Genomic DNA, 72,089 nt, shown 5'->3' on the forward strand with positions numbered 1-72,089 from the left:
AGCGCAGAATGGTTGATCCTCCACCAGGACAATCACTCTCTGCAGACGCTAATGGGGATGAATACTTATAAAAATGTGAGATTTCAATTTACATTTTGTTGCTATAATTTCCTTTATTATATTGGAAAATTGTAGATTGATGAGAAAAACTGAATATTCCCCATTGGAAGCAGCAAAAGGTATGAATACTTCTGCAATGCATTGTAGACTCACCAGGTCGAGCTATAATAAATGTCCCCAGAGACTTAGAAACAATGAATGTCGAGAAGTCACTTTTTTTCTGACCCGGCTCCACATTTGTGTCCAAACTCCTTTCTGTATATTTTCCAATAATTGTGGTGATGGTGAAGAATCTCTCCAGAGAACAATGAGGCTGAAATTACCAGACAACGGGACAGTAATGTGCGGCCATTGTGAGGACCATGGACAATGATGGGAAATGGCCGAGTGCCCGCTCTCCTCACTTTAGGGCTTTTTCTGTACAAGTAATGAGGCTCGTTGACCTCAGCGTCAGGGGTTGCAGCCGAATGCAGTTTTGTGGCCTCTGCAGCAATCAGGCGCCATTGTCAGCAAAAGCCACGGCTCCGCTCTTGAGGTTTGGGGCAATCAGCAGCGTTGCCACTTATGTGAAGTGTTAATCAGAGAAATAAAGAAGACGGCGCTCCCTGGATTTCTTTATAAAGAGATTTCTCTGCTCTTTAATGTCATATTTGTTAAAGATCCGAGGTGAAGATCAAGTATCGGCAATTTTCCAATCATCTCGTGAGACGATGGTACAGAATGCGAAAACGGGACTACAAATAGAGTATAACACCAGGCACCAGGTATTATCCCGACTGCCGTCATACACATTGTGCACATGTAATGTAATGTAAATTTTGCTCAGTTACAACAGGAGCTGCGCTCACTATTCTGCTTCTGCAGTCATTGTGTACATACATTACATTACTGATCCTATACTGATCCTGAGTTACATCCTGTATTATACTCCAGAGCTGAACTCACTATTCTGCTGGTGCAGTCACTGTGTACATACATTACATTACTGATCCTGAGTTACATCCAGTATTATACCCCACAGCTGCACTCACTATTCTGCTGGAGCAGTCACTGTGTACATACATTCAGGGTCAGACTGGGGTGCCTAGGGCCTGTGGGGAGGAGGTCCCCCGCAGAGTGTCCGGGCCGGAACCAAGGGTACCGCCATCTAGGTTCCTAAGTGAACTGTACCCAGGGAGCGAAAGAGGGAGGTGGACGGCTGAGAGTGACAGAACAGCAAGGGGAGGGGCGAGTATAAAAGGGACAGGAAACGTGCAGGGGAGTCAGTTGGCAGCACGGCAGAGACAGAGCAGGAGACTGTGTGAGTTTGAGAAAGCCGGAGCAACGAACACTGACCGGAGAGGAGGCCAGCAGCTTAGGGGACATTTACAGTGGTCTGTCGTTAGGAGATGCCAGGATTACCGACCAGAGACTACCGTTTCACTCCAGTCTGAAGTCGCGACCTACCCACGGACATCCGCGGCCGTTGCCGCTGTACTCCAGCCTGTCACGCACTGTCCGCTGCCTCTCGCGGTGACTACCGCTCGACTTCAGCCCGCAGTTGCGGCCTACCGCGGCCTCCCATGGATGCTGCCGCCCAGGTGCAACCCACGGCTGCGGCCTGTTCGTCACCGCCCACAGCTGCCATTCCCCCGCTGCAGTCGGCAGTTGGGGCCTGCTCCTCACTAGCAGAGAGACTCAATGCATAGCCCAGGCCATGCACGTGTCCTGTAAACCGCCACCCCTGGAAACTGCGACACAACCCCGCTTGGGGGGACTGGAGTCTCCTTAATACCCTTGACTAAGAGTGACCCTGCTGTCTTCATAGGGGGTCGCCACCTCAAAGGACCCCTTCAGGGCCTGTTGTGCCCCTACTGGGTGCGGGAGCTCCCGAAGATGACGCCAGATCCTCAACAACTGGGCCCAGCAACTACGACACCAAAGCATCTTCTTCAGAGACGCTGAGGGACGACAGAACCGATAAGTGGCAATATAGACACTAAGGACCTGTAGTCGGCCATACCGCGGCCTTATAGTAGCCGGCCTCTGCCGGGGTAGTCGTATTCCCTTTAATAGTGTTTGGTTGTTTGAGTCCCTGCATGGACATTTATTGTTATTTTTTCTGGTTGCTTAAGTATAGCCCTAGTGGCATTCATTTATAAAAGTTATTTTCAAAAAGTATACTCTGTCTCGCGACTCGTCACTGCATCCTGCGAACCTGCTTTACCACATTTGGCCTAGTTGGCAGGATGCAGTCCCCAAGCGCAGACAACAGTACCCCAGACCAAAGCAGGGCTGCAAACTCAACAGATAACGGGGGCCCTCATTCCAGCATCTCGTTGGGGGCTATGCTGAGCAACCTGCCTAGGTTTTCCGGCTCCAATACCATGCTATGGAGCTGGGCAGAGCAAATGCGGGGGCTTTTCCGGATGCACCCGATGACTCCCGACCTGGAAGCTGAAGTAGCCCTCATGGCATTAGACGGGGAGGCTCGGAATTCAGTAATGTTGAGGCCCCCGGGACTCTGCAACACCTTTGGTAGAGTTTTGCAGATTTTAGAACAGACTCATGGGGGCCCGACCAATGTGGGGGAGTTAAGGACCCGGCTGTTCAGTCGAATACAGGGGGAGGGGGAGACCGTCACCCAATATTTGAATGTCCTCCAAGAGTTGCACACAGCCATTGAATGAAAGGATGGCATGGGGTAGGAGCTATTGACATTACACTATGTGACTCTGCGGCATCCGTTAATAAAGCAGGCATTACGGGAGCAGGTCAGAGTAAACCCAGGTATGGATTTTGTAGAGGTGGGGAGTCAGGCCCATGCTCGAGAGCATGAGAAGGGAATGGCGGTCCCCGTGGGGAAGGTCTGGAGTGTGGAGGTTTCCGTGAATGCAGTTGAGGAGCCTAAATGAGTAGAGGAGATGAAACAGGAGTTGAAGAATATCAAGAGCGAGCTGGCCGAAGTGAAAAGACGCACTGAATCTGGGACTGGACAGTCTAGTTTCAATCCCGGCCCCAGGGGGCCCCCTCGCTACCCGGAGTTGCCGGTCCTCACAGACCTGGTGCTATGAGTGCGGGGAACTGGGCCACTTCGCCCGAGAGTGTCCGCGGTGTGGGAAATACCCACCCTGGCAGCCATTAAACTAAAGGGCTCCGGGCTGGGGGGACGCCGCTCGGAGCCAGAAACTACGATCAGGGGTGGTGGAAGTCCCAAAGATTTGGTCGCAAAGTGTCCGGTGGTATGGGCAGAAGTCGAGGGCCAGGCCGTCCGGTGCCTAGTGGACACGGGGTCCCAAGTAACCACTATGCCTGCAACTTATTTCCGGCAGAATTTCCCCGAGGCAGCGAGACCCCAATGGGGGCTCATGATCAAACTGGTAGCCGCCAATCAACTACCGGTCCCTGTTCCCGGAGTGGTGTGTGTGCAGGTGATACTGTGTGGAAAATCCCTCGGTCGCAGGAGTAGTTCTGACTCAAGGGGAAACCAATAAGCAGCATCCAGTCACCCTAGGCATGAACATACTGCGGGAGTTTGGCAGTGGGGTTCCCACTCGGCCCAAGGACAGGTATTTGGCGCGGGGAGCGCAAGTGCACCTCGGACTGCCAAGAGGGCGAAGCTCTGTGTAAGGTCATCGCGCCGGCGACTGCTCTGCTTGTACTGCCCCCTGGACAGACGGTGATGACTCTGCCAATACGAGCCTCGATACCATTGGAGGGCGTGGAAATGCAGGTGGAGCCCTGCTACTCGGAACACTTGCCTCCTGGCATACTGGTGGCACACTCCTTGACCACAGTGCAGAAGGGGACTGTCCTGGTGCGCTGCGTCAACCTTGAAGACCAAGACATTGTCCTGAAGCCCCGGATTGTACTGGCCAAGATAGTCAGGCCTTTGGAAGAAGTGCTGCCGACCCCTGCGGTCCAATTGAGCGTACAACCCAAGGACCCGTGGGCAGTGACTATCCGGACTATACAGGCTGCCGAGATCTCGACCCAGGAGAGGGGTCAAAACATCCTGGAACAAATGCGGGCCGAACTCTCCGGTCTCACATCAGCTCAACTTTCCCAGATAAAAACATTTATTCTATGATTCTATGTCATTAGCCATTCAAGTTGATCGGCGTTTACGTGAACGTAAAATTACACGAGAGGCGTTGCCGCCTTTTGAACAAACGTTTGAACCCATGCAATGTGACAGGGTTTTGTCTAGGGCACAACGTCAGGAGTTTAGAAGGCGTAATAAGCTGTGTTTTTTCTGTGGAGACGCCTCTCATACTATTTCTGTCTGCCCTAAACGAGAGAAAAGTTTTGCGCACACATTTGCTGTGGGCAGTGTACAACCTAAGTTCCTTTTAGCAATTACTCTGAGCTGCTCCTTATCCACATTTTCCGCTAAGGCTTTTGTAGATTCAGGAGCAGCTTTAAATCTGATGGATTTGGACTTTGCTAAACGTTGTGGTTTTCCCATGATACCTCTGCGGATGCCTATTCCTTTGAGGGGTATTGATGCTACTCCTTTGGCGGAGAATAAACCTCAGTTTTGGACCCAGGTGGTAATGCGGGTCGCCCCAGACCACCAAGAAAATTGTAAATTTTTGGTGCTGCACAATTTGCATGATACTATTGTTCTGGGTTTTCCCTGGTTTCAAACTCATAATCCAGTTTTGGATTGGGAATCTGTGTCTGTGGTGAGTTGGGGTTGTCAGTGTGTTCTTAGTGACACTCCTGTTTTCTCCACCTCTCCTCAGTCTCATGATATTCCTGATTATTTGGCTGATTTTTCTGATGTATTTAGTGAGAGTAAGTCTGTGTCTTTGCCTCCTCATAGGAGTTATGACTGTGCAATTGAGTTGATGCCCGGGTGTAAATTTCCCAAGGGTCGGCTTTTCAACTTATCGGTACCCGAACATGATGCTATGCGATCTTATATCAAGGAGTCGTTGGAGAAGGGTCATATTAGACCATCCTCTTCACCCTTAGGTGCTGGGGTTTTTTTCTGACCAAGAAAGATGGTGCATTAAGGCCTTGTATTGACTATCGTTCCCTTAACAAAATTATGGTTAAATATCAGTACCCGTTACACCTGATTTCTGATTTATTTTCCAGAGTTAAAAGTGCCTGCTGGTTTACCAAGCTTGACCTCAGGGGGGCGTATAATCTTATTCGCATCAAGCACGGGGATGAATGGAAGACGGCGTTTAATACTCCGGAGGGACATTTTGAGTTCCTGGTGATGCCTTTTGGGCTCACTAATGCCCCGTCTTCCAATCCTTTATGAATATTTTCCGGAACTTTGTGGATACGTTTTTGATCATCTATCTGGATGATATTTTGATCTTTTCCAGTGATTGGGATTCTCATGTGGAACATGTCCGGACTGTGGTCCAGATTTTGAGGGAAAATTCCCTGCATGTTAAGGGATCGAAATGCCTCTTTGGTGTACAGAGGATTTCATTTTTGGGATTTATTTTGTCTCCGTCGGCTATTGAAATGGACCTGGCCAAGGTACAGGCCATTTATGATTGGGTTCAGTCCACTTCTTTGAAGGCTCTCCAGAAGTTTTTGGGTTTTGCTAATTTTTATCGTAAATTTATAGGTAATTTTTCTGGTATTGTCAAACCACTGACTGATCTGACCAAGAAGGGCGTTGATGTGCTGAATTGGTCTCCAGAGTCTGTCTCGGCATTTCAGAAGCTTAAGCGGAGATTCACTTCTGCTCCGGTTTTACGGCAACCTGATGTCTCACTTCCATTTCAGGTGGAGGTAGATGCTTCTGAAATTGGTGCAGGAGCTGTTTTGTCCCAAAAAGATCCGGTGACTTCTAAAATGAATCCCTGTGCCTTCTTTTCTCGAAAATTCTCCCCATCTGAGCGTAACTATGACGTGGGGAATCGGGAATTGTTGGCCATGCAATGGGATTTTGAAGAGTGGAGACATTGGTTGGAGGGAGCTAGACATCAAGTTGTGGTCCTCACTGACCACAAGAATTTGACTTATCTTGAATCGGCCAAACGCTTGAATCCTAGACAGGCAAGTTGGGCCTTGTTTTTCACGCGTTTTAATTTTGTGGTCTCTTCTTCTGGGCACTAAGAATGCTAAGGCAGACGCCCTTTCTAGGAGTTTCTTTGCTGATTCTCTTATTGTGACCGAGCCTACTACCATCCTAGGTGAGGGGGTAGTTCTTTCTGCCATCTCACCCGATTTGAGACGCGCCCTGGGGGAATTTCAGGAGGATAAACCTGAGCATTGTCCTATGGGAAAATTGTATGTTCCTGACCAGTGGAGGAAGAGAGTGATGTCTGAAGTCCATTGCTCTGCATTGGCTGGTCATCCAGGTATTTTTGGTACCAGAGATTTGGTGAGTCTGTCTTTTTGGTGGCCTGCCTAATCTCGTGATGTCAGGAATTTTGTGCAGTCCTGTGGGACTTGTTCTCAGGCTAAACCCTGTTCTCATTCTAGTGGGTTGTTGATGCCCCTGCCGATGCCCAAGAGGCCATGGACCCATATCTCAATGGATTTTATTTCTGATCTTCCTGTCTCTCAGAGAATGACTGTTATCTGGGTGATTTGTGATAGATTTTCTAAGATGGTCCATCTTGTACCACTCCCAAAGTTGCCATCTTCTTCAGAGTTGGAGCCCTTGTTTTTACAACAGGTGGTTCGGTTGCATGGGATTCCTGAGAACATTGTGTCGGACAGAGGAGTCCAGTTTGTTTCCAGATTCTGGAAAGCTTTTTGTTCCAATCTGGGAATTCAGTTATCTTTCTCCTCTGCGTTTCATCCTCAAACCAGTGGGCAGACTGAGAGAGCAAACCAGACTTTGGAGTCCTATTTGAGATGTTTTATATCTGCTAATCAGGATGACTGGGTCTCATTTTTGCCTTTGGCCTAATTCGTGCTAAACAATAGAGCTAGTTCTGCCACTTTGATGTCGCCCTTTTTCTGTAACTTTGGGTTTCATCCATGATTTTCTTCAGGGCAAGTGGAATCTTCAGCCTGCCCAGGTGTGGACACTGTGGTAGAGAGAATGCAGCAGATTTGGAACCAAGTGGTGGATAAGTTGTCCCTCTCTCAGGAAAAGGTCCAGCGGTTTTCCAACCGGCATAGGACCATTGGTCCCCGGTTTAAAGTGGGTGATATGGTTTGGTTGTCGTCAAAGACTATTTCTATGAAGGTTGCGTCTCCAAAGTTCAAGCCAAGATTTATTGGACCTTATAAGATTTTGGAAATTCTTAATCCTGTTTCTTTTCGATTGGCTCTTCCAGTTACGTTTAAGATCCATAACGTGTTTCATAAATCTCTGTTGAAGAGGTTTGTTGAGCCAGTAGTTCCTATGGCGGCACCTCCTGACCCTGTATTGGTTAAAGGCAATGTGGAATTTGAGGTAGAGAAAATATTAATGCACCCCATAGTTCTTCATATAGTATAATGTATTCCCCATAGTCCTCGATACAGTATAATGCAGCCCACATATAACATAATGCAGCCATCCCATAGAGCATAATGCAGCCATCCCACAGAGTATAATGCAGCACTGACATACAATATAATGTAACCCCCATAGAATATAATGCAACCCCCTCTTATAGTATAATTCAGCCACCCCTTAGAGCATAATGTAGCCACATCACAGAATACAATGTAACCCCCCCATAGAATATAATGCAACCCCCCACATATAGTAAAATGCAGCTCCGTACACGTCGTACACACGCAGCTCCGCTCCGTACACCTCGTACATATGTGGCTCCGCACCGTACACCTCATACACACACAGCTCTGCTCCGTACACCTCATACACACACGGCTCAGCTACATCCACACTGTAAACCCCTCCTGACCCCACACAGAAACTTCACCTCATCCAGCCACCAAATGATATACAGCACTGCCCCATGGTGTACAGGGCAGGCCGCAGGACAAAGGGAGCACGGAGAGAAGAGAGTGAGACTATGTCACACACACTCTCTCATCACACCACACAGCCGGCAGGACAGGGGGAGCCAGCAGGGAGCCTCAGGTCACGGACAGGACACAGAGACTCATTCTACACTACATCCGGGAGAGCAGAGGTGTCACGCGATTCGCCAGCCAGGCAGCCAGCAGCAGAGCAGGAAAGGAGAGCGTGGGGCGTCACCGACCATAAAGAACGGCAGAACGCAAGGTCCTTCCGTGGAGTGGAGCCAGTCAGGGTCGCCCGACGCCACGTCAGAGAGATGCTGGTACGTGCGCGCACGACTCTGCAAAGTCTGGGGTGCGCTCTTAAAGGTCCCATGCTTTTAAAGGGGCCGCATTTTTAAAGGGCCCCAGCAACCTATTTTTCCTCTCATCGGGGCCTACCGGGCATTTCCCCGCTACCCCGCCAGGCCAGACCGAGCCTGCATACATTACATTACTGATCCTGTACTGATCCTGAGTTACCTCCTGTATTATACTCCAAAGCTGCACTCATTATTCTGCTGGTGCAGTCAATGTGTACATACATTACATTACTGATCCTGAGTTACATCCTGTATTATACGCCAAAGCTGCACTCACTATTCTGCTGGTGCAGTCACTGTGTACAAAAATTACTGTTGGAATATGTTTGGTGCAACAACTCTATTTCTGTATGTGAGTGATTAGTTGCTAGATTTTTATGCTGTAAATAAAGTTAGAACAAAAAAGAAACTCCAAGAGGCTCACACAGGGAGAGCATGTGACTGTATTTCCTGTTTTCCTTTGTCTGTGTATGAGACAAGCAGCCTGCTGTAGATGCTGCACAGATAGATATACAAATGATTTATTCCAGATCTATTAAGCTTATCATATATTGTTCCTGTTTGTTCCTGAATATAGACGCTCTGTTGTCACTCGCTTGGAGAGTATCCTGAATAATCCGCTGACAACAGGTTATGGGCCCAGAGTGACACAGAACCCCAGAGTAACACAGCAACAGAAGTCCAGAGCAAAAGCAGCACAGAGCAACAGAGAAAATGTCCAATAGCAGCAATCCTGTGAAGTTCTCAGTGCCAAGCCTCACTAACCAGAACTACCAGTCCGCAAAATTCAAGGTGAATATGCTGCTCATAAAAGAAGGAACGTGGAAATATACTCCGGAACAAGTGCCTCATCCATTACCAGATGACTGGCTAGAGAAGAATCAGAAAGCACAATCTCCCTCAGTGTAGATGATAATCAGATTGGGCATATACAGTATGCAAGTGTGCAACTGCAAAGGAGATGTGGGATGAGTTACAGAAAGTGCATGAAAGATTAAATCTCAGCAATAAGCTTTATCTCATGAGAAAGCTGTATCAGTCTAAGCTAAGTAAGTGATGGACAAAATATGCAGGACTATATAAGAAACACCCTAGAGATTTAGGAGCGTCTCCGGGGTCTTGGAGAAGAAATTAAAGATTTTCATGTTGCTGCACTTCTATTAAGTGGCCTTCTAGAGAGATATGACACACTCATGACTGCACTAGATGCAGATTCAAGAGAAAAACGAAGCATGTAAGCAGCAGTAATCAATCCAGAGCAGAAACAGCATTAAAGACACAGGATTTCCCTAAATATAATAATAAATAATAATAATAAATTTTATTTTTATAGCGCCGACATATTCCGCAGCACTTTACATTTCAGAGGGGATTTGTACAGACAATAGACATTACAGCATAACAATAATCACATACAGTAGATTATAACAAATACCAAGAGGAGTGAGGGCCCTGCTCGCAAGCTTACAGTCTATGAGGAAAGAGGGAGACACGAAAGGTGGGTGGTAACAGTTGCCCTGATTGTATGGACCAGCCATAATGTTAAGTGTGTAACAGTACAGACACAGAGGGCTAATGGATGCATAAAGCATGTGGGAACATGATGCTGGGAACCTGGTTATGGTAAAATTTTTGGCTCTGCCACACAGGGATAGGTTAGGTTAATGTGTTGAGGCGATAGGCCAGTCTGAATAAATGCGTTTTCAGGACACGCTTAAAATTGTGGGGATTGGGGACTAATCGTATTGACCTGGGAAGTGCATTCCAAAGAATTGGCGCGGCACGTGTAAAGTCTTGGAGACGGGAGTGGGAGGTTCTGACTATTGAGGATACTAACCTCAGGTCATCAGCAGAACGGAGGGCGCGGGTAGGGTGGTATACTGAAACAAGGGAGGAGATGTAGGGTGGTGCTGAGCCATGGAGGGCTTTGTGGGTGAGGGTAATAAGTTTATACTGAATTCTGGAGTGGATGGGTAGCCAGTGTAATGACTGGCACAAGGTAGAGGCATCGGTGTAACGATTGGTGAGGAATATGATCCTGGCTGCAGCATTCAAGACAGATTGGAGAGGGGAGAGTTTTGTAAGAGGGAGACCAATTAGAAGAGAGTTACAATAGTCGAGACGAGAATGAATAAGAGAAACAGTAAGAGTTTTTGCAGAGTCAAAAGTAAGAAAAGGTCGAATTCTAGAAATGTTTTTGAGGTGCAGATGACAAGAGCGAGCCAGTGATCGAATGTGGGGGGCAAAGGAAAGCTCGGAATCAAGTATGACCCCAAGACAGCGGGCATGTTGCTGGGGAGTAATAGTGGAACCACACACAGAAATGGCAATGTCAGGTATAGGTACATTAGTAGCGGGAGGAAACACAAGGAGTTCAGTCTTTGACAGGTTCAGTTTCAGATATAGTGAGGACATGATATTAGACACAGCGTTTAGACAATCGCCAGTGTTTTCTAGAAAGGCTGGCGTGATGTCAGGATATAAATATAAGAGCAATCTAAGAAAAACTTGTGAATGTTTTGTCTGTAAAAAGCCTGGCCACCTTAAAGCAGACTGCAGAACTTGGAAAGCAAGAATGAGTCAGCTTAAAAAGCAGAACAGTCACCAAAGGGTTAAAATAGATGAAAATGAAGATTCTGCATGTGTTGAAGCTGCATTTAATGCCAGTACACGCACATTGGCAAAGCATATATGGTGTACAGATTGTGGTGCAAGCAGTCATATGACAAATAACAAGGATTTCTTCACTGACCTTAATGAATGCATGTCAGAAAAGGTCATCTTAGCTAATGGTCACTATATGACCTCAGAAGGAGTAGGAGACTGCTACCTCCACTGTCCAGTTTCCTCCACACAAAACAGAAAGATCCCAGTAAAGGATGTTCTCTACGTTCCCAGCCTTGAAAGCAATCTTCTGTCAGTAAAGAAGCTCACGCAAAAGGGGAATGTAGTTACTTTTAGAGATAACAGCTGCATTATCTCAAAGAAGGGTCACACTCTTACAGAAGGAAAAATCCAAGTTTAACTTTATCAGCTAAAATGCAAAGAAAGAGTGTACAGTGTGTACAGTGCTAGACAAAATCTAGATAAGAACTGTATCCATGTATGGCACAGACGTCTTGGGCACAGAGACCCAGAAGCAGTAAGGAAGCTAGCTCAACTTGCAAATAGTATTGAAATCAACCAGTGTAGTCAAATGATGAAGTGCACTAGCTGTCATAAAGTGAAAATGTCCAGAAAATACTTTCCTAAAATAAGCACCACTAGATCTGCACAGCCTCTGGATCTGATAAATACAGACAGATGTATGTGGTCCAATGAGTGTTCAAACTTCCAGCAAGAATAGATACAGTCATATGTAAAAGTTTGGGCACACCTATTAATGTTAACCTTTTTTCTTTATAACAGTTTTGGTTTTTGCAACAGCTATTTCAGTTTCATATATCTAATAACTGATGGACTCAGTTATATTTCTGGATTCAAATGAGGTTTATTGTACTAACAGAAAATGTGCAATCTGCATTTAAACAAAATTTGACCGGTGCAAAAGTAAGGGCACCCTTATCATTTTCTTGATTTGAACACTCCTAACTACTTTTTACTGACTTCCTGAAGCACTAAATTGGTTTTGTAACCTCATTGAGCTTTGAACTTCATAGCCAGGTGTATCAAATCATGAGAAAAGGTATTTAAGGTGGCCACTTGCAAGTAGTTCTCCTATTTGATTCTCCTATGAAGAGGGGCATCATGGGCTCCTCAAAACAACTCTCAATTGATCTGAAAACAAAGATTATTCAACATAGCTTTTCAGGGGAAGGATACAAAAAGTTGTCTCAGAGATTTAACCTGTCAGTTTCCACTGTGAGGAACATAGTAAGAAAATGGAAGAACACAGGTACAGTTCTTGTTAAGCTCAGAAGTGGCAGGCCAAGAAAAATATCAGAAAGGCAGAGAAGAAGAATGGTGAGAACAGTCAAGGACAATCCACAGACCACCTCCAAAGACCTGCAGCATCATCTTGCTGCAGATGGTGTCACTGTGCATCGGTCAACAATACAGCGCATGCATAACGCCTTTTTGTATGACCAAACAACTCAATCTTTGTTTCATCAGTCCACAGGACCTTCTTCCAAAATGTAACTGGCTTGTCCAAATGTGCTTTTGCATACCTCAGGCGACTCTGTTTGTGGCGTGCTTGCAGAAACGGCTTCTTTCACATCACTCTCTGATACAGCTTCTCCTTGTGCAAAGTGCGCTGTATTGTTGACCGATGCACAGTGACACCATCTGCAGCAAGATGATGCTGCAGGTCTTTGGAGGTGGTCTGTGGATTGTCCTTGACTGTTCTCACCATTCTTCTTCTCTGCCTTTCTGATATTTTTCTTGGCCTGCCACTTCTGGGCTTAACAAGAACTGTACCTGTGTTCTTCCATTTCCTTGCTATGTTCCTCACTGTGGAAACTGACAGGTTAAATCTCTGAGACAACTTTTTGTATCCTTCCCTGAAAAGCTATGCTGAATAATCTTTGTTTTCAGATCATTTGAGAGTTGTTTTGAGGAGCCCATGATGCCACTCTTCATAGGAGAATCAAATAGGAGAACTACTTGCAAGTGGCCACCTTAAATACCTTTTCTCATGATTTGATACACCTGGCTATGAAGTTCAAAGCTCAATGAGGTTACAAAACCAATTTAGTGCTTCAGGAAGTCAGTAAAAAGTAGTTAGGAGTGTTCAAATCAAGAAAATGATAAGGGTGCCCATACTTTTGCACCGGTCAAATTTTGTTTAAATGCAGATTGCACATTTTCTGTTAGTACAATAAACCTCATTTGAATCCAGAAATATAACTGAGTCCATCAATTATTAGATATATGAAACTGAAATACCTGTTGCAAAAACCAAAATTGTTATAAAGAGAAAAGGTTAACATTAATAGGGGTGCCCAAACTTTTACATATGACTGTATTTTCTCACATTTATTTGATGATTATTCCAGGTATACAGTCGCCTACCTGCTTCACAGTAAGGATGAAGTTCCACAGAAACTTGAAGAATATCTTGCTGTAGTGTTTAACAAATTTGGATGAATGCCAAAAGTCCTGCGTGCAGATAAAGGAACCGAATATACAAGTGGTAAGGTGCAAACCATTTTGAAAAAGGATGGAATCGTGTTCCAGACTACCATTCCATACAACCCAGAACAAAATGGCATTGCAGAGAGAAAGAACCGTACTCTCTGTGAAAGTGGAAGAAGTATGTTGTTTGATGCAAATCTACCTTCAATGTATTAGGTAGACGTCATCATGACAGCTTACTATCTTCAAAACAGAGTGCCAAGTAAAGCCACACTTAAAACTCCATATGAGCTATGGAACTGTGAGAAGCCCCGAAGCACCTCAGGATATTTGGTAGCAAAACATTTGTGTATGTTCCCAAAGAAAAACGTTCCAAGTGGTAATCACACGCAAAGCAAGAGTCCTGGTGGACTATAGCGAAACTCAAGGGATACAGAATCCTGCACCCAGAGACCAACACAGTAACAATCAGCAGAGATGTAGTGATTGATTAAAACTCTGTATCACTCAAATTCCATGAAGTTACACCAGTTATTCAACCTAAGAAGCAAGAACAAGAGTCTCAGTCACCAAACCCAAACACTGAAAAGGAAAACACTGAAGTGTGGATAAGCTCTGAAGCCATCAAGGAGATCAGAAAGGCCAAACAAAGGAATCCCAGCTACACGCCTTTTTTATATGGTCAGGACACTTTCAGAATCACAGCCACAGTCGGAATTCTCTGCCAACTTGTAAGCAAACCACGCCAAAGAGACTGGAATACAATTAAGAGAATTCTTCAATATCTTAAAGAAACTCAAAGGCTAAATCTTAACCCCTTTACCCCCAAGGGTGGTTTGCACATTCATGACCGGGCCAAATTTTACAATTATGACCACTGTCCCTTTATGAGGTAATAACTCTGGAACACTTCCATGGATCCCGGTGATTCTGACACTGTTTTCTCGTGACATATTGTACTTCATGTTAGTGGTAAAATTTAATTGATATAACATGTGTTTTTTTTGTGGAAAAAAATGGAAATTTTGCGAAAATTTTGAAAATTTAGCAATTTTCCAAATTTGAATTTTTATGCCCTTAAATCACAGAGATATGGCACACAAAAACCTTAATAAATAACATTTCCCACATCTTTACTTTACATCAGCACAATTTTGGAACCAAAATTTTTTTTCGTTAGGAAGTTATAAGGGTTAAAAGTTGACCAGCGATTTCTCATTTTTACAACACCATTTTATTTTTACGGACCACATCACATTTGAAGTCACTTTGAGGGGTCTATATGATAGAAAATGCCCAAAATGACACCAATCTAAAAAAAATGCACACGTCAAGGTGCTCAAAACCACATTCAAGAAGTTTATTAACCCTTCAAGTGCTTCACAGGAATTTTTTGAATGCTTAAAAAAAATTAACTTTTTTTCACAAAAAAATTACTTCAGGTCCAATTTTTTTTATTTTACCAAGGGTAACAGGAGAAATTGGACTGCAAAAGTTATTGTGCAATTTGTCCTGAGTACGCTGATACCTGACATGTGGGGAGAAGCACTGTTTCGGCGCATGGCTGAGCTCAAAAGGGAAGGAGCACCGTTTGACTTTTTCAATGCAAAATTGGCTGGAATTCAGATCGGACGCCATATCACGCTTAGAGAGCCCCTGATGTACCCGTACAAACAGTGGAAACCCCCACAAGTGACCCCATTTTGGAAATTAGACTCCCCCAAGGAACATAGCTAGATATGTGGTGAGAACTTTGAACCCCTAAGGGCTTCACAGAAGTTTATAACGTACAGCCGTAAAATTAAAAAATCATATTTTTTCCACAAAAATGATCTTTTCACCCCCAATTTTTATTTTCCCAAGGGTAACAGGACCCTAAAACTTATTGTGCAATTTGTCCTGAGTATGCTGGTACCCCATATGTGGGTGTAAACGACTATTTGGGCGCATGGCAGAGCTCGGAAGAGAGGCAGCGCCATTTGACTTTTTTGGCTGGAATTGAAATCGGACGCCATGCCGTGTTTGGAATGCCCCCTCACAAATGTCACCATTTTGGAAACTAGACCCCCCAAGGAACTTGTTGTGTGGTGAGCACTTTGAACCCCAAGGGGTTCACAGAAGTTTTTAACGCCTGGGCGTGAAAATAAAAAAATCATATTTTTTCCTCAAACATGATCTTTTAGTCCCCAATTTTTTTATTTTGCCAAGGGTACCAGGAGAAATTGGACCTCAAATGTTGTTTTGCAATTTGTCCTGAGTATGCTGATATCCCATATGTGGGAGAAAACTACTGTATGGGCATACATCGGGGCTCGGAAGGGAAGTAGTGACGTTTTGGAATGCAGACTTTGATGGAATGGTCTGTGGGTGTCATGTCGCGTTTGGAGAGCCTCTGATGTGCCTAAACTGTTGAAACCCCCCACAAGTGACCCCATTTTGGAAACTAGACCCCCAAGGAACTTATCTAGATGTGTGGTGAGCACTTTGAACCCCCAAGTGCTTCACAGAAGTTTATAACGTCCGGGCGTGAAAATAAAAAAAATCATATTTTTTTTCCACAAAAATGATATTTTTGCCCCCAATTTTTTATTTTCCTAAGGGTAACAGGAGAAATTGGACCCCAAAAGTTGTTTTGCAATTTGCCCTGAGTAGGCTGATACCCCATATGTGGGGGTAAATCACTGTTTAGGCACATGGCAGAGCTTGGAAGGGAAGGAGCACCGTTTGACTTTTTCAACGCAGAATTGGCTGGAATTTAGATCAGACACCATGTTGCGTTTGGAGAGCCCCTGATGTGCCTAAACAGTGGAAACCCCTGAATTCTAACTCCAACCCTAACCCCAACACACCCCTAACCCTAATCTCAGCCCTAACCCTAGCCATAACCCTAATGGGAAAATGGAAATAAATACAATTTTTTTTATTTTATTATTTTTCCCTAACTAAGGGGGTGATAAAGGGGCATTTGATTTACTATTTATGGTGGGTTTTTATGTTTGCCAGCAGTCGCACGCTAAAAATGCTTTTTACTGTAAAAATAGTTTTTGCATCACCACATTTTGAGAGCTAGAATTTTTCCATATTTTGACCCACCGAGTCATGTGAGGTCTTATTTTTTGCGGGACGAGTTGACATTTTTATTGGTACTATTTATGGGCACATGACTTTTTTTATCGTTTTTTATTTCGATTTTTGGGACACAGAATGAACAAAAAACAGCATTTCATGAATTTTTTTTTCTTTTGAGTTTACACCGTTCTGCGTGTGGTAAAATTGATAAAGTGGTTCTAGGGTACTCAAAAGCAGGAGAGAATTTAAAAAAAATATATTTTTTTTTTATATATATATTTTCCTCTTTTTCTCTGGGAGATTAAGCAATTGTCTGATCGTGTTGAGCAGCTCGCTGCTGAAGTGCAGGGAATTTCCACCTATCCTGCTCAATCACCTGCTGTTGAACCAAAAATCCCTACTCCTGATGTGTTTTCTGGGGATCGGTCTAAATTTTTGAATTTTAACCCCTTCACTACCAAGGGTGGTTTGCACGTTAACTACCGGGCCAATTTTTACAATTCTGACCACTGTACCTTTATGAGGTCATAACTCTGGAACGCTTCTATGGATCCCGGTGATTCTGACATTGTTTTCTCGTGACATATTGTACTTCATGTTAGTGGTAAAATTGCATTCAAATAACTTGCGTTTATTTGTGAAAAAAACGGAAATTTGGCGAAAATTTTGAAAATTTCGCAATTTTCCAACTTTGAATTTTTATGCCCTTAAATCACAGCGATACGGCACACAAAAAACTTAATACATAACATTTCCCACATGTTTACTTTACATCAGCACAGTTTTGGAACCAAAATTTTTTTTTGTTAGGAAGTTATAAGGGTTAAAAATTGACCAGCGATTTCTCATTTTTGCAACACCATTTTATTTTTAGGGACCACTTCACATTTGAAGCCACTTTGAGGGGTCTATATGATAGAAAATACCCAAAAGTGACACCATTCTAAAAACTGCACCCCTTAAGGTGCTTAAAACCACATTCAAGAAGTTTATTAACCCTTTAGGTGCGTCACAGGAATTTTTTGAATATTAAAAAAAAAATGAACATTTAACTTTTTTTCACAAAAAAAATACTTCAGGTTCAATTTTCTTTATTTTACCAAGGGTAACAGGAGAAATTGGACTGCAAGACTTATTGTGCAATTTGTCCTGAGTACGCTGATACCTGATATGTGGGGGGGAACCACTGTTTCGGCGCATGGCAGAGCTCAGAATGGAAGGAGCGCCGTTTGACTTTTTCAATGCAAAATTGGCTGGAATTCAGATCGGACGCCATGTCACGTTTGGCGAGCCCCTGATGTACCTAAACAGTGGAAACCCCCCCAAGTGACCCCATTTTGGAAACTAGACCCCCCAAGGAACTTATCTAGATATGTGGTGAGAACTTTGAACCCACAAGGGCTTCACAGAAGTTTATAACGTACAGCGGTACAATTAAAAAATCATATTTTTTCCACAAAAATGATCTTTTCACCCCCAATTTTTATTTTTCCAAGGGTAACAGGACCCTAAAAGTTATTGTGCAATTTGTCCTGAGTACGCTGATACCCCATATGTGGGTGTAAATGACTATTTGGGCGCATAGCAGAGCTCGGAAGGGAAGCAGCGCCATTTGACGTTTTTGGCTAGAATTGAGATCGGACACCATGTCGCGATTGGAAAACCCCTGATGTACCAAAACAGTGGAAACCCCCCACAAATGACACCATTTTGGAATCTAGACCCCCCAAGGAACTTATCTAGATGTGTGGTGAGAACTTTGAACCCCCAAGGGCTTCACAGAAGTTTATAACGTACAGCAGTACAATTAAAAAATCATATTTTTTCCACAAAAATGATCTTTTCACCCTCAATTCTTATTTTTCCAAAAGTAACAGGACCCTAAAAGATATTGTGCAATTTATCCTGAGTACGCTGATACCCCACATGTGGGGGTAAACCACTATTTGGGCGTATGGCAGAGCTCGGAAGGGAAGCAGCGCCATTTGACGTTTTTGGCTGGAATTGAGATCGGACACCATGTCGCGTTAGGAAAGCTCCTGATGTACCAAAACAGTAGAAACCCCCCACAAATGACACCATTTTGGAAACTAGACCCCCCAAGGAACTTATCTAGATGTGTGGTGAGCACTTTGAACCCCCAGTGCTTCACTGAAGTTTATAACGTCCGGGCGTGAAAATAAAAAAATCGTATTTTTTCCACAAACATGATCTTTTAGTCCCCATTTTTTTATTTTCCCAAGGGTAACAGGAGAAATTGGACCCCAAAAGTTGTCCAATTTGTCCTGAGTACGCTGATACCTCATATGTGGGAGAAAACTACTGTATGGGCACACGGCGGGGCTCGGAAGGGAAGTAGTGACGTTTTGGAATGCAGACTTTGATGGAATGGTCTGCGGGTGTCATGTTGCGTTTGGAGAGTCCCTGATGTACCTAAATAGTGGAAACCCCCCACAAGTGACCCCATTTTGGAAACTAGACCCCCTAATGAACTTATCTAGATGTGTGGTGAGCACTTTGAACCCCCCAGTGCTTCACAGAAGTTTATAACGACCGGGCGTGAAAATAAAAATATCGTATTTTTTCAACAAACATCATCTTTTAGTCCCCATTTTTTATTTTCCCAAGGGTAACAGGAGAAATTGGACCCCAAAAGTTGTTGTCCAATTTGTCCTGAGTACGCTGATACCTCATATGTGGGAGAAAACTACTGTATGGGCACACGGCGGGGCTCGGAAGGGAAGTAGTGACGTTTTGGAATGCAGACTTTGATGGAATGGTCTGCGGGTGTCATGTTGCGTTTGGAGAGCCCCTGATGTACCTAAACAGTGGAAACCCCCCACAAGTGACCCCATTTTGGAAACTAGACCCCCTAATGAACTTATCTAGATGTGTGGTGAGCACTTTGAACCCCCCAGTGCTTCACAGAAGTTTATAACGACCGGGCGTGAAAATAAAAATATCGTATTTTTTCAACAAACATCATCTTTTAGTCCCCATTTTTTTTATTTTCCCAAGGGTAACAGGAGAAATTGGACCCCAAAAGTTGTTGTCCAATTTGTCCTGAGTACGCTGATACCTCATATGTGGGAGAAAACTACTGTATGGGCACACGTCGGGGCTCGGAAGGGAAGTAGTGACGTTTTGGAATGCAGACTTTGATGGATTGGTATGCGGGTGTCATATGCGTTTGGAGAGCCCCTAATGTACCTAAACTATTGAAACTCCCCACAAGTGACCCCATTTTGGAAACTAGACCCCCCACCGAGCTTATCTAGATGTGTGGAGAGCACTTTGAACCCCCAAGTGCTTCACAGAAGTTTATAACGCCTGGGCGTGAAAATAAAAAAAACATTTTTTTCCGCAAAATTATATTTTTGCCCCCAATTTTTTATTTTCCTAAGGGTAACAGGAGAAATTGGACCCCAAAAGTTGTTTTGTAATTTGTCCTGAGTAGGCTGATACCCTACATGTGGGGGTAAAACACTGTTTGGGCACATGGCAGAGCTTGGAAGGGAAGGAGCACCATTTGACTTTTTCAACGCAGAATTGGCTGGAATTGAGATCAGACGCCATGTTGCCTTTGGAGAGCACCTGATGTGCCCAAACAGTGGAAACCCCCAATTATAACTCCAACCCGAACCTCAACACACCCCTAACCCTAATCTGAGCCCTAGCCCTAAACCTAGCCCTAACCCTAACCCTAACCCTAACCCTAACCCTAACCCTAGCCCTAGCCCTAACCCTAGCCCTAACCCTAACCCTAGCCCTAACCCTACCGGGAAAATGGAAATAAATATATTTTCTTTTAGTTTTATTATTTTTCCCTAACTAAGGGGGTGATAACGGGGGGTTTGATTTACTATTTGTGGCGGTTTTTATGTTTGGCAGCTGTCGCACGCTAAAAGACGCTTTTTATTGTAAAAATAGTTTTTGCATCACCACATATTGTGAGCTATAATTTTTCCGTATTTTGACCCACCGAGTCATGTGAGGTCTTATTTTTTGCGGGACGAGTTGACGTTTTTATTGGTACCATTTTCGGGCACGTGACATTTTTTGATCGCTTTTTATTCCGATTTTTGGGACGCAGAATGAACAAAAACCAGCGTTTCATGAATTTCTTTTGGGGGGGTGCGTTTACACCGTTCCGCGTGCGGTAAAATTGATAAAGCGGTTTTATTCTTCGGGTCAGTACGGTTACAGCGATACCTCATTTAGGTCGTTTTTTTATGTTTTGTCGGTTTTTTGCAATGAAAACTATTTTATATAAAAAATAATTATTTTTGTATCGCTTTATTCTGCGAGCTATAACTTTTTTATTTTTTTGCGGATGATGCTGTATGGTGGATCGTTTTTTGCGGGACAAGATGACGTTTTCAGCGGTACCATGCATATTTATATGCGTCTTTTTGATCGCGCGTTATTGCACTTTTTGTTTGGTGGTATGATAATAAATCATTATTTTTTGCTTCGTTTTTTATTTTTATTTTTTAAGGGGTTCGCTAAAGGGGTTAACTAATGGGACAGTTTTATAGGGCAGGTCATTACGGACGCGGCGATACCAAATATGTGTACTTTCATTGTTTTTGTTTTTTTTTATTTTGAAAAAATGGATTTATTGGGGAATATTTTTTTTTTTTACTGATTTATTTAGCGATTTTTTTTTAATTATTTTTAACACTTTTTTTTTTTTTTTTTTACTTTATTACCTTGTCCCAGGTGGGACATCACTGTCCTGTGACAGATCGCTGATCTGTCACATCACAGATCACTGTGACAGATCAGCGATCTGTCACAGGCACTGCTGCAGACTTCCTCATGCCTGCGCTTTGCAGGCAGTGAGGAAGTCAGCTCCCTGCAGGCCCCCGTCGCCATCTTGGATCCGGGGGCCTGTAGGGAAAGAGCCCCCCGCAGCAGCGCTGCACATTGCGCTGCCGTGGGGGGCTCAGGGAAGCACGGAGGGAGCCCCCTCCCTGCCGATGCTTCCCTTTAACCCCCGGTACACCGCGATCGCGTTTGATCGCGGTGTGCAAGGGGTTAACGTGTCGGGGGCGGTCCGTGACCGCCCCTGACACATTGTGCCGGGTGTCAGCTATGATAATTAGCTGACACTCGGCCGCGATCAGCGGCGCTCACCACGTGGGCGCCGCTGATCGCGATGACGTAATATTCCGTCCATGGTAATTAGGTCCATGGACACATGGACAGAATATTACGTCAATTGTAGGTAAGGGGTTAAGAATAATTGTAAATAGAGATGAGCGACTTTGCCTTTTTTCGGGTCGAGTCGGGTTTCATGAAACCCAACATTCTCAAAAGTCAGGTCAAACGAAATCGGCCGATTATCGTGAAAAGTCAAAAGCCGACTGAAACACGAAACCCAATGCAAGTCAATGGGGAAGAAAAGTCGGCAGTGAGTGGAGGACAGGAAACACACCTACAGTGCCCATTTTAATGCCAAAAACATCAATTCTTATTACTTAAGCTTGTCAACCTTAATTTACTTTATAATAATAGTTAGGCATTGAAAACTGGGGGCTATTTGGCTAAAGTTGTGGGGGGGTAGGGCTGGCTCCAGATTTTCGTGTGCCCAGGGCCAAAGAGTGTCAATGGGCTCCTTTAACACATGCCACAATTCATGATCCTCTGATACGGAAGAGAAATAGCGGTATAGTACAATGAAAACTACTTCACTTCTTACATCTGATGACTGATATCCATTTTAAATTCTCCAATAGCTCCAAAAACGGACAGTATATTACTCCATACAGTATTATGGCCACTGCATAGTGCGCTATACAGAGTAATGAGGCCCATATATTTCTCCATACAGAATCATTGGTCCCATATAATGTTTGAAACAGTATATGATGAGCTCCACATAATGCTACAGTATATGTTGGTCCCCATGGATGAAGCTCCACTGTCTTATGGGCCCAAATAATGCTCCATATATAATGGGCCCCATTTCTAAAGCTCCAGTGCATAATGGGCCCTGTAAATGCTGCTCCAGTGTCTGATGTCCACCTTTGGAATGCTCCAGTGTATGGTGGGCCTCATATATCATTCTCCAGAGTATAGTGCTCACCAAAAATAGCTGTCCCAACATTGAAAACAATTAAATGTCTCCTCACTAGGGAATTCCTGTACTAGTCTGCACTCCTCATCCCCATCTTCCATCTCACTGCACTTGCACTGTTTAGGCAGAGGGCGTACAGATGTGATGTCATCGCGCTCTCTGACCAGAATGTCACTGTCAGGAAATGCGGAAGACGTCACAGCGGTGGAGCAGGGAGAGGTAAGTATTTCAACTTTGCAAGTGCTGTGATCCTGAGCAAGCAGGGGGGCCCACTTGTTGGTGACGGCACTGGCACAGGGCCCCTCATAGTACGCCGGTGTGTCTGACGGTGGGTGTGCACCCCCACAGTCAGAGACACTTGATTCTACTATGAGGGACCTTGTGCCAATACCGTTGTCAAACAGTGTGCCCACCCACCTGTCCAGGGCAACGGGACTCGCACGGGTGCGTGCGCCAGGTGGTGACCCCGGCCCTGTGGAGGGAGGCAGCCCAGTTAGGGAGGTGGAAAAAATGGCATATGTTGATGTTGGACATTCAGCAGCTGCAAATGGAGTAATTGGAGAAGTCCGCGGAAGAGGAGGACATAAGCAAGCCATTTTTCTGGCAACCTACGTGTCAGCAGGGGAGGGTGGGACAAAATCCTTTGAAACCCATGCATGGTTCATTTTAATGAAGGTTAGATCCTCAACATTTTGGATCGACGGACGGGTCTTTTTTCTTTTAGGATTGATCCAGCAGCACTGAAGACTCGTTCAGATAACACACTAGCAGCAGGGCAAGCGAGCTCCTGTAAGGCATATTGTGCCAATTCAGGCCAGGTGTCAAGTTTACTGGCCCAATAGTGAAAGGGGAAAGACCAGTGAGGGAGAACATCAATATGGGAGGAGAAGTAGTTTGTTACCATAGTTGACAACTGCTGTCTCCTGTCACTTTCGATCGATGCAGTATTACCAGTCGTGCGAGCGGTACTTGAAAAATCAGTCCACAACATGGTCATGAAACCCCTGTCTCCAACGCCACTTCGGATGTGTGCACCACGAACACCTCTTCCATGTTGCCCCCTACGGCTCGTGTGAGAACCATCACTGCCGCTGTGTGCTGGGAATGCCTCAAACAAACGGTTTACCAGAGTTGCCTGTTTGTTAGCCAAAATTAGCTTTATGTTCTCCTGTGGCATGATGTTTTGGAATTTGCCTTTATAGCATGGATCCAGGATGCTGGCCAACCAGTAGTCATCATCGTTCATCATTTTGGCAATGTGGGGGTCCCTTTTTAGGATCTGCAAGGCATAATCAGACATGTGGACCAATGTTCCAGGTGTCAATGATGCACTGCGAATGCTGGGTGGAGGAGCACTTTCTGGCAAATCCACATCCCTCCAGTCACGCACAAACCCTGTACCTGACCTTGCCACGCCAACATTTTTTCTTGCCCCCTGAGAAGCATCCTCCTCCCCATAATAATCATCCCCATTATCCTCCTCCTCCTCTTCCTCTTCTTCCTCCACCTTGTCCACGAGACTTCTCTGACCAGAAAATGGCTGACTGTAATGTCTCCTCGTCTGCAGACGCCTGCTCCTTAATGTGCATCAAAGTTTGCATGAGCAGATGCAAAAGTGGGATGCTCATGCTTATGATGGCGTAGTATACGCTTACCAGCCATGTGCATTCCTCAAAACACTGAAGGACTTCACAGAGGTCTTTCAGCTTCGACCACTGCACACCAGACAACTCTATTTCTGCCTGCAAACTGCCTGCCCGTGTATCCTCCCACAAATGAATTACAGCCTGCCTCTGTTCGCACAGCATCTGAACGATGTGCAGGGTGGAGTTCCACCTTGTTGCAACGTCGATAATTAGGCGGTGCTTGGGAAGGTGGAGCAATCGCTGCAGCTTCTGCATACGACTGGAGTGTACGGGCGACCAGCGGATGTGCGAGCAGTCTTCGCACCTTATGGAGCAGGGGTGTTAACTCCGGGTAATTATTGAGGAAGCACTGCACCACCAGGTTCAAGGTGTGAGCCAGGCAAGGTATGTGTCTGAGTTTTGAAAGGGCTATGGCTGCCACAAAATTCCGGCCGTTATCACTAACTACCTTGCCTGCCTCAAGATGTAGACTGCCCAGCCATGACTCAGTTTGTCACTGCAAGTAGTCGGCCAGTACCTCCGCGGTGTGTCTGTTGTCTCCCAAACACATCATCTTCACCACAGCCTGCTGACGCTTACCACTAGCTGTTCGATAGTGGGACACCTCGTGTGCAACACTGGCAGCTGCGGATGGAGTGCTCGTGCGACTGCGCACTGTGAACGAACTTTCGCTTCTGGAGGAGGAGGAGGAGGGTCGAATGCCTACAGCCAACTGTTTCCTATACCGTGGGCTAGGCAGCACTGTCCCACCGCTGCTGCCCCCTGTGGACCCTGCATCCACCACATTAATCCAGTGTGCAGTGATGGACACGTAACGGCCCTGGCCATGCCTACTGGACCATGCATCTGTTGTGAGGTGCACCTTTCCACTCACTGATTGCTTGAGTGCATGGACAATCCGGTGTTTCACATGGACGTGGAGGGCTGGGATGGCTTTTCGCGAAAAGAAGTGCCGACTGGGTAGGTCATAGCGTGGTACTGTGTAGGCCATGAGCTCGCGGAAAGCTTTCCTTTCAACCAACCTGTAGGGCATCATCTCTAACAAGATTAGTTTGGCAATGTAGGCGTTCAAAGCCAGTGTACGCGGATGAGAGGATGAGTACTTTCTTGTCCTACTCAGAGTCCCTGGTAGGGTGAGCTGGACTTGAGAGCTGCATATGGTGGAACTAGCGGTGGACATGGCGGACTGACAGAGGGTTGGTGATGGTGATGGTGTTGGTGGTGTTGCTGATGGACTAGATTCAGTCTTTCATAGCAATAACATTGTGTTTCCATGACTGCTTTGCCCTTGTGACGACACCTCCACATTTGCTGCTGGTGGTGTGCTAACCGGTGGGCTTACAGTGGGTGAAGCGATGTAGCGTTGCTGACTACCTTCATTCGGAGCAGGTGCACATGTGGTACGTGAGGTTTGGTAGTCCATCCACGCTTGCAAGTATATGGTGGTTAAATGTCTAAGCATGCAACTGGTATTCAAATTTCTCAGATTTTTCCCTCAGCTAAAGGTCTTTGCGCACTTCTTACAGATAACTTTTGCCTGATCATTAGGATTTTGTTCAAAAAAGTGCCACACTGCACTCTTCCTACTATGGAAGACATTTTGAGACCTTGCACGCTGTGCTAATTTGACCATCTGGCCAAGCTGTCCTGCAACTCTTTTGTTTTTTGTAACACATTTTTGGACTGCTACGGTCCTGCCAGATAACAGCTGTTGCGATGTCGTTGCCTGCTTGGGATCCTCCTCCTCCTCTTCTGAGCTATTGGCAGCGGCACCCTCTTCCCCCAATTGATGCCAATCTGGGTCAACAACTGGGTCATCCATCACCTCCTCTTCAATTTCATGTGCACCTTTCTCTGTGTCACCGTGTAAGGTGGTATAGTATGCCGGAAGGGGCACCTGAGTTTCATCAGGGTCTGATTCTGCCTCAGTACACTGCGAGGACAATGTAGTTCTCTGAGTGAATGTACCAGCATAAAAATCTAGCAGTGGCTGTGCATCAGTGCACTCCATGTCAGATTCATCTTGGACTGGGGAATTCACGATCTGACTGTCTAACCCAGGCATGGTATGTGAAAAGAGCTCCAAGGAGTAATCGGTAGTGTGGCCTGCCACATCCTTCACTTTTGGTAGGGGTGAAGGACACAAGGAAAGGTGTTGTTCCTGACCAGGAACCTCCAATGACGACTCAGTGCTTTTATTTTTTGAAACTTCAGAAGAGGAGGCGAGAGAGCTGGAGGCTGTGTCACCAATGTAAGCCAAAACTTGTTCCTGAAGCTCCGGCTTTAAAAGTGGTTTACCTACTCCCAGAAAAGAGAGCCTTCGAGGCCTTGTAGAGCCAGACCATGATGCAGGCTCAACACCTCCTGCCTTAGGTGCTATTGTGCTTTTGCCACTACCAACAGATGCAACACCACCACCATCGGGACCAGCTGGCAACACCCGCCCACTTCCATGGTGTCTTCCACCATACTTGCTGCTCATTTTTGTGAAAATGTCCCCAAAATACCACCAGCTATATGGTACTGTAAAACAAGGTAGAAGGTGTATCTACTATTGGTGATAATTTGAATCTCACTATAGATTTGAGGAAGCAGAACTATTGTCTCTGGCCCAGGAGAGACTACACCTCAATGTAACAGACTGCAATTGGATGATGTATGACAAGGTGTAGGGTGTCTACAGGATTGGTGAGAATTTGAATCTCACTATAGATTTGAGGACGTAGAACTATTGTCCCTGGCCCAGTAGAGATTACACCTCAATATAACAGGCTGAAATTGGATGGTGAATGACAAGGTGGAGGGTGTCTATATGATTGGTGAGATTTTGAATCTCACTATAGATTTGAGGATGCATAACTATTGTCTCTGGCCCAGTAGAGATTACACCTCAATGTAACAGACTGAAATTGGATGGTGTATGACAAGGTGTAGGATGTCTATAGGATTGGTGAGAATTTGAATCTCACTATAGATTTGAGGACGCTGAACTATTATCTCTGGCCCAGTGGAGATTACACCTCAATGTAACAGGCTGAAATTTGATGGTGAATGACAAGGTGTAGGGTGTCTATAGGATTGGTGAGAATTTGAATCTCACTATAGATTAGATGACGCAGAACTATTGTCTCTGGCCCAGGAGAGATTACACCTCAATGTAACAGGCTGAAATTGGATGGTGTATGACAAGGTGGAGGGTGTCTATAGGATTGGTGAGATTTTGGATCTCACTAGAGATTTGAGGACGCTGACAATGATGCTCTCAGTCCAAGTATGGACGCAGGCAGCCTAATAAGCAGGACTGCTGCACAGTGCACACACAAAAGGGTGAAAAATGAACCCTTGGTAACTGTGCAGAAAAGAGGAAGAAAAGTATTTTTGCTTTTAAAAAAGCAGTTTGAACAGCAGTGAGCAAACAGCAATGCAGCTATCAGGGAGCCTTATAAGTCAGCCTAATAACCAACAGAGCTGATGCACAAAAATAGAGCCTCCCCTGTCACTGCACACAAAGTGTTGTGTTGTAAGTGGAAATCGCTAACAGCAGAAGCAGTTTTTCATCTTCTCTGCCTAACGTTCTCCCTACAGAATCAGCAACAGCAGCAGCTCTCCCTATTCTAAGATCGGTATAAGTAAGATGACGGTCGGCACTCACGCCCTTTTATAGCCCCTGTGACGCCACACAAAGCCAGCCAATCACTTACATGCCCTTCTCAAAGATGGTGGTGACCGATGCTTATGTCATCGCGTTGCCCACAGCGTGCATCCTCCATCATTGGCTGAAAAAGGCGCTGGAAGCATCTTTTGAAACGGGACTTTGGTGCTCTGGTCGCCGACCTCGTGGCTGACCTCACGCTATGGTCGGGTTTCGTTTCATGAAACCCGACATCAGCGAAAGTCGGCAACTTTTGAATATGACTGACCCATTTCGCTCAACTCTAATTGTAAACTATTTATTGCCTTGAAGCCTAACTCATCGGGGAGCTCTGTGCAGCTGGTTAAAATTGTCATCTCCTTGCTGCGCGGTGATCCCCAGGATTGGGCTATTTCTCTGACACCTGGAAATCCTATTCTGACTAATGTGGATGCATTTTTTCAAGCCTTGGGGTTGTTGTCTGATGAACCTAATGCTATTGATCAAGTTGAGAAAACCCTATTGGCATTGAACCAGGGTCAGGATTCTGCAGAGTTATACTGTCAAAAATTCCAACAGTGGGTGGTCCTTACTACATGGAATGATGGTGCCTTAGCAGCTCTCTTTCGGAAGGGTTTATCAGAAACCGTAAAAGATGTTATTGTGGGATTTCCTGTTCCCTCTGGTTTTGATGATTCTATGTCATTAGCCATTCAAGTTGATCGGCGTTTACGTGAACGTAAAACTACAAAAGAGTCGTTGCCGCCTTTTGAACAAACCTCTGAACCCATGCAATGTGACAGGGTTTTGTCTAGGGCGCAAGGTCAGGAGTTTAGAAGGTGTAATAAGCTGTGTTTTTTCTGTGGAGACGCCTCTCATACTATTTCTGTCTGCCCTAAACGAGAGAAACGTTTTGTGAACACATTTGATGTGGGCAGTGTACAACCTAAGTTCCTTTTGGCAAATACTCTGATCTGCTCCTTATCCACATTTTACGCTAAGGCTTTTGTAGATTCAGGAGCAGCTTTGAATCTAATGGATTTGGACTTTGCTAAACATTGTGGTTTTCCCATGATACCCCTGCAGACTCCTATCCCTTTGAGGGGTATTGATGCTACTCCTTTGGCGGCGAATAAACCCCAGTTTTGGACCCAGGTGATAATGCGGGTTGCCCTGGACCACCAAGAAAATTGTAAATTTTTGGTGCTGCACAATTTGCATGATACTATTGTTCTGGGTTTTCCCTGGTTGCAGACTCATAATGCTGTTTTGGATTGGAAATCTGTGTCTGTGGTGAGTTGGGGTTGTCAGTGTGTTCTTAGTGACATTCCTGTTTTCTCCACCTCTCCCCAGTCTCATGATATTCCTGATTATTTAGCTGATTTTTCTGATGCATTTACTGAGAGTAAGTCTGCGTCTTTGCCTCCTCATAGGAGTTATGACTGTGCAATTGAGTTTATGCCCGGGTGTAAATTTCCCAAGGGTCGGCTTTTCAACTTATCGGTACCTGAACATGATGCTATGCGATCTTATATCAAGGAGTCGTTGGAGAAGGGTCATTTTAGACCATCCTCTTCACCCTTAGGTGCTGGGTTTTTTTTGTGACCAAGAAAGATGGTTCATTAAGGCCTTGTATTGACTATCATTCCCTTAACAAAATCACTGTTAAATATCAGTACCCGTTACCCCTGATTTCTGATTTATTTTACAGAGTTAAAAGTGCCTGCTGGTTTACCAAGCTTGACCTCAGGGGGGCGTATAATCTTATTCACATCAAGCACGGGGATGAATGGAAGACAGCGTTTAATACTCCTGAGGGACATTTTGAGTACCTGGTGATGCCTCTTGGGCTCACTAATGCCCCTTCTGTCTTCCAATGCTTTATGACCGATATTTTCCGGGACTTTGTGGATAAGTTTTTGATCATCTATCTGGATGATATTTTGATCTTTTCCAGTGATGTGGAACATGTCCGGACTGTGTTCCGGATTTTGAGGGAAAATTCCCTGTATGTTAAGGGATCGAAATGCCTCTTTGGTGTACAGAGGATTTCATTTTTGGGATTTATTTTGTCTCCGTCGGCTATTGAAATGGACCCGGCCAAGGTACAGGCCATTTATGATAGGGTTCAACCCACTTCTTTGAAGGCTCTCCAGAAGTTTTTGGGTTTTGCTAATTTCTATCGTAAATTTATAGGTAATTTTTCTGGTATTGTCAAACCACTGACTGATCTGACCAAAAAGGGCGCTGATGTGGTGAATTCATCTCCAGGGGCAGTCTCGGCATTTCAGGAGCTTAAGGGGAGATTCACTTCTGCTCCGGTTCTACGGCAACCTGATGTCTCATTTCCATTTCAGGTGGAGGTAGATGCTTCTGAGATTGGTGGAGGAGCGGTTTTGTCCCAAAAAGATCCGGTGACTTCTAAGATGAATCCCTGTGCCTTCTTTTCTCGAAAATTCTCCCCATCTGAACGTAACTATGACGTGGGGAATCGGGAATTGTTGGCCATGCAATGGGCATTTGAAGAGTGGAGACATTGGTTGGAGGGAGCTAAACATCAAGTTGTGGTCCTCACCGACCACAAGAATTTGATTTATCTTGAATCAGCCAAACGCTTGAATCCTAGACAAGCTAGTTGAGCCTTGTTTTTCACGTGTTTTAATTTTGTGGTCTCTTTTCTTCTGGGCACTAAGAATGTCAAGGCGGACGCCCTTTCTAGGAGTTTCTTTGCTGATTCTCTTATTGTGACCGAGCCTACTGCCATTCTAGATGAGGGGGTAGTTCTTTCCGCCATCTCGCCCAATTTGAGACGTGCCCTGGAGGAATTTCAGGAGGACCAACCTGAGCGTTGCCCTATGGGAAAATTGTATGTTCCTGACCAGTGGAGGAAGAGAGTGATGTCTGAAATTCTTTGCTCCGCATTGGCTGGTCATCCAGGTATTTTTGGTACCAAAGATTTGGTGAGTCGGTCTTTTTGGTATCCTGCCTTATTTTGTGATGTCAGGAATTTTGTGCAGTCCTGTGGGACTTGTTCTCGGTCTAAACCCTGTTCTTGCTCTAGTGGGTTGTTGATGCCCCTTGCCGGTGCCCAAGAGGCCATGGACCCATATCTCAATGGATTTTATTTCTGATCTTCCTGTCTCTCAGAGAATGACTGTTATCTGGGTGATTTGTGATAGATTTTCTAAGATGATCCATCTTATACCACTCCCAAAGTTACTGTCATGGTTTATGCAGGATCCGGGACAGGTGGTGCAGGGGTTAATAGGGAGAGCCTCTCTTTGGGGCCAGGGAGGGTTTTTATAGCTTCAGGTGAGCACCCCTCCCTGTCGTTTATACTCCTAATGTGAGTGAGCCCGACCCTGCTCCGTTTGTGCCTCTCGCATGTTCCTGTACGCCTGCCTGGTGTATGACCTGTTTTGGACTCGGCTTACGTCTCTTGCATTCTGACTTGGTACCCGTCTGCCCGACCCATGTATGACCCCTAGCTTTGTCTTGACTTCTCTACGTTTGCTCCTCTGATACCTCTGCTGTCATCTCGTGTTTTGACCCTCTGCTTCTCCTGACTACCCGCTGTTTCTCGCTCCTGTACTACGTTGCCTGACCTGTGCATACGTTGCCTGACCTGTGCATGACCCCTTGGCTCTTCTGACTACATTTTTTGAGTAATCTCTGCAGCACTGATACCTCTGACCAGCGCTGCTGCATCTCGGAGGTGAGCTCCGCCCACTCTCCTGATGTGCAGTCACATGGTAGGAAGGTCCTGTTTTATATCTGCTGATCAGGATGACTGAGTCACATTTTTGCCCTTGGCCGAATTTGCGCTAAACAATAGAGCTAGTTCTGCCACTTTGATGTCGCCCTTTTTCTGTAATTTTGGGTTTCATCCTCGATTTTCTTCAGGGCAAGTGGAATCTTCGACCTGCCCAAGTGTGGACACTGTGGTAGAGAGAATGCAGCACATTTGGGACCAAGTGGTGGATAAGTTGTCCTTTTCTCAGGAAAAAGCCCAACGGTTTTCCAACCAGCATAGGACCATTGGTCCCCTGTTTAAAGGGGGTGATATGGTTTGGTTGTCATCAAAGAATATTCCTGTGAAGGTTACATCTTCAAAGTTCAAGCCAAGATTCATTGGACCTTATAAGATTTCGGAAATTCTTAATCCTGTTTCTTTTCGATTGACTCTTCCAGTTACGTTTAAGATCCATAACGTGTTTCATAAATCTCTGTTGAAGAGGTTTGTGGAGCCAGTAGTTCCTATGGTAGCACCTCCTGACCCTGTATTGGTTAAAGGCAATGTGGAATATGAGGTAGAGAAAATATTGGATTCTCGTTTGGCTAGATGGAGACTCCAGTACTTGGTCAAATGGAAGGGTTATGGCCTTCTAAAATTCATGCCGATAGATTGGTTCGTGCTTTTCACTGGGCCCATCCTGATTGGCCTGGTGGCATGGATGAGGGTTCGGTGACCACTCCTCAAGGGGGGTACTGTTGTGAATTCACATTCTGGCCTGTTGTGAATTCACTTTCTGGCCTGGTTACTAGTGAAGGTAGTGGAGCTGGTTATATTGACAGAGGGGTCGTGAGTTCTCTTTCCGGGCTCCCTCTGGTGGTTACAGGAGGTAATGGAGTTGATCTAATTAACAGAGGCCTGCCACCTGATAATGAGGAGGATGATTGGACATCTGGAGTTTTTGACTGGATTTAAGACAGCCAACTCCCTCTATCCCTGCTGGTGATTTTCTCCTGCTTCCTGAGGTCTTAGTTTCTGTTACGGTGGCGGAACACGCTTAAAAAAATATAAATAAACGTGTTCGCCGCCCGGGGTCCACCATGCGGCAGATGGAAAAGCCGCAACTAGAAGACACAGAGCACTGTGGCGGTAATGTGCACAGGGTTCTATATCACCCAGGTGCAATCAAGCAGTCTCTGTTAAGTGCACAGAGCTGCTACAGGGAAAAATAGAAAAGTAACGCTGAGCCTGTTAGTATCACAGGGACTCAGCAGCACACATGCGGTAGGCAAAAACCGGAGTAGTTAAAATGTCACTACGTCCGACACCTACCGTGGTAACAAGTGTGCTGGCGTCGCAACCGTGGACGCAGAAATAAGCTGCAACTGCAGCGCGGCGTGAACAGAGCCGCAAGCAAGGCGCTGCAAGGACGCTGGCGCAATGCAGGATGCTTAGCTGCTGCACAAGGTGTGGCTGGAGCGCGCTGGCGCTAGCACTGCTACTGGCGGCTGCCCAATCACTCACACAATCGTAATATCAGACGGAAGGGGTTTCATAATAAGTCATCCACCAGTCCAAGCATCCATTACCATACACACAGCAGCAGTATGAAAATAATAGCGCATGGCAGAACAGCCATGCGCACTTTTTATAGCGTACGGGACCTTCCAGAAGTCTCTATAACCCTGAGCTGGACCAATGGAATCAGGAGCAGGAACTGAGCACCTGACTCCTGAGCTCCAATGGGAGGTTGTCCCAGGAGTCCCTCAGAGTATGGAGTGAAGGACTTAGGCTCCGGAGAGAGTTGCTGAAAAGCAATCTCTTCTGCAATCTCTCCTGCAGTGGACGGATAGCAGGAGACTGCAGGATGTAAGGGTCCAGATCTCTGCATAGCCAGGGAAGAAATCTGACTCCTAACAGTTTCCAGCTCAGTCCCTGCATGCTCAAGCTAAGTGTTCTTTTACTATTGTTCACATTTGATTTGGTTTTGTCTATTCAGTTTTGTGTGGTCAGCCAGCCCCGGCTGGGGCTGTGCTGAATTTCCATCCTTACGTTACTGCTTGTTCCAGTTTGTTTTTGTCCCTTATTAGATTGGCCTCTTTCTGCTCTGCTTTCAGAATATGCCAGAGTGCTGATATACTGGGCGAAGTGGAGTGACTTAGGTATTTTTCTATCAGACGTGTTGGACATTTTTTGCAGGGTTTTTTGCTTGATTGCAGACAATGTCTTTCCTTTCCTGTCCTGTCTAGTTAGTGTGGGCCCCATCATTTCTCAGCCTATTTTCCTACCTGCGTTTGTGTTTTCGTCTTGTCTCACCGACAATATATGTTTGGTGGCTATCTATTCCTTTGGGGTCTGCTCTGGGGCAGTTTAGATTTCCCCTTTCTTGCTTTAGGTTTATTTAGTTTTCCCGCTGTGTCGAGGCGTCTATAATCATCGTAGGTACGCTCCACGGCTACTGCTAGTTGTGTGGACAGGATCAGGGGTCTGCAATCCGCTTAGTTACCAACCTCTCTGGTTTTCTGTGGCTTACCTTGGTCTTGCTTTCCTCCTCGGTGACCCAATCATAACAGTTCACCTTCTGAGTAGCGATCTCTAGCCTGCTATCCCAATTTTGTTTGGGGTACTCCCCCTGGCCAAATTTGATGCCACGGACATTTACAGAGAGTTTGGGTCCTGGAAGGGTGTCCAGGAGATCAAAACCAGGATCTCCTCTTCCCAGCCAGAGACTCTCACACTTATCCCGGTAGATCTTGGACCCGGATGCCTCCGAGTAGCAATCTACCTCTGACATCAGCCACCCTGCCTCTTCGTGAGAGGAAACAAAAACAGTGACATCATCGGCATACGCCACCACCCTCAGAGTGGGTGTCTGCATTGAGAAGTGCTATGGGATGCCAATTCTCAATGCAAGATGGGTCCTTACCCTTTGACAAGATGATGAGGGCAGACCTCCTCATTGACTTTGGCAGAGTGCCCCAGGAAAGACACTCACTTAAAAATCAGTCAAGAGAAGAACCAAAGCGTCTTTAAAGGTCTTACAGAACTCAGATGTTAAGCCATCTGGACAGGGTGATTTTTTCAGGCAAGCCCTTCAATCGCCAACTTAACTTCCTCTTCCCTGATCATCTCTGTCAACACGTCAAGAGGGTGTCTACCCCTCGTTCGGGAACGGCTTCAGCCAGGAAAGCTGACATCTCATCCCAATCAAGATCCCTCTTCCCCAAGAGGTGCGAGTAGAAGGATCTGAAAACCTCCAGGATCCCTGATCTGTATCGCCTCAGGGACCCCGTAGTGTCAACAAGTCCTGTAACCACTTTCCTATTCACTGACATCTTGCAGTTTCTGTAAGGGTCGGGTGAGCAGTACTTCCCGTAATCCCTCTCAAAAACCGAAGATGCGTGTCTATCATACGGTGACAAGAAAAATGCCCACAGGAAAAATGCCCACAGGAAAATTGCCCACAAGAAAAATGCCCTCAAGAAAATTGCCCTCATGGAAAATTGCCCACATGGAAAATTGCCCACATGGAAAATTGCCCACACGGAAAATTGCACACGCAGAAAATTGCCCACGCGGAAAATTGCCCACACGGAAAATTGCCCACACAGAAAACTGCCCACGCGGAAAATTGCCCACAGGGAAAATTGCCCACATAGAAAATTGCCAATTGCAGCATCACAAAGTTTCAGGTCTATGATATTTGAGGTGCAAGGTGAGGATGTTCACATGATATGTGAAAAATGCCCACAGAAAATTGCCCACAGACATGAATACCCACAGGAAAACAGTAGCGAGTTATTGGTGAGATGCTCTGCAGGACAGAGAATAGCATAGATCTATAGGTTAAATATTCTGCAGGACAGGGGGATAGTATGCTATTATACGTGAGATGCTCTGCAGGGCAGAAGAATAATCTAGAATTATAGGTGAGATGCTCTGCAGGACAGAGAATAGTATAGAATTATGTGGCGCCCTCAGGAGTACAGTCGCCACAGTGGTATTACCTCCCTCCTAGGGAGTGTGATGTCATGCTTGGAAGCAATGAAGGATCTCTCTATCAGGTAATTCCAGCACACAGCACAGTTCCCACTCCAGGCCAGCAGGGGGAGCTCTGAACCAAACTGCTGAGGAGCTGCTCTCTGTGGCCCAGAAAGGGAAGTTAGTCAGATCGTGCAGAGAGGGGGAAGAGTGTGGATGTGGAGAGACGAGCTGGGAAGGATTGAGTTGGAGTTAAGCTCACTCCCAGCTGAAGCGCATTGACCGGACCCCGGTGTCCGAGGTTGTATGGATACTAAGGATCCTGCAGCAGAAACCGGAGGAACAAGAGGCTGTAAATGCTCTGTTCCCACCTAAGACTCGGAGTCACAGCAGCAACATGTGTGAGTCAGAAAGAGATGGCTACAGCTGCCTGCCATACAAGTGGGGTTCAAGTAACAGCAAGCAAGAGGAACTTGAGTGTAATTCAGAACTGCAAGTACTTCAGATTAGCGCTAGAAAGGAGACTGCACAACCCATCTGAATAGAGAGATTCCCAAGTTGCTTCCAGGCTGACGAATTCCTATACCATCTGTGATCTGAATCCTGGACTGTACCTTCAGTAAAGGTAAAAGAAACTACACTCTGTTGTGTTCTTTGAATTCTTCCTGCAACCCACTCAGCACTGCTACATCTCTGTGCCTAACACTACACCATCTACCTCAACACCTATTACTACTGCCCTGGGACTACAGCTCTGCCTGTGGAGAGCTACTACATCTTTGCTGCGCCCCACCATCTGTCCCAGAGGATCTGCACCGCAGCGTCGGCTTAACACCTTCCTTGCTGAGCACCACAGGTGGCATCATGAATCATCTACCTATAAACTTTATTCAGCTACATTTCACCCATTTTACATGGACACCCAGGGCCATGGACCGGGTCACCGCCACCGTGACCTATCCCTTTAAGACACCGGCCTGGTACCGAGTATCCCACAGGGCTGGGGGTGATCCAATTATAGGTTAAATGCTCTGCAGGACAGAGAATAGCATAGATCTATAGGTTAAATACAGTACTCTGCAGGACAGGCAGGGGGATAGTATGCAAGTATACATGAGATGCTCTCCAGGGCAGAACAATAATATAGAATTACTAGATTATGGCCCGATGCTATCGCATCGGGAGGATGCGATAGCATCACACCTCTTGCCATGTTAACCCTCAACACACACACACTCCTCTCACCTTTCGCCATCTCCACTCACTCTTTCACTCCACATACGACCCCTTCTCTCACTCCGTCTCTCATACTCACGCCGTCATCGCCACTGCTCCACGATCCCCGACATCTTCTTCCGCCGGCGCCATCCTGGATCCAGACGTCCACGCCGGCGACATGTTCTTGCGGCGACACCATCTTGAGTATCGTGAAATCCTGCGATAGTCAAGATGGCGTCGCCGGAAGAACATGTTGCCAGCGTGGACGACGTCGGGATCCAAAATGGCGTCGGCGAAATCTCGCGAGTTTTCGCCGACGCCATTTTGGAACCCGACGTCGTCCTCGCCGGCGACATGTTCTTGCGGCGACGCCATCTTGAGTTTCGCGGGATTTCGCCGATCCAAAATGGCGTCGCCGCAAAAACATGTCGTCGGCGTGGAGGACGTCTGGATCCAGGATGGCGCCGGCGGAAGATGTCGGGGATCGTGGATCAGCGGCGATGACAGCGTGAGTATGAGAGACGGAGTGAGAGAAGGGGTCGTATGTGGAGTGAAAGAGTGAGTGGACGTGAGTGGAGATGGTGAAAGGTGAGAGGAGTGTGTGTTGAGGAGTGTGTGTTGAGGGTTAACATGGAAAGAGGTGTGCGGTGACGTCACTGGTTACAACTGGACGGAAGTTGTTACAACCGGAAGCTGCTTAGGGCATTTATTATTATAGATAGGTGAGATGCTCTGCAGGACAGAGAATAGTATAGAATTATAGGTTAAATGCTCTGCAGGACAGGGGGATGGTATACAGGGATAGGTGAGAAGCTCTGCAGGGCAGGAGAATAATATAGAATTATAAGTTAGATGCTCTGAAGGGCAGGAGAATGATATAGAATTCTAGGTAAGATGCTCTGCAGCACAGAAGCACATTGGCTTCTGCTTTTTGAAGGCAGGAGTCATGATAATGTTCTGTTGGTTCTTGAACTACGTTGTCATCTTTTGTTTTGAGAATTGAATGGCACTTTGAAGAGTGATGTAGTCGGCATTTCCAAGTCACCACAGCGTTGATAGTATGAAATGCAAGATATTCGAACCCCAAGTAAATCATAACTTTGTTGTTTCTCTGGCTTCTTGAAAACTCCATTGTTTGCACTACGTGAACATAGTAACATAGTTATTAAGGTTGAAGGGAGACTTTAAGTCCATCTAGTTCAACCCATATCCTATCCTAACCTGCCCTAACATGTTGATCCAGAGGAAGGCAAAAAAAACCCATGTGGCAAACAGTAAGCTTCACTTTGGGGAAAAAAATTCCTTCCCGACTCCACATACGGCAATCAGATCCCTGGATCAATGCAATATTAATGAAACTAGTGCATATACCCTGTAATATTATACTTTTCAAGAAAGTCATCCAGTCCCATCTTAAATTTTAGTAGGGAATCACTCATTACAACATCATATGGCAGAGAGTTCCATAGTCTCACTGCTCTTACAGTAAAGAATCCGCGTCTGTGATTATGCTTAAACCTTCTTTCCTCCAGACGTAGAGGATGCCCCCTTGTCCCTGTCACAGGTCTAAGAGTAAAAAGATCATTAGAAAGGTTTTTGTACTGTCCCCGCATATATTTATACATTGTAATAAGATCACCCCTAAGCCTTCGATTCTCCAAACTAAATAACCCAAAGTGTAATAATCTGTCTTGGTATTGCAGACCCCCCCAGTTCCCTAATAACCTTGGTCGCTCTTCTCTGCACCCGCTCCAGTTCAGCTATGTCTTTCTTATACTCCAGAGACCAGAACTGTACTCTAGAGTTGAGCGACTTTTGTTTTTTTAGGGTCGCGTTTCGTTTCGTGAAACCCGACTTTTCCAAAAGTCGGGTCGAGCAAGATCGTCCGATTATAGGGAAAAGTCGGGGTCGTCCCGAAACACGAAACCCAATGTAAGTCAATGGGGAATAAAAGTCGGCAGTGAGAGGAGGACAGGAAACACACCTACAGTGCCCATTTGAATGCCAAAAGCATCAATTCTTCTTACTTAAGCTTGTCAACCTTAATTAACTTCATAATACAAGTTACGCACTGAAAAATGGGGGTTATTTGGCTAAAGTTGTGGGGGGGGGGCTGGCTCCAGGTTTTCATGTGCCCTGGGCGAAAGAGCGCCCCTTTAACACATACCAAAACTCATCATGCTCCGATACGGCAGAGAAATAGCGGTATAGTACAATGAAAAATACTTCACTTTTTACATCTCATGACGAGGCCCATCTATTTCTCCATACAGAATCATTGGTCCCATATAATGTTTGAAACAGTATATGATGAGCTCCACATAATGCTACAGTATATGTTGGTCCCCATGGATGAAGCTCCACTGTCTTATGGGCCCAAATAATGCTCCAAACATAATGGGCCCCATTTCTAATGCTCTAGTGTATAATGGGCCCTGTAAATGCTGCTCCAGTGTCTGATGTCCACCTTTGGAATGTTCCAGTGTATGGTGGGCCCCATCTATCATTCTCCAGAGTAACGTGCTCCCCAAAAATTGCTGTCCCAACATTGAAAACAATCAAATAAGTCTCCTCGCTAGGGAATCCCTGTACTAGTCTGGACTCCTCGTCGTCCCCATCTTCCATCTCACTGCACAGTATTTCAACCTTGCAAGTGCTGTGATCCTGAGCAAGCAGGGGGGGCCCACTCGTTGGCGACGGCACTGGCACAGGGCCCCTGATAGTATGGTGGTGTGTCTGATGGCGGGTGGGCCGAACCTGCACTTTCATCTGCAGCTTCCTCTTTGTCACCGTGTAAGATGGAACTGTATATGGGAAGGGTAACCTGAGTTTCATCAGGGTCAGATTCAGGCCGTGTAGCGTGCGAGGGGAATGTAGTGGTCTGGGTCAATGTACCAGCAGATTCATCGAGCAGTGGCTGGGCATCAGTGCACTTGTGTCGCCCCCAGGAGTACGGTCGCCACAGTGGCATTACCTTCCTCCTAGGGAGTGTGATGTCATGCTTGGGAGCAACGAAGGATCTCTCTAGCAGGTTAACTGATTGGGCGGCGTTATTCCCACGAGTCATGACCCTCCAAACAGCGTTCATGAAGGCAAATTGTTTGTTTTACGTGGGCAGTATGGTTGCAAAGCTGAACCTTAAAGGAATGTCCAGAAGGGCACCACCAGGAGTGGAGCCTACGGTTAAATTCGACTCCACCTGGGAAACCTCAACCATGCCAGCTACAGAACAGATGCACACATTGCAAGCTTAATTCCGTTAACGAACGAGACTCCGTCATGCCCCGCGGTCCGAGTCCGGCTTACTAGAGGGACACGTGAGGCTCTGGAACATGAGATTGGCCAATAACTGGTGTGTCATGCCCTTACATGTCCGTGGCTGCATGTGCGCTACACTGAAAAGGCCAGCGTTTGTCGCTTACAGGTGCAGATAACCCGCTGAACAACGTTAGTGATGGGGATCACTGATTACAATTATTACCCGCGAACAATGATTTCCCAGTAAGTGCAGGTCAACTGCAGTTCCGGAATAAGGCCTAACCGTCATTCCTGAAAAAATGAAAAACTTACGTGTGCAAACCACAGGTGCTGTAGCTTGCTTAACAGCTCGCCAGCCGTTCTCACGCCCAGTATGGATTACACGTGATTGCACAAAGGTTAGAAAGGGTACCGTATCCCCAGATAACATGTATGGATAGCGTACACATTCAAAATATATGTCTCAGGAGGCAGGCTCAGACGGTGTTAGGCCCAGTATGGATTGCACGTGATTGCACAAAGGTTAGAAAGGGTACCATATCCCCGGATAACATGTATGGATAGCGTACACATTCAAAATATATGTCTCAGGAGGCAGGCTCAGACGGTGTTAGGCCCAGTATGGATTGCACGTGATTGCACAAAGGTTAGAAAGGGTACCGTATCCCCGGATAACATGTATGGATAGCGTACACATTCAAAATATATGTCTCAGGAGGCAGGCTCAGACGGTGTTAAGCCCAGTATGGATTGCACGTGATTGCACAAAGGTTAGAAAGGGTACCGTATCACCGGATAACATGTATGGATAGCGTACACATTCAAAATATATGTCTCAGGAGGCAGGCTCAGACGGTGTTAGGCCCAGTATGGATTGCACGTGATTGCACAAAGGTTAGAAAGGGTACCGTATCCCCGGATAACATGTATGGATAGCGTACACATTCAAAATATATGTCTCAGGAGGCAGGCTCAGACGGTGTTAGGCCCAGTATGGATTGCACGTGATTGCACAAAGGTTGGAAAGGGTACCATATCCCCGGATAACATGTATGGATAGCGTACACATTCAAAATATATGTCTCAGGAGGCAGGCTCAGACGGTGTTAGGCCCAGTATGGATTGCACGTGATTGCACAAAGGTTAGAAAGGGTACCATATCCCCGGATAACATGTATGGATAGCGTACACATTCAAAATATATGTCTCAGGAGGCAGGCTCAGACGGTGTTAGGCCCAGTATGGATTGCACGTGATTGCACAAAGGTTAGAAAGGGTACCGTATCCCCGGATAACATGTATGGATAGCGTACACATTCAAAATATATGTCTCAGGAGGCAGGCTCAGACGGTGTTAGGCCCAGTATGGATTGCACGTGATTGCACAAAGGTTAGAAAGGGTACCATATCCCCGGATAACATGTATGGATAGCGTACACATTCAAAATATATGTCTCAGGAGGCAGGCTCAGATGGTGTTAGGCCCAGTATGGATTGCACGTGATTGCACAAAGGTTAGAAAGGGTACCGAATCCCTGGATAACATGTATGGATAGCGTACACATTCAAAATATATGTCTCAGGAGGCAGGCTCAGACGGTGTTAGGCCCAGTATGGATTGCACGTGATTGCACAAAGGTTAGAAAGGGTACCGTATCCCCGGATAACATGTATGGATAGCGTACACATTCAAAATATATGTCTCAGGAGGCAGGCTCAGACGGTGTTAGGCCCAGTATGGATTGCACGTGATTGCACAAAGGTTAGAAAGGGTACCGTATCCCCGGATAACATGTATGGATAGCGTACACATTCAAAATATATGTCTCAGGAGGCAGGCTCAGACGGTGTTAGGCCCAGTATGGATTGCACGTGATTGCACAAAGGTTAGAAAGGGTACCGTATCCCCAGATAACATGTATGGATAGCGTACACATTCAAAATATATGTCTCAGGAGGCAGGCTCAGACGGTGTTAGGCCCAGTATGGATTGCACGTGATTGCACAAAGGTTAGAAAGGGTACCGTATCCCCGGATAACATGTATGGATAGCATACACATTCAAAATATATGTCTCAGGAGGCAGGCTCAGACGGTGTTAGGCCCAGTATGGAGTGCACGTGATTGCACAAAGGTTAGAAAGGGTACCGTATCCCCAGATAACATGTATGGATAGCGTACACATTCAAAATATATGTCTCAGGAGGCAGGCTCAGACGGTGTCAGGCACAGTATGGATTTGACGGCCCAGATTACACAGCGGAGGAGCAGGGAGAGGTAAAGATTGCAAATGCTGGGGCCCTGCCCAAGCAAGGGGGGCCCACTCGTGGGCGTCGGTACTGGCACTGGGCCCCTCATAGTACAGCGGTGTGTCTGACGGCGGGTGTGCACCACCACCGTCAGAGACACTTGATTGCACTATGAGGGACCCTGTGCCAGTGCCCGCGCCCAAGAGTCGGCCTACCCACCTGTCCAGGGCAACGGCACTCGCACGGTGTCGTGCGCTAGGTGGTGACCCCGGCCATGGGGGGGAGGCAGCACAGTTAGGGAGTTTTAGAAAGTGGCATATGTTGATGTTGGACATTCAGCTGATGCAAAAGGCGAAATAGGTCAAGTCCCAGGAAGAGGTGGACCAAAGCAAGCCATTTTTCTGTCACCCTATGTGTCATCAGGGGAAGGTGGGACAAAATCCTTGGAAACCCATGCATGGTTCATTTTAATGAAGGTTAGATCATCCACATTTTGGGTTGACAGACGGGTCCTTTTTTCTGTCAGGATTGATCCAGCTGCACTGAAGACTCTTTCCGATAGCACACTTGCAGCTGGGCAAGCGAGCTCCTGTAAGGCATATTGGGCCAATTCAGGCCAGGTGTCCAGTTTAGCGGCCCAATAGTCAAAGGGGAATGACCTGTGTGGGAGAACATCGATATGGGAGGAAAAGTAGTTTGTAACCATGGTTGACAACTGCTGTCTCCTGTCACTTTCCATCGATGCAGTATTACCAGTTGTGTGAGCGGTATTTGAAAAATCAGTCCACAACATTGTCATGAAACCCCTGTCTCCAACGCCACTTCTGCTGTGTGCACCACGAACACCTCTGCCAAGCTGCCCCCGGCCCGTACGGCTCGTGTGAGAACCATCACCGCTGCTGTGTGCGGGGAATGCCTCAAGCAACCGATTTACCAGAGTTGCTTGTTTATTAGCCAATATTAGGTCAAGGTTCTCCTGTGGCATGATGTTTTGTAATTTGCCTTTATAGCGTGGATCCAGGATGCTGGCCAACCAGTAGTCGTCATCGTTCATCATTTTGGCAATGCAGGGGTCCCTTTTTAGGATCCGCAAGGCATAATCTGACATGTGGGCCAATGTTCCCGGTGTCAATGATGCACTGCGAGTGCTGGTTGGAGGAGCACTTTCTGGCAAATCCACATCCCTCCAGTCACGCACAAACCCTGTACCAGACCTTGCCACGCCAACATTTTCACTTGCCCCACGAGATGCATCCTCCTCCCCTAAGTAATCATCCCCATCATCATCCTCCTCCTCCTCTTCTTCCTCCACCTCGTCCAGGAGAGGTCCCTGAGCAGACAATGGCTGAATGTCATCAAGGATTCCCTCCTCCTCTTCCTCCTCATCAACATTGGCTGCAGACGCCTGCTCCTTAAGGTGCGTCAAAGTTTGCATGAGCAGACGCATAAGTGGGATGCTCATGCTTAGGATGGCGTCGTCTGCGCTTACCAGCCGTGTGCATTCCTCAAAACACTGAAGGACTTTACAGAGGTCTTTCAGCTTCGACCACTGCACACCTGTCAACTCCATGTCTGCTCTCAAAGTGCCTGGCCGTGTATCCTCCCACAAATGCTCGCACAGCCGCTCCACCATGTGCAGGGTGGAGTTCCACCTTGTTGCAATGTCGATAATGAGGCGGTGGTTGGGAAGGTGGAGCAATCGCTGCAGCTTCTGCATACGAACGGAGTGTACAGGCGACCGGCGGATGTGCGCGCACAGTCTTCGCACCTTCTGGAGCAGGGCTGTTAACTCCGGATAATTTTTGAGGAAGCACTGCACCACCAGGTTCAAGGTGTGAGCCAAGCAAGGTATGTGGCTGAGTTTTGAAAGGGCTATGGCTGCCACAAAATTACGGCCGTTATCACTAACTACCTTGCCTGCCTCAAGATGTACACTGCCCAGCCATGACTCAGTTTGTCGCTTCAAGTACTCGGCCAGCACCTCGGCGGTATGTCTGTCGCCCAAACACATCATCTTCACCACAGCCTGCTGACGCTTACCACTAGCTGTTCGATAGTGGGACACCTCGTGTGCAACACTGGCAGCTGCTGGAGGAGGAGGAGGAGGGTCGAATGCCTACAGCCAACTGTTTCCTATACCGTGGGCTAGGCAGCACTGTCCCACCACCGCTGTCCCCTGTGGACCCTGCATCCACCACATTAATCCAGTGCGCAGTGATGGACACGTAACGGCCCTGGCCATGCCGACTGGACCATGCATCAGTAGTGAGGTGCACCTTTCCGCTCAATGACTGCTTGAGTGCATGGACAATGCGGTCTTTCACATGATGGTGGAGGGCTGGGATGGCTTTGCGAGAGAAGAAGTGGCGACTGGGTAGGTCATAGCGTGGTACTGCATAGGCCATGAGTTCGCGGAAAGCTGTGCTTTCCACCAACCGAAAGGGCATCATCTCAAACGAGATTAGTTTGGCAATGTGGGCGTTCAAACCCAGTGTACGCGGATGAGAGACTGAGTACTTTCTTGTCCTACTCATAGTGTCTGGGAGGGTGAGCTGGACTTGAGAGCTGCATATGGTGGAAGTAGCGGTGGACAGGGCGGACTGAGAGAGGGTTGATGATGGTGATGGAGTTGGTGTTCTTTCTGATGGCCTAGAATCAGTCTTTCGTTGATATAACAGTGGGATTCCCTGACTGCTGTGGCCTTGCAACGACACCTCAACATTTGCTGCTGTGCTAACCGGTGGGCTTACAGTGGGGGAAACAATGTAGCGTTGCTGACTACCTTCGTTGTGATCAGTTGCACATGTGGCACTTGAGGTTTGGTGTTGTGTCCACGCTTGCAAGTGCATGCTGGTTAAATGTCTAAGCATGCAACTGGTATTCAAATTTTTCAGATTTTTCCCTCGGCTAAAGGTCTTTGCGCACTTCTTACAGATAACCTTGGCCTGATCATGAGGATTTTGTTCAAAAAAGTGCCACACTGCACTCTTCCTACTTTGGCAGACATTTTGTGGCCTAGCACGCTGTGATCTTTTGACCCTCTGGACAAGCTGTCCAGCAACTCTTTTGATGTTTGGAACCTGTCTTTGGAGTGCTCCGGGCCTGCCAGATAACAGCTGTTGCGATGTCGATGTCTGCTGTGGATGCTCCTCATCTGAGCTATTGGAAGCAGCACCCTCTTCCCCCAATGGTTGCCAATCTGGGTCAACAACTGGGTCATCCATCACCTCCTCTTCTATGTCATGTGCACCTTCCTCTGTGTCACCGTGTATGGTGGTATAGTGTGCGGGAAGGGGCACCTGAGTCTCATCAGGGTCAGAATCTGGCTCTGTACACTGCGAGGACAATGTAGTGCTCTGAGTGAATGTACCAGCAGAATCATCCATCAGCGGCTGTGCATCAGTGCACTCCATGTCAGATTCATCTTGGCCTGGGTAATTCACCATTTGACTTGATAATCCAGGCATGGTATGTGAAAACAGCTCCATGGAGTAATCAGTAGTATGGCCTGCGTCATCCTTCAATCTTGGTTGGGGTGAAGGACACAAGGAAAGGTGTGGTTCATGAACATGAGCCTCCAATGACGACTCAGTGCTTTTACTTTTTACAACTGAAGAAGAGGAGGCGATAGAGGAGGAGGCGATAGAGCTGGAGGCTGAGTCAGCAATGTAAGACAAAACTTTTTCCTGATGCTCTGGCTTTAAAAGCGGTTAGCCAACTCCTAGAAAACTAAGCGTTCGAGGCCTTATGTAGCCAGACGATGACGCAGGCTCAACACCTCCTGCATTCGGTCCTATTTTGCTCTTGCCACTACCATCAGATCCACCACCAACACCATCATTACCAGCTGCCAACCCCCGCCCAATTCCACGGCCTCTTCCACCAGCCATCCACATTTTTGGTAGAAATGTAGACAAAATCCAACAAACTATATAGTATGTAAAACAAGGTACAAGGTGTCTATAGGACAGGGGAGATTTTGAATTTCTGCACACACTTTTGGACACTGGACACTTTTGGATTGTGTGAGGCCCAATGAATATCTGAGCGCTATGTGACAGGCTCGATGGCACAGCTGTGACCTAAGTGACTAGAGGATAAGGGAGATTTTGAATCTCTGCACACACTTTTGGACACTGGACACTTTTGGATTGTGTGAGGCCCAATGAATATCTGAGCACTATGAGACAGGCTCAATGGCACAGCTGTGACCTAACTGACTAGAGGATAAGTGAGATTTTGAATCTCTGCACACACTTTTGGACACTGGACACTTTTGGATTGTGTGAGGCCCAATGAATATCTGAGCGCTATGTGACAGGCTCGATGGCACAGCTGTGACCTAAGTGACTAGAGGATAAGTGAGATTTTGAATCTCTGCACACACTTTTGGAGACTGGACACTTTTGGATTGTGTGAGGCCCACTGATATCTGAGCGCTATGTGACAGGCTCGATGGCACAGCTGTGACCTAAGTGACTAGAGGATAAGTGAGATTTTGAATCTCTGCACACACTTTTGGACACTGGACACTTTTGGATTGTGTGAGGCCCACTGATATCTGAGCGCTATGTGACAGGCTCAATGGCACAGCTGTGACCTAAGTGACTAGAGGATAAGTGAGATTTTGAATCTCTGCACACACTTTTGGACACTGGACACTTTTGGATTGTGTGAGGCCCAATGAATATCTGAGCGCTATGTGACAGGCTCGATGGCACAGCTGTGACCTAAGTGACTAGAGGATAAGGGAGATTTTGAATCTCTGTACACACTTTTGGACACTGGACACTTTTGGATTGTGTGAGGCCCAATGAATATCTGAGCACTATGAGACAGGCTCAATGGCACAGCTGTGACCTAAGTGACTAGAGGATAAGTGAGATTTTGAATCTCTGCACACACTTTTGGACACTGGACACTTTTGGATTGTGTGAGGCCCAATGAATATCTGAGCACTATGAGACAGGTTCGATGGCACAGCTGTGACCTAAGTGACTAGAGGATAAGTGAGACTTTGAATCTCTGCACACACTTTTGGACACTGGACACTTTTGGATTGTGTGAGGCCCAATGAATATCTGAGCGCTATGTGACAGGCTCGATGGCACAGCTGTGACCTAAGTGACTAGAGGATAAGTGAGATTTTGAATCTCTGCACACACTTTTGGACACTGGACACTTTTGGATTGTGTGAGGCCCACTGATATCTGAGCGCTATGTGACAGGCTCGATGGCACAGCTGTGACCTAAGTGACTAGAGGATAAGTGAGATTTTGAATCTCTGCACACACTTTTGGACACTGGACACTTTTGGATTGTGTGAGGCCCACTGATATCTGAGCGCTATGTGACAGGCTCGATGGCACAGCTGTGACCTAAGTGACTAGAGGATAAGTGAGATTTTGAATCTCTGCACACACTTTTGGACACTGGACACTTTTGGATTGTGTGAGGCCCAATGAATATCTGAGCGCTATGTGACAGGCTCGATGGCACAGCTGTGACCTAAGTGACTAGAGGATAAGGGAGATTTTGAATCTCTGCACACACTTTTGGACACTGGACACTTTTGGATTGTGTGAGGCCCAATGAATATCTGAGCGCTATGTGACAGGCTCGATGGCACAGCTGTGACCAAAGTGACTAGAGGATAAGGGAGATTGGATTGCTTTTAAAAAAGCAGTTTCCGGAGCAGTGGGTAAACAGCAATGCCAGCCTGTCAGGAAGCCTTAAAAGGCAGCCCAACAACCAACACTACTGATACACCACAATATAGCCTCCCCTTGCACTGCACACACAGTGACTGGTGTGTTGTGCAGGCCAAATCGCTAGCAGCAGAAGCAGTTTTTCTGTCTTCTTCCCTGCCTAACGCTCTCCCTACAGAATCAGCAGCAACCTCTCCCTATGCTAAGATCGGCAGATGTAAGATGGCGGTCGGCGTGCACACCCTTTTATACCCCCTGTGACGCCCACCAAAGCAAGCCAATCACTTGCATGCCCTTCTGAAAGATGGTGGTGACCCGTGCCTATGTCATCACGTTGCCCACAGTGTCCGTGGATCCTGATTGGCTGAAAAAGAGCGCAAAACAAACTTTTGAAACGCGACTTTGGCGCGTAAGTCGCCGACCTCGTGGCCGACCTCATCCTAGGGTCGGGTTTCGTTTCATGAAACCCGACTTTGCCAAAAGTCGGCGACTTTTGAATTTTTTCGACCCGTTTCGCTCAACTCTACTGTACGCAGTATTCTAAGTGTGGTCGCACTAGTGACTTATATAGAGGTAAAATTATGTTCTCCCCATGAGCATCTATGCCTCTTTTAATGCATCCCATTATTTTATTTGCCTTTGCAGCGGCTGCCTGACACTGGCCACTAAATGTGAGTTTGTCGTCCACCCATACACCCAGGTCTTTTTCAGTGACAGTTTTGCCCAGTGTTTTACAATTAAGTACATAATTATACATCTTGTTCGTTCTACCCAAGTGCATGACCTTACATTTATCCCCTTTAAAGCTCATTTGCCATTTATCAGCCCAAGCTTCTAGTTTACATAAATCCTCCTGTAATATAAAATTGTCCTCCTCTGTATTGATTACCTTGCAAAGATTAGTGTCATCTGCAAATATTGAAATTCTACTCTCTATGCCCCCTACAAGGTCATTAATAAATATGTTAAAAAGCGGGCCCAAATATGACCCCTGTGGTACCCCACTGCTAACCGTGACCCAGTCCGAGTGTGCTCCATTAATAACCACCCTTTTTTTCCTATCCCTGAGCCAGCTCTTAACCCACCTACACATATTTTCCCCTATCCTCATTGTTCTCATTTTATGTATCACCTTTTGTGTGGCACCGCATCAAAAGCTTTTGAAAAGTCCATGTACACCATGTCCACTGCATTCCCTTGGTCCAGTCCGGAACTTACCTCTTCATAAAAGCTTATCAGATTAGTCTGAGAGGAACGGTCCCTTGTAAACCCATGTTGATATTGGGTCATGAGGTTATTCTTCTCCAGATACTCCAGTATAGTATCTCTTAGAAAACCCTCCAGGATTTTACCCACAGTTGAGGCTAAACTTACTGGCCTATAATTTCCAAGTTCAGTTTTTGTCCCCTTTTTGAATATTGGCACCACATTTGCTATATGCCAGTCCTGTGGTACAGACCCTGTTATTATGGAATCTTTAAAGATTAACCCCTTCACGACCTTTGACGCCACATAGGCGTCATGAAAAGTCGGGCCAAAACGACCCATGACGCCTATGTGGCGTCATGACTTTAAAGCCCCCCTGCGGGTCGGGTGACCGTGGTCACTGAAAGGTCACCCAACCCGCAGATACAGGGGGCTTTGTTCTTCACCACAGGGGGCGTGGCTTCGCCCCCACGTGGCTACGATCACTCTGATTAGCTGTTAAAAGTGAAACAGCCAATCAGAGCGATAGTAATATTTCATCAATGACTGACGGCGGCGATCGGCCGCCGCTGTCGCAATCTGCCCCCCTTCCCTCCGCTCCCCCCTACCTTCCGATCCCCCCCACGATACTCACTAACCCCCCTGGCCATCCCGGTGTCCCGCCGTCCGGACGTCACGGTCTATGGGCGCCGCCATCTTGGAAAATGGCGGGCGCATGCGCAGTGCGCCCGCCGGCATTTCCCGGTGGCAGATTCATTTTTTTAATTTTGATCACTGTGATAAACTCTCACAGTGATCAAAATTAAAAAAAAAAGTAAATCACCGTGCCCCTTATCACCCCCCATAGGGACAAATAATAAAATATATTTACTTTTCAGTTAGGGTTGGAAATAGGGTTAAGGTTAGAAATAGTGTTAGGGCCAGGGTTAGGGCTAGGGTTAGGGTTAGGGCTAGGGTTAGGGCTAGGGTTAGGGCTAGGGTTAGGGTTAGGCCTAGGGTTAGGGGTGGGTTGGGGTTGGGATTAGGGTTAGGTTTGTGATTAGGGTTAGAGTTGGTATTAGGGTTAGGGGTGTGTTGGGGTTATGATTAGGGTTGGGATTAAGGTTAGGGTTGTGTTGGGGTTAGGGTTGGAGATAGAATTGAGGGCTTTCCACTGTTTAGGCACATCAGGGGGTCTCCAAACACGACATGGTGCCACCATTTATTCCAGCCAATTTTGTGTTCAAAAAGTCGAACAGTGCTGCCTCCATTCCGAGCCCCTACGTGTGCCCAAACAGTGGTTTACCCCCACATATGGGGTATCAGTGTACTTAGGAAAAATTGCACAAGAACTTGGGGGGTCTAATTTCTCCTGTTACCCTTGGGAAAATTAAATTAATTTTTGTGGAGAAAAAATTATTTTTCATTTTCACGGCTCTGCGTTATACACTTCTGTGAAGCACTTGGGGGTTCAACGTGCTCACCACAAATCTAGATAAGCTCCTTAGGGGGTCTAGTTTCCAAAATTGGGTAATTTGTGGGGGTTTCCACTGTTTCGGCACATCAGGGGCTCTGCTAACGTAACATGACGCCCGCAGACCATTCCATCAAGTCGACATTTCAAAACGTCACTACTTCCCTTCCGAGCCCCAATGTGTGCACAAACAGTGGTCCCCCCACTTATGGGCTACCAGCGTACTCAGGACAAACTGGACAACAACTTTTGGGGTCCAATTTATCTTATTACCCTTGTGAAAATAAAAAATTGTGGGCTAAAAATCATTTTTTGAGGGAAAAATTTTTTTATTTTCATGGTTCTGCGTTATAAACTTCTGTGAAGCACTTGGGGGTTCAGAGTGCTCACCACACATCTAGATAAGCTCCTTAGGGGGTCTAGTTTCCAAAATTGGGTCACTTGTGGGGGAGCTCCAATGTTTAGGCACACAGGGGCTCGCCAAACACGACATGGTGTCCGCTAACGATTGGAGCTAATTTTCCATTCAAAAAGTCAAATGGCGCTCCTTCCCTTTCGGACCCTGCCGTGCGCCCAAACAGTGGTTTATGACCACATATGAGGTATTGGTGTACTCAGGAGAAATTGGCCAACAAATTTTAGGATCCAATTTATCCTGTTGCCCATGTGAAAATGAAAAAACTGAGGCTAAAAGAACATTTTTGTGAAAAAAAAGTACTTTTTTTTTTACGGATCAATTTGTGAAGCACCTGGGGGTTCAAATTGCTCATTATGCATCTAGATAAGTTCCTTGGAGGGTCTAGTTTTCAAAATGGGGTCACTTGTTGGGGGAGCTCCAATGTTTAGGCGCACAGGGGCTCTCCAAACGCGACATGGCAAATGCTAAATATTCCAGCATATTTTCCATTCAAAAAGTCAAATGGCCCTCCTTCCCTTCGGAGCCCTGTCGTGCACCCAAACAGTGGTTTATGACCACATATGAGGTATCGATGTACTCAGGAGAAATTGCCCAACAAATTTTATGATCCATTTTATCCTTTTACCCACGTGAAAATGAAAAAACTGATGCTAAAAGAAAATTTTTGTTAAAACGTCCATTTTTTCCTTCCATGTTGCTTTAGTTCATGTGAAGCACCTGAAGGGTTAATAATCTTCTTGAATGTAGTTTTGAGTAGCTTGAGGGGTGCAGTTTTTAGAATGGTGCCACATTTGGGTATTTTCTGCCATATAGATCCCTCAAAGTGACTTCCAATGTGAGGTGGTCCCTAAAAAAAATGGTTTTGTAAATTTTGTTGTAAAAATGAGAAATCGCTGGTCAACTTTTAACCCTCATAACTCCCTAACAAAAAAAATGTTGTTTCCAAAATTGTGCTGATGTAAAGTAGACATGTGGGAAATGTTATTTAGTAACTATTTTGTGTCACATACCTCTCTGGTTTAACAGAATAAAAATTCAAAATTTGAAAATTGTGAAATTTTTAACAATTTCGCCAAATTTCCATTTTTTTCACAAATAAACGGAAAAATAATCGACCTAAATTTACCACTAACATGAAGTCCAATATGTCACGAAAAAACAGTCTCAGAATTGCTAGGATCCGTTGAAGCATTCCTGAGTTTTTACCTCATAAAGGGACACTGGTCAGAATTGCAAAAAAATGGCCAGGTCATTAAGGTCAAAATAGGCTGGGTCATGAAGGGGTTAAAAATAATGGTCTATCTATGACTGTGCTTAATTCCTGCAGTACTTGGGGGTGTATCCCATACGGGCCCGGGGATTTGTCAATTTTAGTGATTTTTAGATGCCGCCGTACTTCCTGCTGGGTTAAGCAGGTGACATTTAATGGAGAATTTTGTTATCCCTGATCATGTTATCCGTCATGGGATTTTCTTGTGTAAATACTGTTGAAAAAAAGTAATTTACCATATTGGCTTTTTCCTCATCCTCATCCACCATTTCACCCAGATTATTTTTAAGGGGACCAACACTATCATTTTTTAATTTCTTACTATTTATGTAGTTAAAGAATATTTTGGGATTATTTTTACTTTCTCTGGCAATGAGTCTCTCTGTCTCAATCTTTGCTGTCTTGATTTGCTTTTTACAGAATTTATTTAATCTTCTGTATTTAGTTAATGCCTCATCACTACCTACTTGCTTTAATTCTCTAAATGCTCTATTTTTATCTCTTTTTGCACCCCTTACAGCTCTATTTAGCCATAGTGGTTTCCTCCTATTTCTCGCATGTTTATTCCCATACGGTATATATTGTGCACAGGTCCTATTCAGAATGCTAATAAACGTCTCCCATTTTCTTTGTGTATTTTTATGTCTCAGGAGATCGTCCCAGTTAATTGCACCAAGATCATCTCTCATCCGTTGGAAATTTGCCTTCCTGAAGTTTAGTGTCCTTGTAACCCCTCTACTACACATCTTATTAAAGGATACATGAAAACTTATTAATTTGTGATCACTATTACCCAAGTGACCCTAATCCCTTACATTTGATATGCGGTCTGGCCTGTTGGTTAGTATTAGGTCTAGCAGTGCCCCCCCTCTTGTTGGGTCCTGAACCAGCTGTGAAAGGTAATTGTCTCTCCTAGTTGTCAAAACCCTATTACCTTTGCTGGAACTGCAGGTTTCGGTTCCCCAATGTATTTCAGGGTAGTTGAAGTCCCCCATAAAAATGACTTCTCCTTGAGTCGCAGCTTCATCTATTTGCTTGATGAGGATATTCTCTGTTGCTTCCATTATTTTTGGAGACTTATAACAAACCCCTATCAGTAATTTATTATTTTATCCCCCTCCCCTTATCTCTACCCACAGGGACTCTACATTTTCATTAGATTCATATATATGAAGAAACAGAATACTTTAGATGAACTCAAAATACACTTTTATTGAAAAAAAATTAAAAAATATGTGGATAGATCTACTAAAGTACATGTTTTAACTAACCAAAACACAATTGGCTGGCACAGCAGGAAAGCCATTGTTCACTAGGGTTGTACCAAAAGGAATGACATGATTGCCAATTTGAAACAATGGGGGTGGGGAAGCGCTGGAAGGAACATGTGAAATAATTTCAACAAGGAAAGCCCGGTGACTTCCATGGGCTCCATTGAAATACAATACAGCACAACACAGGCAGCAAAGAAAATGCAGAATGGATTTCAACAAAGGTCTCTGGGCCCAGCTTACTTCTCCGGGTTCTATAGGTTCGGTTCACTCATACCTAGTCCCAGAGTGCAGATTCTGTTCTTACGAGTTGTCATTCCACTCTCAGTGTGGTGTGTATGAGCCTAGAGACCCTTATTCAAATCCATTCTGCATTTTCTTTCATCCTATGCCTGCCTACACCTGCAGTATATGTGTATGATACATAACTACGTAGGATCTGTTCACTCTTATTCTCTTGGTAGTCATAAGTGGGCAGGGAAGGAAGTGCAGGCGCCAGATTCACTGCCACTGAAATCAATGGGAGAGCGGTGCTGCTCTGGCACTTCCACCTCCTCTGTTGGTCAGTGACATCACTATGGAGACACACCGGTCAGTGGGGGCTCTTGTCTGCTGGCCTGGCTGTCTTTCGAGAGCCTGCAAGAACCAGAGATCATCCCACTTAATGCCCATACTCGATCCCCATGGGTAGAACACCACTCAGACAACACAGGGTGAGGGGAACACACATTGGTAAGACTATTGGTTCACCAACAGAAAAAACACAGAGGTGTAACGACTGTGGTCGCAGGGATCAAGGCTACAACCAGGCACAGGGGTACAGGTGCCTGCTTCTGCTGAATCTCTGTCCTCACTTGACATGGAAATTTGATTGATTAGGTAGATATACCCTCGTGCGTGCTGTGGTCTGTCCTAATTAGGCAGAGTCTTATTGAGCGCTCAAGGAAGGAAATACGCCTCACCTGGTTAGCAGCAATCCTTTCCAGCAAAACTCTGCTGGTTTATTGAAATATACATGGTTTTATCAGTTCGTACAAAGGAGTGGTTACTCATTAACATAAAGGCTGAACTTCTTATCTAATTGGTCAGTTTAAATACATGAACATATATGGGTGTCCCACCTAAGGTGACTTAAGCATCAGATGATTTATTGTCCCTTGTCTTACAATGTCAGCAAGACTCCAATATTGGATTGGACCATCTGGCCTAACTTCCTCTTCTGTATGTCTGGGACAAATGTCAAAAGACAATGCTATCATGAGATAACATCAGCTCCCCAGACTGGGTAGCAGGTCACTTCCACCAACTAGTTATAAGGTTCAAACTGTGAATATGTATCTGTGTGCAGTATATATGAGTATATAAGAGTACATAAGTATATAGCATACAGCCTATAGCCGGCAAGTGAGATCTACATGAAATACATATACATATATATTTCCATAACACACAGAAGATGCAGATCCAGATAACATGCATCGTGTTGCTGACGTCGGAGGTGCAGCCACAGGGAGCGGCGCATGACAATGGTGCAGTCTTCGATGTCAGCTGCCGTGCTGTGCAGTGGCTACAAAAGACACTGGGCAACGTGGGAGCAGAGGAAAGGTGAGTAGAATGTTTTTGTTTTTAATTATGCCTTAGCGGCAGAACAGGGACACATACACTAGGATTGGGGACCATGTAAACCAGGATGGAGACATATATACCAGGAAGGGGGCATACCCTGTTTCCCCGTAAATAGGGCACCCCCTGAAAGTAAGGCATGCTAGGGGGAGCACTGCGCCTGCTAATATAAGACACCCCCCCCCCCCCCGAAAATAAGACATGGTGCAACTTTCGGAGCAAAAATTAATATAAGACGGTGTCTTATTTTCGGGGAAACAGGGTATATACCAGGATGGAGACCATGTGGACCATACATACCAGGATGGGGACCATTTTGACTTATATGCCAGGATACGGACATATTCACCAGGATGATGGGCATATATACCAGGATGGGGGACATTTTACTACATAATGACGGGGGCAATTCAGAAGTCTTTATAGAATTTATAACAATACTGGGGCCCATACATCTGACCAACGTGTGTGTGTGGGGGAGGCAGGTCCAAATTTCGCACTGGGGCCCATCGGACTCCAGTTACACCACTGCAAAAAACATACATTCTCAGCAAGAACACAAGGTGGTTCAAGTGGCAGAATCTCACCTTTCTGCTGTGCCTTCTGGGCTTCCAGGAATGACTATCTCTGCCAGCAGCTCCCTGCTTTTGGTGGGCTCCCACTGAGATGTTAATGTATCAGATGTGACATGTAACTCCACAGATAATACAGTGATACTTTTGTGAGTACTGATAGCAGTGATGGCTCCTCTGGATCACACTGCTCCTGGTTCTGCATGTGCTGCTGTTTTGGGCTGGTGGGAAGAGTAAGGCAGAATCAGTGAGAGATGAGAGCAGACTATATCTATCTAGTGCTGATAATGACAGACTGCTACAAGCACAGATCTTCATTTTTGCAGTTTTGCACTAGATCAACTGTAAATCACAAGTTAATCACATATCATGTGAACATCCTCACCTTGCACCTCAAAAATCATAGATCTTAAACTTCATGATGCTGCAATTGGCAATTTTCTGTGTGAGCAATTTTCCATGTGGGGAATTTTCTCTGTGGGCAATTTTCTCTGTGGGCAATTTTCCATGTGGGCAATTTTCCGTGTGGCAATTTTCCTGTGGGCATTTTTCCTGTGGGCAATTTTCCTGTGGGCATTTCTCCTGTAGGCATTTTTCAGGGAACCCTATCATACTGACACAACATAAGCAAAGATTTCACTCTGGAGATCTCTTCGTAGATACCTCCAGTTGAGACAAGATGCTCGACTTTCCTTCTCAGACCCTGATACAGGCGGTACCTGCTCAGACTCCTGAGGCTCGAAAGCTGGTGGAAGAATCTTGCCACCATTTTCTTGAACATCTCCCACCACTCTGACTTTCTACTACAAAGATCTAGTAAGAGTAACTGGCTCTGAAGAAAATCCATAAAGAGCTGTCTTATCTCCGCTTTTTCCAAGAGAGATGAATTGAGCCTCCTAAAGCCTCTTCCCATTTGGAGGGTCTCTGTAACATTCAGAGAAAACAAAATTAAACAGTGGTCGGAGAACTCCACCTAAACAACAGACACTGCTGAAGAGACAGCTTTCTCCTTTAAATAAAACCTATCTATTCTGGACCTACAGTTACCTCTATGATAGGTGAACCCCTCGTGGCCTTGGGTGTGCCGAATGTGGACATCCACCAGGCAAGCCTCACTAGCCTCACTAGCTATACTATTAAGGGTGATGCTATCATAAGTCAGCTTGTCTCTGGAACCTCCTCTATCTTGGGGTTTTGTGACAGTATTGAAGTCCCCTCCAAAGACAACCTGCCGACTTGTACAAAAGTAGGGCTTGATACTCATAAAGAGACACTTCCGGTCCCACTTAGATTGGGGACCATAGATGTTAATGAGCCTGAGCTCTTGTCCCTTCATGAGGACATCTAAGATCAGGCATCTGCCCATTTCTAAATCAATAGCCCGTTGGCATTCCACCGCTGCGGTAAAAAGGACCGCTACTCTGCTATACGGCTCGGCCGCAAGAGACCAATAGGACGGCCCGAGTCTCCACTCCCTCTTAGCTTTAAACACGTCTGCCATGTTTGGCAGCCTGGTCTCTTGCAAAAACAAAATGTCAGCTTCAACACGGCTGAGAAAATCAAAGGCCGTAAATCTGGCTGAATTTAACTTAATGCTCGCGACATTAATGGACGCCAGCGTCAACGGAGTGGGTACCGCCATCTTTGGTGTTTGAGTTAGATCGCTTTCTTCTTCCCACTCCCCTTATCCTCTGCCTCAAAGGAGGAATCCTTCCCCCTCTTTAATGACACGGAGGTGTCCATTCCCACAAGCTTTTTCTTGTTGTCGTCCTCCTCTCCGGATTTTGGGCCAGTCCCTCCCTCCAAGGACCTTACATTCCCAGAAGAAGTAGACTCGGCACCCCCTGTAAGCCCCGCCGAAGCCAGAACCTCACCCTCAGTTTCCTCCTCAGAGGAAGAGATGTCCTCAAGAGCTTGGAACTGGTTAGAAAGACCAACCAAAGGGGAGTCAGTTTTTCCTTGCTTAGGTACCTTGGTCAGAGTGGGAGTAGTTTCATCTCCTTTCTTTCTCTTCTTTTTAGTGCCGAGCTTACGCTTGTCCTCTAGCCACTGCCTATTATCCTCATCCATACTTTCATAATGGGAGAATTTGGAGGCAGTGGCGCTCTCCTCCCTGTGGATCCCTCCTGACCTCCTCATCCAACTCATCATCCCTTGGGGTCTCAGCAGCAAGACTGGCGTCCCGGACAGGGGCCACCTCAGTAGCCCAGGGCTCGCCCAGCTCCCTCTCCTGTCTGCGCTTGTCTAGACGTCTCAGCTGGGCAGGCGTCTTTTTATTGCTTTTCCTCCTTGGCCCTTCAGCTCCCTCACCCCTGCTAGTCCCTTCCCCAGCAGAATCAGCCTCATGGCTTTCTCCCACTGGGGTCACAACTGCATTAGCGAAGGAGCAAGGACAATGACTGAATGGGTGACCTAAGTCACCACACAGGTGGCACCTACTCTCCACACAAGATGCAGCAAGATGGCCGACAACCCCACACAATGCACATTTCTGCACAATGCAGTTTGCACTGAAGTGTGTGGGGTCGCCACACCTGTGTTAGAGCTTCGGTTGCCCCTGGTAGAAGACCTGGATATGATCCCTACCCAGGAAGGCAGATTATGGAATGTGATCAACCAAACCACCTGAACTCTTAAGTTTTACCATAAACGTCCAGGCCCATGACCAGATACCAAACTCGGCAGTTTTTATTTGGCATCTCTACCACCTCCATATCGGCCAAGCCACGTCATGATGTCATAACAAGAAAGAGACTCATTACAAGTCATCACGGTCACTTTCTTGACTTGGTTTTGGTGAGACACTGCCTGAATGGCAAAGTCTCGCCAGCCTGGCTCATTTTTTGCCAACTCATAATTTGACCAGAAGAGCTCAAGCTGCTCTGGCCGAACAAAGCTGACATCAAACTCAGGCATGGAATAGGGATGTATCAAGGCATAGATGGCAATTGCCTAGAATCCCATCCTCAGCAGGAGCTCCACAACCTTAGACCTTGGAGGACATGCATCACTGCCCCTCCACCGAACACAGACCACATTCCTATGCACACTACCCGGCCCGGCTGTTAGGAGGGACCACACTCCATCTCTCCCTTTTTGCTCTCGGAAGGCCCCGAGGCCATGCCTCTCTATCCAGAAGGATAGCACAACCACTCGACCATCTACCAAGAGTGATCTCTCCCCCTTTTTTACAGCCTCCAGGAGACGCTGCTGCAACATGCCATCCCCAGAGCCCAGAGACGAGGAGGACGCCCTACAACCCCAAGAGGTGACAGTGGCATAACTTCTGATGAGTTCTTCCACCACTGGGGGGGGCAACCGGACCAGTGACCACATCAATAACACTATTACCCACCTCCATAACCCCTCACTCTCCACCAATCCAGCAACCACACCACTAGACAAATACATTTCCTCATCCACACCTCCCACCACATTCACTCCTGCTGGACCAGAGACAACAGGGGATGGCATTTTGACCTCCGCATCATCAGGCACAAGGGGCTTAGTCTCCTCCATAGAACTGGAGGCGACCTCACCCCTGGACTTACGAGTTCCCTCTGCAACATCAGTTGGTAATTTTCATTGCTTCCCTAGACACCGCTGATCTTTTGCAGCGGTGAGGGGCCGCTGATCATTTATATCAGGATCTTGCTGACCAGCAGCACCAACACAGAATAGTACTTTGGGAGGATCGGAACGCCCAACCCCGACAACCCCCTCACACTGCCACCGCTTCTCAACTAAGTGATCAGTGGCAACAGCATTCAGGGGCGCCAAGGCTACCGGAGCTGCCCAGACACTGGGCCGCTCCCCCCATCCACTGAGGTGCGCACCACAGTATTGTGGTCTGACCGTACACCAGCTGCTGGGCCGCCCTCACTGTCCAGCCTCTTGGCTGATGCACCTCCTGCTACGTCCCTGGGGACTCCAGGAGCTTAATCTCCACCATTAGAGCCCCTCCCTGGCCGCTGTTGTCGCTGTCATCCCCAGAGCCAGCAGCACTGCGACCAGATGCCATTCCGCCGTCCGCGGGTTATTGCTGAATTGGAGTAGGTGTACGCCATTTTTTGCGTGTGCGCTAAGCATTCATAGCTAGTGCATGCGCAGTATGTTTTGCTCAACTGCGGGCAAAGCCGAAAAGCCAGACTGCGCATGTGCCGGTTAACTAAGCCCCGGAAGTATTTTGCTGTGTTTCGAGACTTAGTTAACCGGCACATGCGCAGTCCGGCTTTTCGGTTTTGCCCGCAGTTGGGCAAAGTATACTGCGCGTGCGCTAGCTATGAATGCTTAGCGCACGCGCAAAAAATGGCGTACACCTACTCCAATTCAGCAATAACCTGCAGACGGCGGGCAAGGATGGGGAGGCGACACACATCGGGAACACCGCCCATCGGACCGGACCAACCTCGTTTTCATCGCCCGCCAAAGGGTAGGTGACAGTTCCCTTTAAAAAAAACCTATCTATCCTAGACCTACTGCTTCGCCTATAAAAGGTGAAACCCCCGTGACCTCGGGTGTGCCAGATGTGAACATCCACCAGGCGAGCTTTGCTTACTATGCTCTTCAAGGCTACGCTATCATAAGCCAGCCGGTCTCTGGGGCCTCCCCTATCATGGAGTCTGGTTATAGTATTAAAATCCCCACCGAAGACCACCTGGCGGCTCGTAAAAAGATAGGGCTTGATCCTCAGAAAGAGACATTTATAGTCCCACTAAGATTGCGGGCCATGGATATTGATGAGCCAAACCTCCTGTCCCCTCATGAAGACGTCAAGGACCAAACATCTCCCCATTTCTACCTCGATCACCCGTCGGCATTCCACCTCCGCGGTCTTAAAAAGGACCGCTACCCCGCTATACGGCTCGGCCGCAACAGACCAGTTTGAGGGCCCACTCCTCCATTCACTCTTTGCTTTGTAGATGGACCCCAGGTCCGTTAGTCTGGTCTCCTGCAAAAATAAAATATTAGCCTCAACCTGGGTGAAAAAATCAAAGGCCGTAAATCTAGCCATATCCGACATTATGCTGGCGACATTAATCGACGCCAGAGTCAATGGGGTAGGTTCCGCCATCATGGGTGATTGAGTTAGACGGCCTGTTTTTAACCATACCCCCCCCCGATTTCCTCTCCCCCTCTGAGGAGGAGCCCGACTCACACCTCCTCTTTAAAGACTCCGAGGTGTCCATATCCTCCTTTACAGCACTTGACACCTCCTTCCCAGAACTAGATTCCTCACCACTGGACCACGATGTATTCCCCCTCCCCCAGAGGAGTGTGAATACCCTGTAGGATGGACCTCGCCACTCCCTGAAGGCACCCCAGATGTTGCATCCGGCCCCTCACCCTTGACCTCCGACACAGAAGAGTCATTGAGGGCTTGGAACCGATTGGAGAGGGGGATCAGAGGGGACCCGGTGAGCCCTACAGTAGGCACCATAGTGGTCGGGGGGCATTAGATTTTTTAGCCTTATTCTTCCTCTTCTTCCGACTCTTACCGGTATGATTGTCACCCTTTTTTTAGGCTGCTCCACCACCTTTTCATCCAGACCTTCATACTGGGAAGAGTTATGAGAAGCAGCCAACTCCTCCCTCTACATCTTCCAGATCTCCTCGCCCACCGCCTTCTCCCCCAGGGCCTCAAAGGCTTCGGCTGCCACCTCCAGGGTGGGGGCAGTCATCACCCCAGTTGCCTGAGGCTTATGCTAACCCCTGACCTTACGGCGCCTCACCTTTTGCCACTGGTGGGCAGATGTACCAGCCTTGCCTTTCCTCACTGACCCCTCAGATCCCCTCACGCCTCCACCCTCAGCCCCAGCAGAAGTTGCACCACCGGGGACCCCCCCTTGGCTCCCCCCTGTCGGGCCAGAGATGGTGCTGGAAAAGGAATGGGGGCAGTGGCTGTACGGGTGACCTAGGTCACCACAGGCCGCGGCAAGATAGCCTACCCCGCCACACAAGGCACACTTCTGCACCTTGCAGCCTGCGCTGAAGTGGCGGGGATCCCTGCACCTGTGGCAGACCTTCGGTTAACCCTGTTAGAAGATCTGGATTCTGTCCCTCCCCAGAAATGCTGAGGAGGGGATGTGGGTGACCGTCCCTCCAGAAACGTTGAACTTTATCATGAAGGTCCAGCCCCTTGAACAAATGCCAAACTCGTCCCTATTTTTCCGAGGGACCTCTGTGACTTCCCCATAATGGGAAAGCCACGTCATGATGTCGACCCCAGAGAGTGACTCTTTACTTGTCAGAATGGTCACCCTCTTTACACTATTTTGGCGAGACACAGCCTGTATGGCAAAGTCTCGCTGGCAGGGAGGAAGCCAGGAGCAGTCCCACCTCCAGCTCCATCCTGCCTTGTCACCGGCGCCCCACCACAGGTAAGCCCCCAGACTCAGGGGACCCCGCCAGGCAAGCACCCTTGCTTCTGCCTGCTGCAGTCTTTGCTCCATTGCTGACTGCAGAAAATACCTTTTTTCCCTTTGGTTGGCAAGCCACGCCCCCAGCCTTCAGCCACACAGCACAGCTGCCAAAAGCCTCACCCACATGGGCAGCAGGTGTCAAGGAGGCCACGCCCCCCAAGACCGGCCGCACCAGGACCCCTGGAGCCGACCCGGAGCCAGGTCCACCCCCAGGGGCCCCTTCGGCGGTACCAGTCTCCTGGAGCACAGCGTCCCCCACCACCACACCCTGGGCCACAAAGAGCCTGGCCACAGCAACTCCGGTGGACGGCCCCTGGCTAGGCCCCTCCCCCCTCAGTGTCCACTGGTGCTAACCCCTCACTGGATCCTTGAGCAGGGGACCCCGACTTTACCACAGACCCCGCCAGGGGAGCCGACCCCATCACTTTCTTTTTATGAAGAGGCTCTGCCGAAGCCACAGGCCCCTCCCCCTTCACTTTACTAGGTGCCTGGGTCCCCAGAAGTGATCAAGCTTTAACTGATCTGTAAGTAGGGGACCCAGACACCCCAGCGCTCACCGCTGGAGATGCAGTCCTGGCTGTCACTCTCTTGCCCACCACTGGGCCACCCTCCACACCATGCTCCATATCAGAGACATCACTACCCCCTCCGTTATCACAAACAACGGCAGCACCCTGTGTGTCATGGCCTGCAATCTCCTGGCTCCCTTGCTGCGGACCCACAACAGATCCCGAACCGGGGTGGGTAGCAGTACCACACAGCGGGACCGGGGGGCCCCAACAAGGGGGACATACACAAATTTCTACAGAAGAGATGTTTTCTTCTTTACCTTTTTCTTCGCCTTTCCCTTCATCCCCCTACTGGTTGCCTCGTCCTCACAGATCTCATCCACAAACCTCAGATGGTTAAAACGGACCAGGTACTCGATCTGCTGGATATGCTGCATGACGAGGCAGCCCCCCTCACTGCTGCTACTAACACCATCCTCATCCTCCCCCTCGCTCCCGCTGCCCCCTGAAGGGCCAGAATCTGATGGGAGAGCCACTTGCTTGGGGGCTAACCCACTATGCGACGCCTGGAGATCTCTTACCAAGCCACCAGGCGGTGGGCAGGGCACAACCTCCTCCTCGCATTACTCTTCCACAGCTTCCTCCACCGCCTGGCCGGAGCTCCGTGGCCCCACTGGAGCCCCACCGGTCATGGCTCTGAACCAGTCGTCGTTCTCCAGCTTTTCACGGATGGACCAGCTACTGGCCGAGATCTCACACCTCCGGCTTTCCAGGTCTTGTATGGATTTTTTTATCTTCCTGATCGTGGTGGATAGCTCGGCCTTCTTATTGCCGGAGGCCCTGTCAGACCTCTCCTTAGCTACCCTCAACTCCCCCCAGAGGGAATCTTAGCTTCCTTGAGGCGTCCTCATACTCGCAGAGGTGCCCATGGTTGCGGGAGCCATAGCCCATGGCGGATTCCTTTGCCACCTTGGTGCCCCAATCAAGGGGCACCGCTGCAGCACCCCTGTTCATACTCTGCCTACCTCCGGGGGAAGGAGCCGCCGCGGCCATGGCCTCAGGGGTCCTACAGGTCCTCATGCTGGATCCCTTGTCTGATCCTTGGCCAGATCTTGTGACCCAGATTGGGAGTCCTCCCACCTCCCGCTGGCTTGGACCGGGAGCCGGGGGCCCAGCCCCGGAGGCCAGTCCCAAAATGAGCCTTCTTTACTGGGAAGGGGCAGGTAAAAAGTCCTGGATAGAAAACTTTACCTCCCTTCCCAGGAGCTCTCTCCAGGCGGCACACACAGAGTGCACGGCAAGCAGGCTCCGCCTCTTCCTGTATGACACTTCAGAGCTGCACTCACTATTGTGCTGGTGCAGTCACTGTGTACATAAATTACATTACTAATCCAGTACTGATCCGGAGTTACCTCCAGTATTATACTCCAGAGCTGCACTCGTCCTGTACCATTAGGATCCGCCTTTTGCGCTGACGTCAGACTCATTAGTTAAGAGCAACTTTTTTCACGTTGACAGTTCACCATAATAGCATTTAATTGTGAGAAGAGATGAGAACAATGGCGGCTGAATGTCACACGCTCCGTTCTCACTGGGAATCAGGGACATATGCTAACAAAGGTTTTGAAAGTTCTTTTGAAATGTGGCGGCTGCTGAGCGCAGATAAGGCGAAAGGTTTGAGGATTCGCTATCAGGAATTCCAAGGTTTTTTCCTCCATCTGCTTTTTCACATTAACTGGTAATTATCCAGAAATGCGGATAATAGCGGCGCGGTGACAGACGATGACAAAGGTTTCTCCAAGATATGGAAATTGTCAGTGATCGGAAGGTGCAGCCGAGCCCTTTCTACAGCACAATTATCTGTGTCACTTTCATTCTCTTTCTTCGTGGTGGCGGTGGCGTCCCTCACACGTCACCATCTTATCGGAGGCGCTGCACATTAGCTCCAGGACCACGGACTAAAAGACTGTGAAAATCGCCACGTTTAAGCATTAATTCCGAGGTAGCTGCTGATTGCTGCTCGACGGATGCCGGTTTTCATTTGAGAAACTTGGCAAAATTAAAGGATTAATCCTCCTTACTGTATATGCAGAGACCCTCTAAAGACGCACCCCATATACAAGATCTCTGCAGATTAGCTGATAACTGGAGTAACTCCAGGTCACATGCAATAAAGTTTGTGAGTCTAGCCTGATAATCCAGGATATGCAGACCGTACCTGCAGCTACGCCGGACATATTGGCAGAGGGTCAATCTGCAGCACATCATTTGTTAAAATACAACTCCCTACATGCTGGACAGCTGAAGATTGCTGACCCCTATCAGGAGATGAATGCTGCAGTCAGTGCTCCTGCCAGTTGCTATTATACTGCCATCATACATGGCTAATGTCCCAGAGGACCCTAGCACAGCTGCGAAAAGCATCAAATATCCAGGGGAAACCCCAACTTACCTGTTATGGGCGCATCTGTTGAGGTGAATTATTTAAGCCATAGGTCAGAGTCAGCAGCAAGGCCCAGAGGGGAAGATGCAGCAGAAATGGACTGCAAGAATATCAGCAAGGACCAGGAGTGGAGGGTATGCAGGACAGTAGATGAGCAAGCAAAATTGGGAGCAGTAGATGCTGCCATAAAACAATCACACACAGGAACAGCAAAGATGTACTGTATGTGCAATCAGTTTTCTTGCATCATGGATACAGTTAACCACAGGAATAACAGGGAACATATATGGAATCAGGTTTCTTGCAGCAGGACATAGTTAACCACAGGAACAACAGACACATATCCCTAGTGCAAGATACCTAATTGCACATATAGGTAACCACAGAAATAACAGAGAGATATATGCAATCAGGATCTTGCTGCAGGAATACAGACGGTTAACCACAAGAATAGGAAGACTTATATGCAATCAGGTACTCCCATAGCAGAAACTAGTTTGTAACTTATAAATTGATTTTCTAGAGCTGAGAAAACTATAGCAACAGGATTAACTGTACTAAGCTAGGAAGTAGTAGCTGGATGCTCATAATCAGGTAAGAGTTGCAGAGAAAAAAATTAGCTACCTGGCTGGAGAAAAGCCTAGCATAAAATGAGGCAAAGGGCTCATTCCCACCTGCGATAAAATTGGACGAATGCAATCCGATAAAAAAATCGGATTGAATTCGGACCAATGTTATTCTACAATTGTGTCTTCATCTTCATTTTTTTTCCAGCTCGGATCAGTTCACAATCGGACTGGAAAAAAAATCGCAGTATGCTGCGACTGTAATCGGAAATCGAATCTCATCCCGCAATAGAAGTCAATGGATGCGAGAAAAAAAAATTACACAGCACTCGGACCATGTGAGTGCTTTCCGATTTTTACACACCAATCACTTTTGAAAAGCCGGCAACTCATATGCGGCTACAGTGAAATCACACTGACAGGTTAGAATAGAATAGATAGAATAGATATATACATATAGAAAATAGAATACATATATATATATATATATATACATGTCAGTGACACACACACACACCATGTATACTGTGTGTATTTATATTACATAGATAGATAGAAGAAAAGCTGATAAATCACACTGACAGGTTAGAATAGAATAGATAGAATAGATATAATATATATATATACACATAGAATACATATATATATATATATATGTACTTAGCCTTTACTGGCTATTAAAATGGGGTACCCCCAACAAAATGACGTGGGGTCCCCCTATAATTAATAAACAGCGAAGGCTATGCAGACAGCTGCGGGATGATATTAATAGCCTAGGAAGGGGCCATGGATTCTACTCCCCCCAGGCTAAAAACATCAGCTCTCAGCTGCCCACTAAGATGCGCCAATTCTGGCACTTAGCCTTGCTCTTCCCACTTGCCCTGTAGCGGTGGCAAGTGTAGTGATAGTTCGGGGGTTGATATCACCGTCAGGTGTCATCACGGCCATAGGTTAGTAACGGAGAGGCGTCAATAGGATGCTCCCATTTCTAACCCCAAAATCACATTGCAAGAAAACACAGACACTCGGAATAAAGTCGTTTATTTGAAATAAAGACACAGACTCCTTTAATATTCTTAATTAAACCTTACTTACGACCTCACCTAATTCCTGCGAAGCCCTCGATCTCCTGTAATAAAAGTAAAAGAAAAAACCAACAATATACCATACCTGACTGTCATTCTGTCCCACTCCATAATCCATGTGTGGGCGATAAACAGTTTGCAACCTGGACGGTGCCAAGATGCGACCGTCCCAGTTGAAAACCACTGGTGAGTGAGCTGCTGGGAGAACAGCTTCAGTGACTAGCGGTGACGTCACAGAGGCTGCTCTCCCACCCGACCTGAACTGCGGTGACCTCTGAACCGTGTGAAAATGACAGTTATGAGGTGACCACAGTTCAAGCTCTGTGTCTTCACAGCAGATCACCATGGGAATTTTTAGCTCCTTGCTGCTGAGCTAGCCAGGCCTTGTCCTATGTCTTGCCTTCTCTGAAGGCTCTTATTGCGTATTCCTGTGTCTTGGTACCTTGCCTAGTACTTCTCTGTCCGCCTGCCAGGAGGCAGAATATCCTGGTCCTTGTGTCTTTGTCCCTGTGTCTCTGTCTGAACTCAGTCTTACCTCTGTCTGTCAGTCTCCTTGTCTTTGGCTTCCTTCTCTGCTGTATCTTGCCTTATGTCCCCCCAATCTGAGGCTCTGCATCCTTGCAGCTCTGCCTGCTCTGCTCTCTTGCAGCTCTGCTCTATTGCAGCTCTGCCTGCTCTGCCCTCTTGCAGCTCTGCCTGCTCGGCTCCCTTGCCGCTCTGCCTGCTCGGCTCCCTTGCCGCCCTGCCTGCTCGGCTCTCTTGCTGCTCTGCCTGCTCGGCTCACTTACCGCTCTGCCCGGCTCCCTTGCAGCCCAGCCAACTCCGCACTCCTGCGGCTCCACCTACGCCGCACTCCTGCGGCTCCGCCTACGCCGCACTCCTGCGGCTCAGTTCCTAACCTGTTCCAATATACTCCACTTCCTGCCAAAACCTATATCTGCCCCTGCTGTGTGAACAGGCCCCTACCTGTTCCTTTCCGAGCCGTGCCTGCTTGCCCTGTGTCTCCAAGCCATGCCTGCTTGCCCTGTGTCTCCAAGCCGTACCTGCTTGCCCTGTGTCTCCAAGCCGTGCCTGCTTGCCCTGTGTCTCCAAGCCGTGCCTGCTTGCCCTATGTCTCCAACCCGTGCCTGCTTGCCCTGTGTCTCCAAGCCGTGCCTGCTTGCCCTGTGTCTCCAAGCCGTGCCTGCCTGCCCCTGTACCAAGCCGCGCCTGCTTGCCCTGTCTCTCCAAGCCGTGCCTGCCTGCCAGTGTACCAAGCCGTGCCTGCTTGCCCAGTGTCTCAGCCTGCCTGTTAGTCACACCTGTCCAAATGACTTGTCCCTGAGTGGGATCAGCAGCCACAGCCAGACACCACCCTGGAGTGGCACCCAACAGCTACCTGCCGCACAAGCCTGACCTCACCATCAGAGGCTCCAGTGAAGACAGAGGTAGCTGTCATAGTCATGCCCCTTCCAGGGTAGTCTGGTTTGTGGCACAGTGGGGCCACAACCCTCCGGCTCACGCCATTCAGCCAAGGCGCGATCGTGACAGTTTGCACAGGCCATGGTCCCCGTTGAGTCCCATGTCCTTCTGCTCGAAGAGCATAATGAACTTTCTCCCTGCCAGTATGAGCATCCAGAAGAATTTGTTCCGCCTTGCGTGGTTCCAATTGTTGAGAGTTCTGTACCACTCATTGTCTCCAGGGCTATGTATGAGCAACTTCTGGCCTATGAGGAGCACAACCCAGATGACCCGCCTAGGTTCTATGGGAATCCTATTGAGTGTCAAGGGTTCCTAAAAAAGTGCCTGCAGAATGCAGCTTGTTTCCCCTCGGACTGGGTCAAGGTGGGATACATCATGTCCTTCCTAGCTGGTGATGCCTTGATGTGGATTTGTCCCCTTTGGGAAGCAGGGGATCCTGTCGTCATGAACCTGGGGGCTATCCTGGTGGCCTTCCGTAAAGTATTCGACATGCCTCGTCCAGATGCTCCTGAAAAGTCTTCCCCTCCAAGCTTCCAGAGACAGACCAGACAAGAGAAACCTGTGGGTGAATTGTCTCAACCGCCTGTGTCCGTCCCTGACACTCCTGTTCCACAGCATGCCAAGTCGGCCTCCCATGTAAGATCCAAGAGGTCTAAGAAAAAGCGGCTGGCAAGCTTGCAGCCGCAATCTGGTCTGGTGAAGGAACATCCTGACGGTCTCTGTCCTGTTAAGCCAATGACTGTTTCTCTGCCTTCAGGGAGCTTTGGTGTGTATAAACCACCAGCCATACGGAGTCAGTGTGTGATCTCTGTCATACAGCTCCCAAAGCCGACGTGGGCATTGTCTCGAGGTGGCTGAGCCCTATTGGAGAACAGTCTGGTCCTACAAGGACAACTACAGCTCCAGGTTGAAGCTTTATATATGAAGAAGTTCATCTTCCACGTGTTGACTGGTATGCCCATGGGTCATTCTGAACCAGAGATCCTTGTGCCCATTTATGTCTGGAGACCCAGCAGGGCACCACACTTGAAACAACCAAGTGACAAGAGGTGTCTGGTTCCCTTGCGTCGCATTCAGTCAGCAAGGTCGTCTTCTTCGCCTGGTTTGCTAGTCGCCGAGTCAAGGTGTGAGGATGCCTCTGAAGAGGGGGAGGCTTTCTCAGTCTCCTCAAACATCCCCAGCAACTATACCAGTGTTCTGCTCCCAAGAGCGGCCCTGCCTCTTGATTGTCTTCCCCAGGATAAAGGGCTGAAGATGGATCCAGAGTGTATGCCTTCAGCTTCCCTGTGGCCTAGGGGTGAAGGTCCCAAGACAGAGCTTCACTCATCCTCTAACCAGGAAGTTGTGGTCCAGTTTTTTCAGGGTAACAGGCTGAAAAGGCTCCCTGTATGTATGCCTCCAGCTTCCATGTGGCAGGTGGATGAAGAGGTTGAAACAGTGGCCTACGTATCTCCGTTTCTCACTCTCCTGGAGAAGGTCAAATTTTCTCTTGATAACGGGCTGAAATTGGACTTAGTGAAGGTGTCTTCAGTTTCCAGCTGGCCGGCTGATGTAGGGATCAAGTCTGAAGCTTCCAGGTCCCTACTTTCTGACAATCAGGAGGAAGAAGTCCTTGTACCCTCTGTGTTGGAAGCTGTTGGGTACCAAGAAACTTGTCACTCGGTGATTTCGGATGGCACGCCTACTTCACCTCACCAGAAGGATGCCCTGTCAGCCTGGACTGTGTGTGGTCCCGTACTCCTTCTTCTGGTCATTCTGGCAGGCTAGAGGAAGAGGGGCCGTAAAGGGGGGGTACTGTAACAACCCTGCTGGCATCACTGCATGGCCTCCCATCCCCTGCACACCAACTTACTTACTGCTTTAAGCCATGCTGTGAATTCTGTTTGTTGCCAGCCCTGTGCCTCTGCTCTCCTGGGGTTATTCTTTGTAGACTTCAGAAGTCGAAGACAGATACCTATAGTAAGGGTTGTATGGTGGAATTATGGGCGGTGGAAGGATTAAAGGAATACCCGGTATATAGAACGTCTCAATTTCTGTTGGTGAGGGGCGTTTAACAGTGGAAAAGGGGGTTGCAAATTACAATTTTCTTTTGTTTAATTTTTTGCACATGGCCCGCTGTTGGTGTGGGTGTTAGGACACTCGTACGTGGTGTGGGGACCTTTACGTGCTGATGTCAGACCGGCCAGCAGGCAGCTCGGGTTAAGACAGGATGAGGCAAAAGTCAGGTGGATTGAGATTAATGGAATGCTTTGGTCCAGGTTGGTTCCAAAATTCTATTTTCATGCGGGTTTGGATAGATCCCTGGATGTTTTATTGATTCATGCATGGGGTAACGATTTGGGGGTCCGCACTTCCAGGGACTTGGTTCAGGACATTAAGGCTGACTGCTTAAGGCTCATGGCTGCTCACCCGGGGATGGTCATTGTTTGGTCCGATATTGTGGCCCATTTGGCATGGAGATATGGTCGTTCAGTGGAACGTTAAACAAGGCTTGGCTTAAGGTTAATCGGGAGGTGTCACGTTTTTTGGCTAGGAATGGGGGAGTGGTAGTGCGGCATGGCAATCTGGAGGTACCGTCCAGGGAGCATTTACGCCGGGATGGGGTGCATTTAACACCTATCGGTATAGATATTTGGGCACTGGGTTTGAGAGAGGGTTTAGAGAAGGCCGTTAAGGTGTGGAGGGAAATACATGCATAAGGTGTCATACATGTCTGTAGTTGCGGGAACGGGTCTGTGGAGAGCCAAGTGATGGTAGCAAAAGGGGGGGAAATGGGGGGCCCATTTTGGTGGGGCAATTACTTACCCCTCCCCTCTTTTGCAAGGGGTCCCTACTGGGCTGAGGTCTCAGCGGGACAAAATAATTGGTGGCGCCATTCAGTTAGGGTCCTCGAACCGGTGTAGTGTGGTTAAGGGCATAAGCATGAGGGCCCTCGAACTGGTGTAGTGCGGATGAAGGCATAAGGTGCCGCTGATGGCGCAATAAAATCTGGTACACGGCTTTGGCTACTTTCACACATCCGGTGTGTGGGGTCCGGCGGCGTGCGGCGAAAAGCCGGGCCGCCGGATCCGGCCTGCAGCCGTGACACCGGATTTGTATGCGGCGAGACATACGGCTCGGACATGATTTAAAGGAGGCACAGGAGGAGGTGGACAGAGGCAGCCGCTGAGAGAGACAGCTGCTGAAAGGGAGGTGAGGGGAGGGGAGGAGAGGAGACAGAGGAGAGGGGAGGGGAGAGGAGGGGAGAGGAGAGGGGGGTGGAGAGAGAGACATGGGGGGTTAACACTTAGTGTCCAGGCGAGAGAATCTCTCTCTCTTGCCGGGCACTTGTGGGGTTAACCCCACAGAGAGAGATCTCTCTCTCACCCAGACACTGTGAGTGTTAACCCCACAAATGCCGGCCAGAGAGAGATCTCTCACAAGTGTCCGGGTGACAGAGAGAGATCTTTCTCTCTCTCTCTCGCCGGGCACTTGTGGGGTTAACATTTACAGAGTCCGGGCATGCGCTGTGGAAAAAGCCGGTCCGGCGCTGACAAAAAACGTTGCAGAGAACGTTTTTTTGCAGATGCCGGACGGTTAATTTTTGCTGTGTCCGGCAATAGCCGGACACGACGCATAACCATCCGGCACGATGCAGCGACCATGAAAGCTTATGGGACAAAACCGGATCCGGTGCTGGATCCGGTTATGAAAAATTTCGCCGCATCTTGCCGGATTACTAAAACCAGATGTGTGAAAGAGGCCTTTCACAGATCCCATTCTTTATTATTTGTCAATATATAGTCATGTTGAATTATTGTAATATAAAAATGTTTAATAAACAGGGCTGCTGTGGCCTA

Source organism: Dendrobates tinctorius, unplaced genomic scaffold, assembly GCF_039654945.1.
Source record: "Dendrobates tinctorius isolate UK_male_01 unplaced genomic scaffold, ASM3965494v1 ptg000114l, whole genome shotgun sequence".
Taxonomy (NCBI): domain Eukaryota; kingdom Metazoa; phylum Chordata; class Amphibia; order Anura; family Dendrobatidae; genus Dendrobates; species Dendrobates tinctorius.